This window comes from Zingiber officinale, chromosome 7A, assembly GCF_018446385.1.
Source record: "Zingiber officinale cultivar Zhangliang chromosome 7A, Zo_v1.1, whole genome shotgun sequence".
NCBI classification, from domain to species: Eukaryota; Viridiplantae; Streptophyta; class Magnoliopsida; order Zingiberales; family Zingiberaceae; genus Zingiber; species Zingiber officinale.
The window spans coordinates 75,141,395-75,213,483 of record NC_055998.1 but is presented as its reverse complement, the minus strand read 5'-3'; the positions used below and the strand labels follow the sequence as shown (position 1 = coordinate 75,213,483).

The 72,089-nt window shown below is 41.1% G+C and overlaps 1 protein-coding gene across 3 annotated transcripts; it reads left to right on the top strand.

The window, feature by feature from the left end:
* Positions 1-46,718: 46,718 nt before the first annotated feature.
* On the top strand, positions 46,719-64,147 carry LOC122001549 (threonine dehydratase 1 biosynthetic, chloroplastic-like). 3 transcript variants are annotated; one of them, XR_006117398.1, is made up of 11 exons: positions 46,719-47,246; positions 47,984-48,163; positions 48,272-48,541; positions 48,935-49,141; positions 49,532-49,780; positions 49,861-49,934; positions 50,176-50,293; positions 50,805-50,939; positions 51,160-51,429; positions 63,741-63,874; positions 63,960-64,147. XR_006117398.1 is itself a non-coding variant. In XM_042556348.1 (9 exons), exons 1-9 carry the CDS (start codon positions 46,794-46,796, stop codon positions 51,298-51,300), a joined length of 1,827 nt encoding a protein of 608 aa, XP_042412282.1. In that variant the 5' UTR covers positions 46,719-46,793; the 3' UTR covers positions 51,301-51,583. The 3 variants fall into 3 exon arrangements, 1 of the variants encoding a protein (XP_042412282.1); XR_006117397.1 differs by having other exon boundaries at positions 63,741-64,147; XM_042556348.1 differs by lacking the exons at positions 63,741-63,874; positions 63,960-64,147 and having other exon boundaries at positions 51,160-51,583.
* The last annotated feature ends 7,942 nt before the right edge of the window (positions 64,148-72,089 follow it).

The window sequence follows — 72,089 nt, the reverse complement described above, 5'->3', positions numbered from 1 at the left end:
ATGAGCCAAAAATATTCGGCCAAAAGGATCTTCCGAGCTAGTGATCGACCGCCCGGATGACTTCTGCAGGAGCCTTGATGCACTTTTTAGAGGATATACTCTGTGTCTTCTGATCCAACACACTTGAGTAGTGGCCTCAAGAAAGCCCGCTTATAAAGCTGGTCCTTGATTAGTGTAAATAGTTCGACCCTCTTTTTTAATAGATGAGTTGCTTCTTGATTGGAAAGGGTGTCGCCTGATCGGAGGAATTCAATCAACGGTGTCCTCCAGCCTCTTGGGAAGGAGACTCCCTCCATTCGGTAAATATGCGCCACTAGTGAGACCTGCTCAATTGGGTGGTCTATCACGATAATTAACAGAATGCCAATCCTATTTCCTTACCGAGTGGATGAGCCGTTGACGTATATTTTTCAAGTTTCATGTAGCTCGGCGTTCTGGACTTCGGTGACGAAGTCAGCTAAGGCCTGGTCTTTAATCATCGTTCGAGGCTAATATTAGATGTCAAACTCACTCAACTAGGCCATCCACTTGATCAGCTGCCCAGATGCCTCGGGGTTAAGAAGGACCCTTCCCAGGGCACTGTTGGTCATAACGACGATCAGATGCACCAAGAAGTATGGGCAAAGTCTCCGAGCAGCTAGCACTAATGCGTATGCTAATTTTTCAAGACAGGTGTACCGGGATTCTACATCTTTCAATATATGACTCAAAAAATATACGAGTTATTGTTCGTGACCGTTCTGCTTTACCAATGTCGAGCCAACTGCATACTCGGTCGATGACAGGTAGATCCAGAGTGGCTCACCAATGCTCGGTTTGGCCAATATATGCAAGGAGTTGAGATATTCCTTAAGCTCTTCCAACGCCTTGTCACATTTAGCATGCCATTGGAATTTCGTCGCTCGATGTAGCACCTTGAAGAATGGATGACTTCGGTCGGATGACTTGAAATAAACTTTGACAGCACGGTGATCCATTCGGTCAGCCATTGGGCCTCCTTCAAGTTGCGGGGTGGGGGCATGTCTTGTAGCACCTTCACCTTACTCGGATTCTCCTCGATGCCCCGTCAAGTGACGATGTATCTGAGGAAGCGGCCACTCTTTGCGCCAAACAGACATTTACTCGAGTTTAGCTTTATCCCATATGCCCTTAAGGTTCGGCATGTTTGTTCAATATCTGCACAAAGATCAACAGCTCGAAGGGATTTTATTAATATGTTATCGACATATACCTCCATGTTACGACCGATCTGTCGACGGAACACTTTATTCATCAGCAGAATATATAACGCCGACATTCTTCAATCCGAACGGCATAATGTTGTAGCAATAGGTTCCATTGGCCGTGATGAAGCTGACATTCTCTTGATCTTCCAGGGTGAGCGACACTTGGTGATATCCTTGGTATACGTTGTAAAATATCGAAAAATGGCGAATAATGATAAGGGAATTTTTCGAAATTTTAGAAATTTTTCTGGAATTTTTTGGAGACCGTATGGACGAATTTACGGGGATAAAAATGGGGCCCGAGAAAGCCTGTTTAGACTACCCATTTAAGCGAGGAAATGTTTATATTTATATTTCTTTTCTTTTGTTTTTGTTTTATTTTTCTCTCGCGCTCGAGTCTTCTTCCTCCCCGCGAACCCGATTCCTTGCCCTAACCGCACACGGCGGTTCCTCCTCCCCCTTGTGATTTAATCCCTCGGCCACTTCATCTCCTTCCCTTTCTTTCCTTTGAGACGTTTCTGCCCTAGATTTGTCGCCGCACGGAGCAGCGCCGACCCATCACAGATCGCCTTCCCCTCTGCCCGTTGCCTCGTCGCCACAGAAATCTCAGCCACCGCCGAGGTCGAGCCATCATCGGCGGGATTTCTTTCTGCCCTAGCGCATGCTATCTCCTTCTTCTTCCTCTTCTCTGTGAAGCCGAGCCACCGCCTAGCGCCGAGCAGCAGTGTCTCCAACCCTCCCCTGTGCTCTAGCATTGTCGACATCAGTTCTTCTCATTGTGCCCTAGCCGAATTCCTTCCACCTCTGCCGACTCCTCCCTCTTCCTCATCTGATCTTTCCGATACTTCTACGCCACCAGTTGCCGGCGGAGAGGATATCGAGTAGGTAAGACTTATTGGGTATTTGGGATTTGATTACTTTAGTTTTGCCCTAATTTGGGAGTTTGGTATCAGATCTTTAATTGTGTTAATGGGGAGTTCTGGACTTAGGTTAATGTTGGCTGTGGATTCAAGCATCACTGTTTGTAGGGCGTTAATTGGGTTTCCAGCAGCTACCCGGTTCTGACAGCCACTCCATTCAGTGGCTACTGGTTCCTGCAACGACTGTGAATCTAGGTAAGATGTAGGGTAACAGATCCTTGTTGTAGATGAGAAGTGTTAGCAAGAATTGTTAACTTGGATTCATGTGTAGGTTTTAATGTAATCGAGTAGTGGAATGATTAGGGTTTTACCCTAAATTAATTTAGAAGATTTTATTTAGCTATTCTTTTAAATTTGTAGCTAAATAAAACTGTACATTATATGGTTGACACAGGATTTTGACGCGAGATGAGTATCTCGATTATCGGATTGGACCTTTTCGATTGGAGGCGGGTACTTTGACTTTATGTCATTCGATATGCATAATAATATTTTTTAACATATAGCAATGATTGTGTTTCTCATTTACTTCGGTTGATCACTACCCGATCTGATACATGCTTGTTTGTTTATTTGTTATGCACATCATGTTAGTACTTATCTGATTATACATGCTTATAGGGGTAGTGACACAATCATGCTATATATTATGTTCAGGACCTAGGGTTTTTGATACCTTATCTGATATGTGTACCTTTGATTTGATTTATTGTCCTATGGTACACATTTTATATTTATACATGGATATTGCTATGCGGTTCAAGATATTGCCATGTTTAGTGTCATGCATCATCTCGCATGATTGCATGCTATGTGATAGTCTGCTCCATTATTGTTGAGCACATCGCCAGTTACATGTATCTGTACACACCACCACTCATGGGTTAGTGGTATATCAAACAGGTGTGTGGCAGTTCTGCTGTTTGGCTCAGTTGGTCTAGTGACTCAGCGTGGTAGCCGGCAGACGGTTCTGCTCTGTTTGGCTCCGCTGGTTTAGTGTAGCAGCGTGATAGCCAGCAGGCGGTTGGACTCTGTTTGGCTCTGTTGGTCCACTCATGGGTAGTGTGACGCAGCGTGGTAGCCGGCAGAGATTCCTCCCCGTCATCGTGTACCGGGAGATGAGAGCATTGAGTTCCCCCATTTATGATTTGGGGTAGGAGGATAGGTGTACTCCGACAGCATCCCGTCCACTCGATCACTCATCAGGAGCAGTGATGGCAGAGTGCACGGTTGTCACAGCCCTACCCACTCGGTCTCACCATTGTGTGTGAGATGACTGACTGGCGTCAGGGGTGACCATGACATTTGCATCATATGCATGATGCATTTATTGCTTGTGTTTGCTGCATTTACTTGCTGTATTTATATGGATGCATATGATTGACATGCATACAGGATTTATGACACTCTCAGTCTAACGACCCTGTTGTACTTATACTCTGGTCCTGGTTAGTACAGTTTTCTCCTGTTTGTTTCAGTTGCATTTATCCTTCTTGTATTAGGAGACTGTACGCATGATTAGTGCTGGTTGTTATTTTCTTTATTATGCATATCAGTTGTTACCCGCTGAGTGTTGGACTCACACCCTCCTCCGTTGCTATTTTCAGGTTGATGTTGTGCGGAGAGTTCCAGTCGCTAGTCCCCTGAAGATCCAGAGTTATTTAGTCTTTTGTTATGTTTCTTATTGCACTATCTGGACTTGTATTAGTTTACCTTATGGATATTGTCGATAAGTTTTATTTGGATTTGTTTTGCTACATGCCTGCCTGGATGGAAGAAGAGGCAAGTTCGTTGTGATTTGTGTTTTATGAGTGTAGTTGAATAGGATGTCGGTTTTGTGCTTTGTGAGTGCAGTTGAGTAGGGTTGTTTTTGAGTCTTCTTATTACTATTCTAGTTTGTCAACTATTATACTGCGTGGATGACTCTGTGTTATATTTTTATTACTGTTATCGTTCCGGCCGTGTTGGCCGAGGTATATGTGGCCCAGAGGGCATTGTAGAAAGTTACAGATTGTCACCCGTACAAGGGAGGTGCTGTCGAAATTTCTTCGGATAGGGACTCCCCCGGGGCGTGACAATTTATTTGGTATCAGAGCTAAGTTTGGCGATACTTTTTGTTTTTCTTGTTACGGATTTTCAAGATTTATCTGATACCAATTTATTGGTATCAGAGCGGGTTATGATACCTGCTTATGATGTTCTGGATATTTGGGTTAGCCCAAGTTTGCGAGTCAAACTGGGTATTTATTTCGGATTAGCACGGATTTCCCTTATGTTTATGTTTTGGACTTCCGTTTCGGATTTATATGGATTTTCGATGATTTTCTTGTACGGAATTTCGAGGAAAAAGGGGACTGGACAGCGACGGAACATCTCCAGACGACAAATAGGTATGATGTTTATTTTATGATTGTTGTACTTGTAATAATATCTATTATATAATTTAACAGATATGAGGAGATCTACACGTATTACTGCGAGACATGGTGCTAGACGGCCACGTACGAGGACCTTGGGATCTTTGGACTTGCCATTGATGCCTACTGGGGTTGAGCCTGTCAGTCAGGGACAGACTCAGGATACTGCGGGCGCGTCGGGCTCTCCGATCCTGATGGCTCCTTTAGAGGTACCTACCTCGGTTGTACCGACTGTATCCACCCCTATTGTATTTACGGTACCACCAGGGGTACTACCGGCATACCCCGCACTTGCTCTGGCCCAGCCTACGGCATACCCGGCACCACCACCATCTGGACCTACCGTGTACCCGACACCAGTGGCACCTGTGCCAGCGATACCGGTTGCTCCACATCCGGTACCACTACCTACCGTACATCCAGTCGCGACAACCTATGCTGACCCTGCAGTGCCACCGGCGGCATATGCTTCAGTTTATACAATAGCACCGGGAGTACCTCCCCCGGTCTATTCAACGGTACCACCTGTAGCACCAGCTCCAGTGGTTCCGCCAGTTCAGGTAGCCGTTCCGACACATCTCACTAGCATTGTCGCGGCACGAGCTCGGATCCCAGCATTAGCAGAGTCAATGAAGAGTCGATTTACACTCTTCCGAGGAGACCTTGATCCGAGTGTGACCCTGTCATGGATAGAGACTATAGAGCACACTTTCTTCTATATATCTTGCTCCGAGTGGGAGAAAGCAGAGCTAGCTGCTTTTCACTTACGGGACGAGGCTGACACCTGGTGGGCTACGCAGCGTTCCATCATCGACGAGCAGAACATTACTTGGGTCAGGTTCAGAGAGGCTTTTGAGAGCCGCTTCTTCCCACGAGCTTATCGATGGCTCACCGGCAGGATTTCCTTTGTCTACGACAGAACAACCGGTCGGTGACAGAGTATAATGCAGAGTTTGACAGATTGGCCAGATTTTGTCCAGAGCTAGTTGCTGAGGACAGTTCACGTATGCAGCAGTTTATGCAGGGGCTGGATGGACATTTGCAAGTAAGGCTTGCCGGTCATGGTTGCGCATCTTATTTGGAGGCGTTGGACAGAGCCCTCATGATTGAGTCAGCTCAGCAGAGAGCGTTTCCGAACAGAAAAAGGAAGCAGCCTGGTCAGACGTCTGGACAGATCCAGCAGCCACAAGCTACACAGCAGCAGAGCGGTCGTAGTCGGCCAGGTTAGGGTACTTCTAGGGTATTTCGTAGGCCTCAGAAGTCAAGGTAGTCTTCCTCAGGACATTTCCGGTCTCCACAACAAAACCAGATACAACCCTCCAGCGATATTCGCTGTTTCAGATGTGGGTCCAGAGATCACATCACCCCAGCCTGCTCTCTCTGACAGTCAGTTTGATTTCATTGCAAACTGCCTGGGCACCAGAGCCGAGATTGTCCGCAAAAGACTCACCATATGACTTTAGGAGGGTCTGGTCATGGAGGACAGTTCAGTCAGTCCGAAACTTATCGAGGAGGGCGAAGAGCCCAACCTTCGCATGGCCAGCAGCGGAGTGCTCCCCCTGCAGCAGCTGCATTTGGCATGCTCGGACAGGAGTACCCCAGTACTCCCATAGTACCCCAGAGCTCCATTCCGGGACCTCATTATCTGACTCAGGGGCAGTATCAGCTGCAACCCCAGACACAGGCTCAGTATCAGACGCAGTCTCAGCTATCGGTACAGTATCAGTCGCCGCCCTCTCAGACTTCTCTGGCACAGTATCCAGTACCGCCTCAGTGGCAGGCTCCTGCCCAGACGCAGCAGTCGCAAGCAGCGTTACCACCTCTTCCTCCGCCAGAGACTGGGCGTATTCATGCGGTCACCAGAGAGGATGCGCAGCGAGCCGATGGATCCGTTTTCCGCGGTACGATTTCTATTTATGCATTATCTGCTGATATGCTGATAGATACTGGTAGTTCGCATTCATTTATATCCTGTACCTTTATGCGAGAGATTGGTAGATTACCCACTATTAGGCTGCAACGACTGATCGTCTCTCTACCGTCCGGTGATACATTGGATGTCACCCAGGAGGTTAGAGGTTGCCCGTTAGATTTTGGCAACATGATACTTACGGTAGATCTTTTAGTATTGGAAATGGTCGATTTTGATATTATACTTGGCATGGACTATTTGTCAGCATATCATGTCACTGTTGATTGCCAGACAAGGGTGGCCACATTCCGGCCTCCGAACCAACCCTCGTGGGATTTCACTAACATCAGAGACGACGGCATATCGATCATATCAGCGATTCAGGCTCAGAAGCTGTTGTCGCATGGTTGTCAGGGTTTTCTACTATCTTTGATTAGTACTGACGATAGGGGTAGTTCGCAGCTCTCCGACGTTCCGGTAGTCCGAGAGTACCCAAATATATTTCCAGAGGAGCTACCAGGTTTGCCTCCTAGAAGGCAAGTGGAGTTCGCTATTGAGCTGATTCCGGGGATCGCGCCGACATCGAAAGCTCCTTATCGTATGGCAACAAACGAGTTGAACGAGCTGAAGGTTCAACTCCAGGAGCTTTTGGACAGGGGATTTATTCGCCCTAGTGTTTCTCCAAGGGGTTCTCCAGTATTGTTTGTCAAGAATAAGGATGGTACACTGAGATTGTGCATTGACTAAAGACGGCTGAATGCAGTGACCGTCAGAAATAAGTACCCCTTACCACGGATCGAGGATTTGTTTGATCAGCTCAGAGGTACATCAGTGTATTCTAAGATTGATCTGCGATCCGGATATCATCAGCTGAGAGTCAGAGAATCTGATATTCAGAAGACAACTTTCTGTACCAGGTACGGTCATTATGAGTTTTTGGTAATGTCATTTGGGCTTATTAATGCTCCAGCGGTGTTTATGGACTTGATGAACTGCGTCTTTCTGGAGTATCTTGATCAGTTTGTTATCGTTTTCATCGATGATATATTGGTTTACTCGCATTCTGAAAAGGAACATGCGCAGCATCTTCGCATAGTTTTGGAGACTCTTCGACGACATCAGCTGTACGCGAAGTTCAGCAAGTGTGCATTTTGGTTATCCTCAGTCGGTTTTTTGGGACATGTGGTCTCGAGCAGAGGTATTTCAGTAGACCCTCAGAAGATCGAGGCTGTCACCAGTTGGGAGCAACCGAAATCAGTACAGGAGATCCGCAGTTTTCTGGAATTAGCAGGATATTACAGACTGTTCGTCGAGGGTTTCTCGCGTATTGCTATGCCGCTGACACACCTTACCAGGAAAGGCGTGAAGTTCACGTGGTTCGAGGATTGCGAGACCAGCTTTCAGGAGCTGAAGCGGAGATTAGTGTCGACTCTAGTTTTGGTTTTACCTTCTGGAGAGGATGGATTTGTACTCTACACCGACGCGTCTCTTCAGGGTTTGGGTGTTGTTCTGATGCAGCACGGCAGAGTAGTCTCTTATGCTTTCCGACAGTTGAAGGAGCATGAGAAGAACTACCCAGTTCATGATCTGGAGTTAGCTGCCATCATCTTTGCTCTGAAGCTTTGGCGGCATCATTTATACGGCGTTACATTTGAGATTCTCACTGATCATAAGAGTCTCAAATATATTTTTACTCAGAAGGAGCTTAATATCCGACAGAGGAGATGGATGGAGTTCCTGAAGGATTATGATTGTACCATTAGCTATCACCCGGGGAAAGCTAATGTGATTGTCAATGCACTCAGCAGGAAGTCCAGAGGGACTTTGGCTTGCCACCGAGTTTTAGTTATAGACTTGATTTAGGGTTTTTCCGAGTTAGACCTTGAGGAGCAGGGACATATAGAGCAGGGTATTCTTGTTACTATGGTTGCTCAGTCGTCGATCAGGACGAGGATCTGAGAGGCCCAGGCTGGTGATCAACATTTGCAGTTCATTGGTAGCCAGATAGCTTCCGGGCAGCAGACTGAGTTCACACGAGACGAGGAGGGTATTATATACTTCCGAGGCAGATTATGCGTACCTCAGTCTCATCCGGTCTTACAAGAGCTACTTCAGGAGGCTCATCGCTCTCGATTTGCGATCCACCCAGGAGAGACCCGCATGTATCGGGATTTGAGGCGTTCTTACTGGTGGAACGGTATGAAGAAAGACATCGTGGAATATGTAGCTAGATGTCTTGTCTGTCAGCAGGTGAAGGCCGAGCACCAAAGACCTGCCGGTTTACTTCAGTGGATTCCTATTCCTGAGTGGAAATGAGAACACATTACCATGGACTTTGTAGTGGGTTTGCCGAGGACACGACGAGGCCATGACGCGATTTATTTCATTTTTTATTTTAATTTAAGTAGGATTAATTAAGTTTGTAGTCAGTATTAATTCGAAGTTGAATAAATTAGTAGATCAATTAATCTGTTAATTATTTTTAAAAAAAAATAAGATTATGAATTAAGTAAATTAAATAAGTGGTTGATTTTAAGTTGTTAAATTACATTTAAGTAACATATACTTGGAATTAATTTTAATTTAACTTTATTTCGGTTTAGTTTAAGATTAACTTAATTAAAATTTAATTTTAAAGTTTAAATTTAATTTTAAATTTAAGTTTTATTTTAAGTTTAAATTTTACGTTTAGAGTTTAATTTTAAACTTAATTTAAGTTTTAAGTTTAACATAATTTAATTAGTTTAATTTAGTTTAGTAAATTTTAAATTTAATTTAATCAGTATTAATTTAATTTAAATTTTAGTTAGGTTGATTTTAAATTTGATTTTTAATAATTTTTAAATTAGTTTTTAGTTTTGATAAAATAATTTTTAAATTTAATTTATAAAATAATTTTTGAAATAAGATTTAAGATAAATTTTTTTTTAAAAATTTAAATTTTTTTTATAATTTAAATATAATTTTCAAGTTAAATTATTTTTTAAAATAATTTTTATGTTAAAATAATTTTAAAATAATTTTTAAGTTAAACTACATTTTAAAATAATTTTTAAAAGCATTTTTAAAAAATTCTAAAAGATTTTTTTATTTTTAAAGAATTTTAAAAGAATTTTTTTAAATAATTTAAAAGAATTTTTTAATAAGATTTTAAAATATTTTTTTAATGAATTTCAAAATAATTTTTAAAATATTTTAAAATAAAATTTATATGATATTAAAAATAATTTTTAAAACAATTTTAAAATGGATTTTAAGAAAATTTCTAAAATATTTTTAAAAGAATTTTTAAATAATTTTTTAAACAATTTAAAATAATTTTTAAATAATTTTTTAAAAGATTTTTAAATATTTTTTAAAAGATTTGAAAAATAATTTTAAAATAATTTTTAAAATGATTTTTAAATAATTTTAAAATGATTTTTAAATAATTTTTAAAATATTTTAAAAGAATTTTTAAATAATTTTTAAAAGAATTTTTAAATAATTTTTAAAATTATTTTTAAATTATTTTTAAAACCATTTTAAATTGAATTTTAAATAATTTTTAAAAGAATTTTCCAAAATAATTTGTAAATAATTTTTCAATCTAAATAATTTTATAAAATGATTTGTAAATAATTTTTAAAATATTTTTAATAGAATTTTTATATCATTTTTAAAACATTTTCAAAAGAATTTTTAAATAATTTTTAAACGATTTTTTAAAATAATTTTTAAAAGAATTTCTAAATGAATTTTAAATAATTTTTAAATGATTTAAAAAATAATTTTAAAATAATTTTTAATATGGTTTTTTAATATTTTTTTAACGAATTTTTAAAATAATTTTTAAAATGATTTTTATATAAATTTTAAAATAATTTTAAAACAGTTTTTGAAATGATTTTTAAATAATTTGGCAAACATTTTTAAAATAATTTTTAAATAATTTTTAAAAGAATTTTTTAAATAATTTTTAAAATGGTTTTTAAGTAATTTTAAATGATTTGAAAAATATTTTTAAATAATTTTTAGAATCGTTTTAAAATAATTTTTAAAAGTATTTTTTAAATAATTTTTGAAAATGATTTTTAAATAATTCTTAAATGAATATTTTAAATAATTTTTAAATGAATATTTTAATTAATTTTTAAAAGTATTTTTAAAATAATTTTAAAATGATTTTATATAATTTTTAAAAGAATTTTTTAAATCATTTTAAAAAGATTTTTAAAACAATTTTTAAATAATTTTTAAAATGATTTTTAAATAACTTTTAAAAGATATTAAAAATAATTTGTAAATAATTTTTATAATGATTTTTATATGATTTTTATATAATTTTTAAATAATTTTTAAATGATATTTAAATAAATTTTTAAATATTTTAAAAATAATTTTTAAATGATTTTTAAATAATTTTTAGGAATTTTAAAAATAATTTTTAAATAATTTTAGAAGAAATTTTTAAATAATTTTTAAAAGAATTTTTAGTTAATGAGATTTTTAAAATAAATTTTAAGTTAAAAAGATATTTTATTTTAAAAATAAATTTTATGTTAAAAAGATATTTTAAATTAAAAATATTTTTTATTTTTAAAAGAAATTTTATGTTAATAAGATATTTTATTTTGAACTGAATTTTAATACAAAATTATTTTATTTAATTTAATTTTAAGGTTCAGTACTTAGTTATCTCACCTGATCTAAATTTTCAATCTGGGGAATCCTCTAAGCTCAATTTTGGGGTTTAGTTTAACTTTGTTTTAGATTCAGGTTTAGTGTTGAGTTCAGCAAATAAGCATTGTTTGGATAAACTTCTTGGCTATGGTGAGTCACTTGGACATCATTAGAGTTACCATACCTTCGAGGTTTTCCAAATAGTCCTATCCATTGGACTTAATATAAAATCTTAATCTAACTAGTTAGGATCCGTAAGGGGTAGCTTCAGTTAGTTCCACTTAGCCAAATGTACCAGGTCGAAGTCATATCTTCCTAAACATGCATAGACTAAGCTTCCCTAACCTACTATCATCCAAAACTTCACTAGTACCGTAGGTCAAGTTAAACTTTATCCCTTTTTATTCTAATCCTAATTATCCTACCGGGTATGTTATTTTTGGTTACCCTGTCGGGTAGATTACTTTTGGTTACCCTGTCGAGTAAATTATTTTTGAAGGTGCCAATTAATTTGGAGTCTCCCCCTAAATTATTGATTTTTTTTGTATTTTTATTTAATTTGTAATTTAAATTTAAGTTTTAAATTTTAAATTAATTAGATGAGTCAAATTTTCCTTTTAAAAGTTTAAATTTTCATTCAATTTTAATTTTATTAAGTTAATTGAATTATCTTTCTTTAATAGCTTATTTTTAAAATTTAAGTTTTTATTAATTTTTAAATTTGAATTAATTAAATTGTTTGAATTATATTTTTTAAAAGGTTTATCTTTTAACCTTTTATTAATTGTTAATTTTGAATTTTATAGATTATCTTTATTTAATATGTTATCTTTAACATTTAATTTTAAGTTTGTTAAATTTAATTTTGATTTTTTCAAAGTGTTTGATTTTATCCTTGTATTTTCTTCGTCTGTTAAGTTGATATAATTAGTGGAATTTATTAGATAAGTCTTATATTTAATTTTTTTTTTTATTTATTAAACTATCTTGATTTTGGATAGCATTTTCTAAACTAATTTTAGCTAGATTAGTAAATACTTTATTAAGGTATTTATTAGTTTTATCCATTTTCTCATTTTTAATTTTTAAATTCGAATTTATTTTAATGTTTGACTTACTTATGTCTAAATGTTGACTTAATTTTAAATTTTCTGAATTAACTAAATTATTTGAATTGATTTGGTCATTGTTCTGTTTGATCAAGTCAAGGTTGATGTCAAATTGATCATAGTCTTCATTGACTTGATCAGAATCTAGATTATTTTGTGATATTGAATTTAAATCATATAGATCTAGATTATCATGCACTATACTTGGGATAATTTCATACTTATCTGAATCATCATGCAGATTATTTAACCTACTACTGATAGGGATATTTTGGTAAACTATACTAACTTTAAGCGTATCCCCTAATTCAGTAGGCTTTTCCATTGGATCTGACTCGAGTCTGGATTCGATTTTGACTTGATCGTCTAACTCCAACGGCTCCTCGTGAAGTTTGGTCAAGTCCAAAACTTGTGGTCATCCTTGACCTTCCCTATCCTGCAAGTAACTTCGTTAGGTAATAAATTTAAAACTAACTTTATTACCTTTTGGTTTACTTCTGAGTTTTGTGTTGGTCTTCTCAGTTCCATGCCACCATCGAGGTTGTTCATAAGAATAAAGGTTTCCATCTGCATCCTCCACAAATTGAATTCATATCTCTCGTACATCTCATATGGAGGTGGTTCGTGGATGCTCCGTCCTTCTAGAAGAGACATTAGTCTTGCACACAAGGAAACAAACAAAAAAAATCTCAAGACTTGGTCTTGGATTAGCAGTGCTGGAGAAACAATATTATATTTCACTAATTAAAAAAATAATAAAATATTAATAAAAAATATTATTTCAAATTTTGATAAATGTGATATTTTATTAATATTAACTAATGGTGAAAAAAATAAAAATGAATTTTTCATAAATATTTTTTGAGGGAAAAACCGAAAGGCGTAAGAATATATTTTAAGAACAAACAATATCTAATTTTTTTTAAAAAAAAAAGACCCCCCTTTACCTGATTGGTGGTTGTGTAACAACCCAAATTTCCTTATTCCGAGTTTTAATAGTAATTAAAAATATTTAGAGATGCTTTAAAAATATTCTAGAGATTTTTAGAAATTTTTAGAGTATTTTTATGTAATTTTTGGAGTTCGTTTGGTATTTTTACCAAAAGAAACAAGTTGCAAAAATAAAAAAGTTGAGCCGAGGTTCGAACCGGAGACCTCCGATTAAACAAAGCCTTAAGATGTCTCGGATGACCAGGAACCCAGCAGGGCCATGCTGATTAAATATATAGCGAAATAAACTTAAGCAGTAATAGAAAACAGAAAATATTAAATATAAAAGAGGTTCGAACCCGCGACCTCCGACCCGATCCAAGACTTAGGCAAACCGCAATAGCCAAGCGTTCAACAGGTGTTTTGTGAACAAATCAATAACGAATTGGTATTAAGCCATAACAGAATCGGAAAATACCTAAGTATAAAAAGGGTTAAGTAAAGGATAAGAGGGAATACCTTCTCCCGATCCCGATTTCGAGCGGCGCCGTTCTGTGCTTGGGAGAAAACGAAGCCGAGTTAGGGCTTCTCTCCGGCGACCGGCCTAGGGTGAGCTCCGAGAGGTTTCTCCACCATCGTGATCACCTTGTCGAGGAGAACAAGTGGATGTGAAGAAGTTGACGAGAGCTTGAGTTTCTCCGAAGCCCTTTAAGCAATTTCGGTTGTAAGTCCAAGAACAAAGGTAAGTGCTTCCTCACCTGCAGTAGAGTAGTTTCGGATTCATGTTAGATTCTTCTTCTTGATTTTCGTAGCATGTTTGTAAGGAGGATTGTTTTTTGCTTGCTGCCGTGAACCCTAAAGAAAGAAAGAAAATGATTAGTTTAGTTTAAGCATGTGGGTTGGATTTCCTTCAAGCCTTGTAATTAGTATTTTTCAGATTTCGATCCTTTCTGTTTGTTACCTTAATAAGCATGATCGGTTAATGTAGAGCCTTGTAGATTTCGGATTCTGTTATTAGGTAATGAACATATAATGGTTCGGATTAATTTTGAGCATGTAGCTTAGTTCTTCCTTATTGTTTGATTGGAGCTGCTGTGAAGTTCGGTTATTTTTGAAGCATGCTTGAAGAATTCTGTTGCCATATGAAAAACCTAAGATCTGTTGCTATAAGAACGAGTGTTTCATTAAATTCTTAGGTGTTTAAGAGGAGTTCAAGAAATTCCTTCTGCTTTGAATTTCTGCTACAGCATGTTTTGCTTTAAAATTTTCTGTTGCTTTATCGAAGTTTAGGTTGTGAACATGTTTACATGGATCTTTAGTTTCAGCAGGGTATAGTTTTGTTCGTGCTAAGCATTTGAGATGAAATAAGCCTTATATGGGTTTTAAATTCCAGCATGTTTCAAATTTATTTGTGCTACGTATGACATAGAAACAACCTCATTTGGAGCTTAGAACAGCCCATTCCTTTTTGTGTTTCCACGGGAAAGAACAACCCTGTTGTCATTAATCCTTTAACCAGTAGAATTTTGTTTGGATAGTATGCAGAATTTTGTTTGCTTAGTATGCAGAATTTTGATTGCATGGTATGCAGATTTTTGGCTAAAGCTTTGTATGCAGATTTTTGTTTAAGCATTTTAATGTTAGAATTTGTTTAAACATTTTAGTTTTTAAAAAAGCATTCTTTTATTAGAAGTATTAACAAGTATAAGTATTTTACTTGAGAAGGCTAGTACCCGACTTCCGAGGTTGTCGTTAAACAAATCCAGGTGACTGTTTCCGAGGTCTCGACCCTAGTAAGACCGAGGTCTTTACCCTCATAGAAGATTATTATTTTCAAGTATAAAAGTATAAATTTTAAACAAGTGAAATAAGCTTCACATAAGTTTAAATTTAGCAAGTTTAGTTTCTTTTATGCTAGCATGTTATTTAGAATTTCATACTGTTGTTAAATGAGCATGAGCAGCTTTACATGTTTAGCATTTCAGTATGTTTGATTCTTTTGCTGTTAGATGAGCATGAGTAGTATTTCTTCCTGAGCATTCAGTTTTAGATTTCTTCCAGTTGCATGCATATTCGAGTCTTGTGAGTTAAATAGCGCTTACTAAGCAATTTTGCTTATAGTTGCATTTCCTCTTACTGCAGATAAAGGAAAGGAAAAGCTATAGCGAAGGAAGGCGACAAGGAGGTGCAGATGGATGTGTGATGTCTGGACTATAGAAGCCTTGGGACTCAGTTTAGAAATTTATTAAGATTGCTTTGTATTTAGACTATTGAAATGGTTTATTCATGTTGATGATTTTATTATCAGATTGACTTTATGTATTTAGAATTCTTTCTTTTAATTGCCATGTACAATAGTTCCATTGTTTGAGTTGTAGTATTATTGCATGCATGTTCTGATTATTAGATATGTTTTTAGCATGTATACACAAATTGATATGTTTTAGTTGGTATATATGCTGGAGTAGAATGTAGAGATAAGCTATTCATGTTTTCGCTGTCACTAATTGCATGTTTAGAGAGTTTTATGTATTGATAATTACATGTGAACAACTCTAAATAAGTATAGTTAGTAGTCCAGTAGCGCTCCATCCTCACAGACTAGTAGTGAGGAGGGTGGAGGGGGGGGGGGGGGGGGTTACAGGTTGCACCAAATCGGAGCAGTACCTGCTCTGACACCACTTGTTGGATCGAGAATTCGCTAGATGGGGGGGGGGGTGAATAGCGATTTGAAAAATTTAGTACGAGTATGCAGCGGAATAAGCGAAAAACACAACAACGCTAGCACAAAATCAATTTACTTGGTTTGGAGCCTATGTCGACTCCTACTCCAAGGCCCGCACTCGTCGAGTGCTTTCATTGGGTAATCCACTGGCAATTCATAAAATATTACATGTTTAAGTAGAAATGCTTTTAAGGAAATAGTACCGACAATAATTAGAAAAGGAAAACAGTAGCACTTTGTCAGAGTAGCCTCGCGGCATCGCAGGAGCACAACAGAGCACGTGATAGAAGATCTTGTTGTTCGTTGTTTTGCTCCAGCCTTCACCCTCCTTATATAGGAGATTCGGGACGCCCGAATACCTTCAGGGCACCCTGAATGTGATGTAGCCAAGATAACCAGGGTGCTCCACATGGCGAAGCTCGTTTGGGAATAAAACTTGCCTCCGGGCGCTCGGATCCCTTCCGGACGCCCGAATCCTTGTTTTCCAGCAATCTCCTTCCTACAAGAAAACGTTAGTCCGAGGCAATGTAAATTATATATCCTGTAAAATAGAGTATTAGCACAGTTTATAATAAAACAGAATAATAATTAGATTTCGTCTCCTCGAGACCGGAATCTAGTCACGATCTCGACTTACATATCTGAAATGGATCTAAGTCGGATCGACGCCTATGTTCCCTTCCCGGGAACACGTCCTCACAGTCACTCTCTTCTAGTGACTTACCTTCACTTACCTGCCAGACATTTGATCAGCCCGTCGACCCGTCTGGACTTCGTGTCAGCTAACTGGTCAGCCCGTCGACCTAGGTGAACTTCCCTACAACACTGAGTTAGCACAATAGATAAAAATAGTGTTAACAAAATTCAAGTATAACCTAGGGTTACCTCTTAGGGTTGCCTAGCTTCACTCACTAGGACTTCCATTGCCTGGTTTCACTCACCATGGCTTCCTCCACCTAGTTTCACTCACTAGGCCCCAACTTCACTCATCGGGACTTCCACCACCTAGCTTCACTCACTAGGGCTCGGCTTCACTCACCGGAACTTCCACCACCTAGCTTCACTCACTAGGGCCCGACTTCACTCATCGGGACTTCCACCACCTAACTTCACTCACTAGGGCCCGACTTCACTCGCCGGGACTTCTACTTTGCCTAACCTTTGGTTAGGACTTACCTTTGCTAGTCATCTAGTCCTGACTAGACTTCTCTCTCCCAAACATCAAGTCCTGTTTGGGTCAACCCTTGGTCATATTGTTAAACATCAAAACCCTAGAGGTCGATTGTAACAACAAGACCAACGTAGGAGGGTTCTCTGTGATAGCATTCACCTCTAAGCGCGGGTTCTTTCGAGAGGCCCTTGCTTCAGATTTGACCATCTCGACGTAGCATCGTCAAGCGGCCAACTGGTCACCTTTGACTTCTCCCACCTTATCATCCACCGCGAATTTGGTCTTTTGGCAGAAGATAAATACAACCGCTCAAAACTCATTGAGTGCTGGCCAGCCTAATATGACTTTGTAGGCCGACGGCGCATCCACTACAATGAAATTTATGGTCCTTGTCCTCTTTAGCAACTCCTCCCCGAGCGAGATAGTTAGGCGGACTTGGCCGATCGACAACACTTCGTTTCCTATGAATCCGTAGAGTGGAGTCATCATGGGTAGCAAATCATTTCGGTGAATTTGCAGTTGATCGGACTCCTTTTTAAATATGATATTCACTGAGCTCCCTGTGTCAATAAAGGTTTGGTGAATAACATAGTTAGCAATTACCGCTTGGATGATCAGTGCATCGTCATGAAAGATCTCCACTCCTTCTAAGTCTTTCAGATTAAAACTGATCTCGAGTCTTTCGGCCTCTCTTTGCTGCAGCCAACGACATGGATCTTGAGTCACCGAGCGTGCGATTTCCTTGCCCAATTGGAATCACCGTCGGTCGGCCCACTAGGGATCATTCCTATTTCTCCCCAAGCAGCGTTATTTCTGTTCTCCTCCTCTCAAGATGAAGGTCTGCTCTGCTTGGCAGAGGCTCGAGCTGGACTCTGGTTGTGCCCCCTTTGAGATTGATGAGGGTGTGGTTCAACAACCATCTATTCTTCCTCCCTTCGCCCGACTGATCGGTGTCTGTGTCGCCGATCAGGAGATGGGGATCGACGGCGATATCCTCGTGAAGCCGGCCTGCTAGCTATTGGCATAAGATTGTAGCAGTTCCGTGTGTTGTGTGTCACCGACTGGTGGAAGAAATAAAACATTGGTGTCCACACTTTGCCATTTGTAGTCTTCAGGTGACCGGCAACCACATGCTGTACGACATGCGTTTGGGCTCATTGTGTGGTTGCGCTCCTCCCGATCGAGGCCCCTTGGGAGGCTGATGGTTGCTCGATGGACGCCGCTCAGGCGCTGCTGCGGGTTCGTTCGGCACCTGCCTGGCAGAGGCTCGAGCTGTTCTCCCCAAGCAGCGTTATTTCTGTTCTCCTCCTCTCAAGCTAAAGGTCTGCTCCGCTTGGCAGAGGCTCGAGCTGGACTCTGGTTGTGCCCCCTCTGAGATTGATGAGGGTGTGGTTCAACAACCATCTATTCTTCCTCCCTTCGCCCGACTGATCGGTGTCTGTGTCGCCGATCAGGAGATGGGGATCGGCGGCGATATCCCCGTGAAGCCGACCTGCTAGCTATTGGCATCAGATTGTAGCAGTCCCGTGTGTTGTGTGTCACCGACTGGTGGAAGAAACAAAACATTGGTGTCCACACTTTGCCATTTGTAGTCTTCAGGTGACCGGCAACCACATGCTGTATGACATGCGTTTGGGCTCATTGTGTGGTTGCGCTCCTCCCGATCGAGGCCCCTTGGGAGGCTGATGGTTGCTCGATGGACGTCGCTCAGGCGCTGCTGCGGGTTCGTTCGGCATCTGCCTGGCAGAGGCTCGAGCTGTTCTCCCCAAGCAGCGTTATTTCTGTTCTCCTCCTCTCAAGCTGAAGGTCTGCTCCGCTTGGCAGAGGCTCGAGCTGGACTCTGGTTGTGCCCCCTCTGAGATTGATGAGGGTGTGGTTCAACAACCATCTATTCTTCCTCCCTTCGCCCGACTGATCGGTGTTTGTGTCGCCGATCAGGAGATGGGGATCGGCGGCGATATCCCCGTGAAGTCGGCCTGCTAGCTATTGGCATCAGATTGTAGCAGTCCCGTGTGTTGTGTGTCACCGACTGGTGGAAGAAACAAAACATTGGTGTCCACACTTTGCCATTTGTAGTCTTCAGGTGACCGGCAACCACATGCTGTACGACATGCGTTTGGGCTCATTGTGTGGTTGCGCTCCTCCCGATCGAGGCCCCTTGGGAGGCTGATGGTTGCTCGATGGACGCCGCTCAGGCGCTGCTGCGGGTTCGTTCGGCACCTGCCTCCTTCTGGCTGCTTGGGCTTCCTCTACGTTTATCTATTCCGTGACTTTCCTTTGCAAGTGGTCAAAGTCCCTCGATGTCTTCCGAATGAGCGATTGGAAGAACTCCCTTTTGGTTAGCCCCTTGGTGAAGTGAAGGCATTCACTAATACATCTGAGGAGACTACTGGGATGTCCAATGCCTCCTGATTAAAGCGCTGAATGTAGGCCCTCAATGCTTCCCTGGGCCCTTGCTTAAGTGAGAACAAATTTACGCTCGTCTTTTGGTGGCGACGACTTCTAGCGAAATGGTGTAGAAATACCGCTCGGAAGTCCTTGAAGTTGTGGATGGAGCTGAATTATAGTCTCTTGAACTAACATTGCGGTGATCCAAAGAGGGTGGTGAGGAAGACTCGACACTTCACCCCGTCGGTGTACTGGTGAAGTGTGGTCGTGTTGTCAAATTTGGCCAGATGGTCATCCGGGTCGGTAGTCCCATTGTATTCTCTAATCACTAGCGGAGTGTAGTGCTGGGGCAAGGGATCGTTTAGAATCCCTTGCGAAAATTATTGATTAATCCGCTCAGGCGAATCATCATCCCTTGGAGCCTTTCCTTTCCTTGTATCCCGAACAGGCCCATCCTCCGATGAAGATCCCCGATCCTTGTCCGCTCAGCCCCGTTCTTCCGATGGGGTCCTGAACAACACTAAGTGGAAGGGAATCGACGCATTGGGCGCTTCCCCACACGTGTTGGTTGACTTCTTGTTATTCCCTCGAGTAGATATTTGGTCTGCTCGGTCACTGTGCTCTTGGTGCTTGGCCAGCACCTGTTGTTACTGCTGCTCCATTATCTTTGTCGCTCGGGCTTGTATTAGCATGTCGAGCTCCTCTTGCGTCAGCGTTACCATGGTGAATTGTCTAGAGTCCTCCATATTCTCGTTTGGATGCAGGCTACGTTCCTACAGACAACGCCAAAATGATCCTGTCTGAAAGCGGGAAGGTAAAAAGCCGGGGATGCGGCGGCTTCGTTGACTGACTGTAGACCTAGCTCCATCCTGCAAAACAAGTAACATCAGTACCGAGCCTAGGAAGGGGTCCCCGACGTTGGTCCTCCGTGTTGGTGCAATATCCCTAGGTCAAGGTTGACCTAGTTGACTAAGCTTGAGTTGGCTCAAGCTTGAGTCTTGATGTTTGGATTTTGATGTTTGACTATATGTGGAGATTATAGGTGCAATCGTCCAATTGGAGAGATTGTTGGTGCAATTATCCTCTGGTTAAGGTTTGACCAGTTTGATATGAAGAAGAGTCAAGTAGGTTAAGGTTGACCGGATACTTTGCTGGGAAAGTCCTAACTGGAGATTAGACAAAGGTAAGTCCAACAAGAATGTTGGTAGAAAGGAAAATCCAAGTGGGTCAGTATTGACCGGACACTTAGTGGTGAAATTCCCGGTGAGTGAAGTCGGGCAGTGGGAAAATCCTGGTGAATGAAGCTAAGTGAAAGTCCTAGTGAGTGAAGCCAAGCAGATGGAAAGTCATAGTGAGTGAAGCTAGGCAGATAGAAAGTCCTAGTGAGTGAAGATAGGCAGATGGAATGACATGGTGAGTGAAGCCAGGCACATGGAAATCCAGGTGGGTGAAGATTGATCGGACACCTAGTGTTGGGAAGTCCAAGTAGGTTAAAGGAGTGACCGGATACTTAGCACAAGGAAATTCAGATGGATCAAGGATGACCGGATATCTGGTGGAAGGAAGTCCAAGTGGGTCATGGAGAATCATACACTTGGCACGAGACGGTAAGTCCAAGTGGGTCAAGGTTAACTAAACACTTGGCATGAGGAGAAAAGTCCAAGTGGGTCAAAGGATTGACTGGATACTTGGTGAAGAAGTCCCAGCAGGTTAAGATTAACCGGATGCTCGACATGAGAAGTCCTAACAGGTCACGGTTGACCGGATGTTGGGTTTGGGAACCTTGGACTTGAGTTAAGTAAGTCAAAGGTGTTAGGACCTTCGGATAGCGGCTAGAGAGGGGGGGGTGTGAATAGCCGACCCCAAATTCTCGTTTCTTCCTACAAATTGAGTTAGCGCAGCGGAAATAAAAGATAGAAACGAAAGTGGAGAAGATCAAACCTCAAACGCGACGATATAACGAGGTTCGGAGATGATACTCCTACTCCTCGGCGTGTCCGTAAGGTGGACGAATCCTATCAATCCGTCGGTGGATGAGACCCCTGAAAATCGGCTAATAAATACTCCTTTTGGGTGGAGAAACCTCACCACAATTCCTTTTGCAACAGCAATAATGGAGTACAAAGAATTGAGCAAGAAACAATGTACAATATGAATGTAAAAACACACTACCCAGTTTGCTTGTCTTCTCGTTGTCGACTGGAGTCCGTTGATGAAGCAGCAACTTCACGGATCCAACAATAGCAGCTAGAAAACCAGCCTACGGAAGCTCACACGAAGCTTCAGAAAATGAAGAGCTCAGCAAAGCTCAGATCGCAGTCTTGAGGAAGAAGAAAATCTTCAAGAGCGTTGTTTCCACCTTCACTGTAGAGGCTTATAAACTGCACTGCGAAGAAGACACAGAAGAATCTAGAAATCTAGCCGTTGAGTCACAACGGCTAAGCCTGGACCGATCAGGCTCCATCCTGATCGGTCCAGGAGGTCCCTGATCGGTCCACAGACCGATCAGGCATCGGTCCTGTATCCCTGATCGGTTTGTGGACCGATCAGGATATAGATGGATCAGTCCACAGACCGATCCCCCCTTCTCTGAATCCCCTCGCTTCCTCAGATAACATCGCTTCCTGATCGTTCTACGGACCGATCAGATAACCCACAGAAAGCTTCTGTTGGGTTACTGATCGGTCACCAGACCGATTAGATAACTAAGGTATCACTGGATCGGTCAACAGACCGATCCAATTTCCCAGCCTTAAACCTAAAGCCTTCCCGGTCTAGAGAACGAGCTACCGAGCCCTCTCTGACCTAGTCCGGAGAACGAGCTACCGAGCCCTCTCCGACTTCCTCATCCGGTCCAGAGAACGAGCTACCGAACCCTCTCTGACTGTCTCTGGTCCAGAGAACGAGCTCCCGAGCCATCTCTGACCTAGTCTGGAGAACGAGCTACCGAGCCCTCTCCGACTTCGTCCGGTCCAGAGAACGAGCTCCCGAGCCCTCTCTGACCTAGTCTGGAGAACGAGCTACCGAGCCCTCTTCGACTTCGTCCGGTCCAGAGAACGAGCTCCCGAGCCCTCTCTGACATAGTCCGGAGAACGAGCTACCGAGCCCTCTCCTACTCCCCATGCCAAGCTTCCATACTTGGACTTTTCCCCGTGCCAAGCTCCCTGCTTGGACTTTTCCCGTGCCAAGCTCCCTGCTTGGACTTTTCCGTGCCAAGTCTCCATCCTTGGACTTTTCCCGTGCCAAGCTCCCTGCTTGGACTTTTCCCGTGCCAAGCTCCCTGCTTGGACCTTTCCGTGCCAAGTCTCCATACTTGGACTTTTCCCGAATCAGGTCAACTCAAGTCGGGTCAACTAGGTCAACCTTGACCAAAGGTTGCACCCACAATCCCCCAAGTTCCTATTCTTGTCAAACATCAAAATATAACTTCTCTATTCTTGTCAAACATCAAAATATACCTCGAGTCAGGTCAACTCGAGTCGGGTCACCCAGGTCAACCTTGACCTAAGGTTGCACCAACAAAAGGGAGGTCAATCAATCAACCGATCGATTAAACCATGGAGCAATCGATCAACCGATTGATTGAAGGTGTGCTGCGAGTGAAAGCTGGCCTAATCGATTAGCCGATCGATTGGGAAGCATTATTGCGAGCACAGAACGGCTCCCAATCAATTAGCCGATTGATTGGAGGTTGGTTTTCTCGCGCAGACGCGAGGAAGCCTAAATCAATCGGTCGATTGATTTATGTCGTTTCCAACAGAGCACAGAGACACTCTGAATCGATCAGCTAATCGATTCAAGCCTCCCCAATCAATTGGTTAATATATTGGGATATGACTATTGCGCAGGAAGCGAGCAATGGACGACTGTGATTGCATGGATGTGACATGACAATCGATTAAGAGTAAGCCCAATCGATTGGGAGCCCTAGAAGCATATAGTATAAAGTCGTGACGAGCTTTCTTCTTTGTAGCTTTTTCAACACAGTGCTTACATGATCTTCTCCGACACTCTCCGCCAGTTCTTGGAAGCTCTTGGGGACAAGTGCTACTGCATTTCCAAGGTTCAAGAGGCGTTCTTTAAAAACAAGGTCAAGCAAGAAGAGGTTTTTCTTTATTATTCTTGTATTTTATTCTTGCGTGCATTGTATTTTGTTGTGTGAGTGTTGTACGAGGTTTCTCCACCTTCGGTAGTTACCGAGAAAGAGTGTTTTTCATAGTGGAGAGCGTGTCATGGGTGGATCCTTGGATTAATTACCTCTTCTTGAGGTGGATACCAAGTAAATCTACGTGTTAGCGTTGTGAGTCTTGTTTCGAGTTCTATCCACTACATATCATCATCACAAAGCAAGCAAATGAAGCACGACAAGCTATTCACCCCTATCTAGTTACAAATCGATCCTAATACTCCGATGCTCAAGTCAGTTACCGGAATTGTAGAAGGAAAGTGGAGCAACAGTAACGTAGGCGCAAACAGTGAATAACGCGTACCTTCGCCGATGATGGACCTCCCTTTATACTGAGCCCTGGTGGGTGACGTGTATGCTCCTCGAGGTGTGGACACGTTCTCTAATATATTCCATGAAGAGACCTGTCAGGAAAGTACCTCTGACATCATACCTTAACACGACATGTATATCCTTGACAAGACAGTAGAAGCTTCCTCCGTACAATCTGCATGTCGACCATGCCTCGTGTCAGCGGCACTAGCTCCCAAAAGGATGTCGAGATATACGACAGTGGTCCCATTGCTTGGTTGAGTGAGGTAGCCGTTCGACCGGGATTCCTCTGTTCCATCCGTGACCAGGTCTCGCTGCTTGGCCGAGCAAGGTAGCCGCTCGGCCGGGACTCCTCCTCTCTGGTGACCTCAGTTGCTCTTCCTTGCGGTGATTGAGTAGTACCATGTCCTCCCCCGTTCGGACAAGCTATCCAGTTTCCTTAGTGTCCTGCTGCTCCACACTAAGCATTTGATTATCTTATCATATTATCCCGAGCTGGATGGGTGGTCCGCTCGGGCATATCTCCCGTCGGTCGGGCACTAAATGCCCAGACCGACCGTTGCACCTATCCTCCGTTCGGCCCTTTGACATTTTAACGTTGATCATCTTAACTTTGATTTCCACTTTAACAATTTACCCTGTGCCAAGTGAACTTCCCTATATGGCCGCATCATTATTCAATAAACAAAGGACGCATCTCTTCTAGAGATAACTTTCTTTAGATAGTTTCTATTTTGTTATAAATGAACTAGAAATTCAAACGTAACTTCCAGTGAGTAGCTACGAAAGTAATCAAGTGGCAAGTGGTAAAAAGATGAATATGTTCGTCCACGGTGCTTTTGTCAGTTCACCCCAGGAGTAACACGAAGGAAATAAATTACGATGATTGAAAAGACAAGCAACAATTGAGATGAATTTATACGAGTAATAGAGATTTATGCCCTATCAATACTGAGATTCAATACTATAAAAGTAACCAAGAGTCCAATGACAGAGAGCTTCCATCTACTAGAGCAAAATTTCAATTGAAACAATGTTTACATATGTAAAATCAATTTTATTTATTTATTATATATATTATCAATTTTTTATTATTATTATTATTATTATTATTATTATTATTAAATATTAATATTATTAATTTAATTTATTTTAAAATTTAATTAATTATCAAATTAATTTAGTTAAAAAATAATAAGATTAAACACAAGATAACATATTATACATTAAAAACTATAAATAAATAAATTTTTATTATATTATCTAAAATTAAACTAAATAATATTAAATTACATATTATCTATAACTTTAATTATATGATTATTTGATAATCACATCATAAATATTATATATGATAATTTAAATCAAAACACTCCGAATTGTGAAATCGTGACCAATTAATTGTGTGCTCGAGGTTTGTTTTAAAAATTATGATTATTGCGAGTTAGGTTTATATTTTTAAGTTAAGTGAGCAAGAATTACTGAAAATATTCATATATTGTGACTTTTTTATATTTACAAATATGCTTTTTGTTTAATTGTTTTTCACTGTATATATTTAGTTTTTTTACTCGTATTAGTTTTAACACAGCCTCATATCAAGCCATACGTGTGGGCCTTTCCAGGCCTAATCCGCAGGTCAGCTTCGACTCTATGCCGTGCACCACTCGGCCCAAATCAGATGATAACCGGTCCAACCCATTTTATATCAATGTACAACCAGCCTATAATTATAAAATGCTGAAAATCTAATTTCGTATTTTCCTACTATATAACAATAAATGCGTGTTTATTTCATTGGCAAATGTCAGTGGAGATAAGACACTAAATTTGTGGAGGTAGAGAGGAACATACATGCTTACATGCAATATTGGAAGAACAATCTTTGTAGATGGTCAACAATTTGTTACTAAATTATGTCAAATTTTGCATCTAAATTTGTCATCTGAAATAGACTTCTAAGACAATCTCTGATAACTTACAGTGCTCCTAGAATAAATATTATGTTTGATGACATCACTTAGATACATTTATTTTGTTCATGAGTATTATTTTCTAATTTATATGAGTTAATATATGAGTTGAATGTCATTCCATCTCTGAAAATTTAAACATAAACGGACGAACGGGTTTCCCAAGCAATACAAGTGGATGAACGAGATTCCTAAGCAATGAGAGTTCGATACTCACGCAATGCAAATAAACATCTATTGTGCTCAAACCATTCTTGATGCTGCGCTATTCCCTATGATCTATTTGTGTTTCCCGACAGAGGCAGAGCTAAGATATTAATTTAGTGTAGGTAAATTGTGGCTATTGTTGACGAACAAGTTGTGGAAACCTTCTCTCAATTCAGTTTAGTTGACAGGCCCGACAATAGTATTGCGGTTGAAGCTCTCCGCTTCACAAGTCTTGATGTCATTGCCTGATAGGGTAGCGGTTGACTCTAACTCACAAATCACAATGAAGTCATAAATCAACCATAAATTATTGGGATTTAGCCATTAAATCTAATTCTAAAAAAAATTAAAAGAATAAAGAGCAGTGGTTGTTACCCCTTGACTGCGAGAAAAGAAGGTTGTGGACAACAGGCATAACCAACGAAAGCTCGAGATCCAAGAAAGAGAAAAAAATACAGCAGCTTTGATATATAGAAACAATAAAAGCACAAAGAAAGGCTATTTCAATTTCACATCGTCAACAACCATCTAATATCTATTTTTTGTCCGAGCCTAGAGTGGGCAATTGCCCACTCTAGGTCCAACCCATGTTTCCTAGATTTATCTTATAATCGATGAAAAAATTTTATTGGGCCAAATTGACCACCTCCGATGAATAAAAGTTAAAAATACCTAGACACTTACTCTTTTTTTTTTTAAGTCATCGTATTATCATCAAAAATACCTAGGCATTCTTGATTGTGGTCCAACCCCCTTGGAGTATAGTCACGTAAGGAAGAAAGTTATTCTACTAATGGAAGCGGAAAGATAATTTTATCAACAAAGAGCAAAGAATATTTACTTGAGAAGCGCGGACAAATGTACAAAGTTTTTCCATGACATGGTGAAAAGATATAACAAGAGAAATGCAATTATTATGCTCAAGAAAAGGAGTGGGGAACAAACCACAAGCATAGGTGAAGTAGCGGAGGAATTTATTGATTATTTTCATAGTTTACTTGGTCAAAAAAAGGTGTGCAATACATGGGACAACGATGCTCCTGAGGGGCGGAAGTTAACATTGGGCCGATATGAGAATTTATATAAGTTGGTTAATGTGGAAGAAATCAAAGCCGCCCTACATGATATTGGATGCGGAAAAGCTTAGGGACCGGATGGTTATGGTTCGAAATTTTTTATTTCTTCATGGGATATTGTTGGTAATGATTTTATTGTAACTGTGTAAGAATTTTTTTTCAACATGACAAGTTCCTCAAGCAATGAAATCATTCCTTCATCTCACTAGTGCCAAAAGGAGATCATACTATTGGTGTTTCAGATTATAGACCAATATCTTGTTGTAATGTCTTCTACAAAGTTATATCAAAAATACTTGCTAGCCAGCTATCACATGTTTTGGATTTCTTATTAGATCTGACTCAAGTGGCATTCATTCAAGGGCGTTCTATTGGTAATAATATATATTTAACTCAAGAATTGCTTCAGAAGTATACTCGCAAAAGGATCTCACTTAGATGTATGATCAAGGTAGACTCGAAGAAGACCTTTCATATAGTTGATTGAGATTTTCTTATAGCCGGTCTAATTGGTTTAGGGTTTCCCCAACGCTTTTGTGAATGGATCAAGATCTCCACGGTATCCTATTTTATTTCTTTGAATGGTGGCATATGTGGGGTTTTTAGTGGCAAAAGAGAACTATGACAAGGAGATCCACTTTTTCCCCTTCTATTCAGCCTATCTATGGAAATTCTATCAAGGAAGCTAAAGACAACCTCCATGTTGCATTCTTTTCATTTTCATCCTATGTGTAAGGAGGTGGATATCATACATATTATATATATCAATAATCTTATACTATTTTGTAGAGCGGATGAATCATCTACACAACACTTAGTGGATTGTTTGAATTACTCTGGAGGGATCTTGGGGCTTAGGGCAAATCTACAAAAGACACAAGTATTCTTGGCGAGAGTAGACACTACCATGAGGAACCAATTGCTTGAACTTATGGGTTTTCAAGAAGGCAAATTTCCTTTTAGATATTTGGGCATCCTTTTAGCTACGGGGAAACTAAGGATTGCAAATTATAGGCCACTTCTTGAGGCTATTACAAAGAAAATCAACTCACGGCCTAAGCACACTTTATCCTACGTCGGTTGCTTGGAACTAGTGGGCACAATTCTTCAAGGTATGACATGATTTTGGCTTTCCATGCTTCCTAACTCCTAGTGGTGTGATTGATAAGATAAAAGGCATTTGTCGCACATTTGTTTGGTCTTCAAAGCATCCACCTATTGCATGGTTAAAGATTTGTCTAGTTAAACATGATGATAGTTATGGGCTTAGGGACCTCTTAGCATGGAATGAAGCATTATTAAACAAAATACTATGGAATATTCAAGCAAAAATAAATTCACTTTGGGTTAAGTGGGTACGTCACTATTATATAAAAGGTGCAAATTTTTGGGTATGACAAAAGAAGGATTCAAACTCACCTTTGATCAAAAGGCTCTCGAAGATCTGAAACAAGAAAGGAGTTACAAATGCTTACAAATTTTTCATGCCAAGGGGCCGGAAGTTCCATAGAATTCAATGGTGTGGAGGCCGGAAATCATATTAAAGTATCGCTTCATACTATGGATACTTGCTCATAGTAATTTGAGAACCACGGATAGAATGATGCATAAACCAAATAAGGAGTGTGTCTTATGCCGACAACAAGAAGAATCAAACCATCATTTATTCTTTATATGCTTGGTTGCTTATGCCCTTTGGAGCAAGGTAAAACAATGGATGGAATCAAACCATCATTTATCCATCATAATCTCTAATCTTTTGATGACTTGCAGTAGATTTTTTGGAGACATTATAAGGGTGGAAATCGTAATATGAAGGTCTGACTGTTAGTTAGAGCTCTAGAGCCAATCATTTGATGATTGTTGTATGAACTCATTGTATTATATTCCTATATATATAAAGGCATTTGTTTTGGTTATTATACTTACTTGTATTGGTGCCAAATAACTAAGTATAATAGCGTCCTTGAGTAGAAGGTTCTTATCTATATCAATCGATTGGTTGAATCGATAGTGAGATGATATAGAGAACACTACTCTTAATCATTCCTAGTCAAGTATTAACATTCAGGGACAATGTTAATACGATGAGACTAGCATGTAGGTCAACTCAATGACTTGATCTCATAAGTCATGGATATGGAGATATCAAGTTGACACATGAGTATGCATTGGAGAATGTATACTGAATGACCCGCCATAAGAAAGTATCATGGATCGTTATATGAGTGTCATATACTTTCTTACGTGACTATTAGTATGACTATTAGTCCTTGGACCTGAAGTCACCATGGTTCCCTACATAAGGAGTTGCATACTTTGGCTTCGTCAAACGTCACCCGTAACTGGGTGGACTATAAAGGTAATTACTGGGTATGTAACAAATTATGCGGAGGGATGTGAGTGATGTAGATGGGATCTATCCCTCCTATATAATGGGAGTGACATCGTTATTCTTGATAAAGTGAGACCACTAAGTGCATGATCATGCCCAAATGAGTCAATATGAGATATTGAGCTCATTTGATTATAGTGAGTCTACTTGGAGTTCAAGATTTAGATTGATCAGAGGATAACACCGTCTATGCCTCAAATTGATCAATTTAGATGTCAAGGATAGAAGGACATTGTCATATATTGTGAAGGGTCATAATTAGTAGTCACAAGGTGACGTTGGATCTCAACATTCTTGTAACTTGGGTAGTAATGATGTGTTGCTAGATACTGCTCATTACTTATGCTTCTAAATGGGTTTAGGAACATTGGCAACATTACAAGAACCTATAGGATCACACACAAAGGGCAATTAGATGGAGATTAGGTTCATATGATGAACCAAATAGGATTAGGTTCATGTGATGAACCAAATTGGATTAAAAGTAATCCAAACTAGACTAATTGAGTTGGACTCAATTTGATTCATGTGTCCAATGAGTCTAATTTAGATTATGACTCATTGAATCAATTTAATTTAATGGATAGAGATTCAATAAATTAAATTGACTTGAATCAAAGGTTGGATTTGATCAACCATGGGAGAATTTAAGTCAAGTTTGACTTGACCTTGACTTGACCAAATGCCATGTCATTGTGACTTGGCATAGGGTCGGCCAATGATGATGTGTCACATCATCAAAGGTTACATGAGTGTGTGCCACCTCATGAGGGAGACCAAGAGTTGTGACCCTTGGTATACCATGGAGATAAAAACTCCTCCATTAAGTGGCCGACCACTTAAGTGTGCATTTGGTGTGCTTGTGTAACTTCATCTTCTTCCTCCTCTCTTCTCTTCTCTCCCTCTCCTCCTCCTTGGTCGAACACCTTTAGAGTGCTAGCACACTCTAAGTGTTTTTCTCCATCTCTATTGTTTGTGTGGATACGTATAGATGTGTGTCTACTAGAACACACTTGAGATCCGGCAAATTTTGGACGAGCGGGATTCGCGAAGGGCTTCGCTACAAGGGTAATCTCTTAACTATGTAGATCTAATGTAGATCTAGGATAGAAAACAAGTACATGAAAATTTTATCTTCGCACGGATCCGGTGACATGGGTCTTCGGGGTTTCCGCAATGCAAAAAGTAATTTTTGCGACTCGAAAATCTCAACACTGATATTTAGGTATCTCTAGCCTAATTTATTAAGTGTGAGAAGTTAGAAATAAATACTGATTTTAAGGCGTTGCTCCGAATGTTGATTCATTATTTCAGAAGATTCAAATCCATGTGTGTCGGATGGTGGGTCGTAAGCTGACATGATGTTACACTTCAATCCATGTGCTGCAATTGTGTAGTATTTTGTTGACCATATGATGATGTGCACCCAGGTTAGATTGGTTTGCTTGTGATGCAGTGATGGGTTTTTGATGTAGTGGGCATAGTTAGAAGCTTTTACCTCAACTTCGATTTTTTAGTTACTGGTGGCCAAGGCATGGATTGCATTGCATGGCTTGCTTGTTTTAGTTTTTTGCATGGATTTAGAAATGCGTGGATATGTGATTGGTGAGGGGATGTGTATGTTACGGAGTCTATGTGATGTGCATGGACATGGATAATGTACGTTTTTATGATTGGTGTGGCGTGGAGTCCATTTGATGAGCATGGGCTTGAGTATGCATAGATCTGATTATGGTTCAGAATCGACGGTTTAATGATATGAAATCATCGATTTGACGGTTCTTGATAGGTCGACCCCTAATTAATCTTAACCACCCAAAACAATTACGGTTCACGGTTCGGAACCGTTGGTTCACGGTTCATCACGGTTCAAGATTATTATATTAAAAAAAATAAAAAATAAAAATTATTTTAAAAAAAAGCTTGTACTTATTTAAGTTGCTTACGTATCTCCTTAGGGTATAGGGAAATCAAAGGCCATGAAGTTTTTTTTTTTACATTTTTACCCTTTTATATTGTCATTCATTTATATTTCTCGTTCCTGTTGTATTCACTCATTCAGTATCACAATTTTCAACTTTGTCATCTGAAAGTTGTATTCCTTAGATTCTTTTCTTAGCTCTGGTGCAATTGTATAGTAATGCTTGGACTTCTAATAAGTCGGGAGGCAAAGTCGATCGTCGTTCATCTAATATGTTGTCGTCGGTACTGAACGTCTTCTTCACAACAACAGTTAACACTGAATAAGTTAAAATTTCTTTGGCGATCACAGAGAGGATGGGAAAGCTTTGAACCTTCTGTGACTACTAATTTAAGATATCAAAATTTTCGTTATCTGCTTCATTAAAATCAAAAGAAGTTGTAAAATAATTCTCAAGTTTCTGTGTGAAACTTGAGGATCATCGTGGACATTTTATTCATTTTTTAATAAAAGTTATACTTTTGTACATTTTAAATTACTACTAGTAGTTTATTGTATTTCAGAAATATTAATCTGTGTTCCATATTTTATATAATATTGATTATAAATATTATATAAATAAATTCTAACATTATATATAATATTAACTGGATTAGGGGAAGAAGAATCTTTAATTGAAATTAAAGATCATAATATACCGTTAACATTTATTGTAAAACTTGTAATTTAAATCTAGGATCTAAAGCAAATACAATTAAATAAATTTTAGGAATAAAATAAAAATATTTTTCTCATTTAGTTTTCATAGCTAAGATGCAAAAAGATAAAAATTTATTATTAATATGTTTATTTAAAACTAATACTATATTAGAAAAATTTTCTAATACTAATTGAGCAGTGAGATAATAAATACAGAGAATTATTCGGTTGCATCATTAAATTCTTTTGAAATTTTATAAATACTACTACAAATATTCCATTGTTGTAAAAATAAATATATATTAGTATTAATATTTTGTATAAAAAATGAATATAATAATTCTTTATATTAAATGAATCTTGTAATAATTGGTACGTTGAATTTCAATGTGTTTGTACATCACGTGTAAATTTTTAAGATTTCATTCCATTAGCTTTACAAAACCTATCATATTATTTCATTATAGATAGATGAGATCATAAATAAAGAATTATAATTCTAATTAGTTTGATATAATTTTCTAAAATTTTTAATCCATCTTGAACACATAAATTTAAAACATAGCATACACAATGAATATAAAAAAAATAAACCACCAATAATACGTTGACAAACAAATTTTAGATCATCTATACAAGTGATATTAGAACTAACATTATCTAATGATATTGAAAATATTTTATGAGTTAATCCATATTCTTTTAAAATTAAACATAATAATTGTGTGATGTGATGAGCATTATGTGATTCATAAAAAACTCTATACATTAACAATCTTTTTTAGAGGTTTCAAAAGTTATCAAGCTAATGACAAGCTATACCCATATACGAATGTGTTTGCCAATGATCACTCCAAATATCGGAACATAAAGAAACTTTATTATCTAATTTACTAAATTTATCAATTAAATTTTTTGTTCCTGGTTTTAGTAATTTTTTAATTATATGAGTAAGTGTAGTCCTAGGAATACGTTTAGCACATAAATTAAAAGATTTTTTACAAAATCTTCAAATGTGCATTTAGATCCAAAACTAAAAGAAAAATATTCTACAGAAACAAATTTCGCTAATAATTTTCTTAATTTATTATCCGAATATAAAAATAAATCGAAATCAATACTACTGCTAGTTGAAGAAAATCTTGATAATTGTGTTTAAGAAAGGTCGAGTTCATATTTCGTCGAGTGCTTCATTTCTACATGCCGTTTTGACGACCCATAACCGTCGGCGGCTTGAAATTTGTATGAAACATTGTAGTGCTTACATTTTGCATGCATTTCTCCCAACAGAAGAGTGACATTCTCAAAATGTTTAGTGAAAATAGAACACTTTAGAGGAGGAATTTTCTGAATCTTAGAAGTAATTGCATCAGTACTTCCTTGTGTTTCGAGTGTCAGATTCGGAAGGTGATCGATCTCATCATCAGTGCATTGAATGTTGGAGTTTTCCTCCCGTGGATTTACTATTTCCTTTCCCTTCCGAGTTTGAGATGATGCACCTCTATGGCCTCCTTCCAATTGTAATTGAAAATTGGAAACAAAATACGTAGAAATGAAGATGAAAAGGTATAGAGAATACGAAATTGAGATTAAGAGTAGAGAAGATGTGTGTGAAAATGATGAAATGAGCTCTCTATTTATAATAATGGATATTAAATCATAGCCATTGATCAAAAAATGGTCAAATGATCCTAATTGTTGAAAAAAATATCCCAAAAAATCCCACCCCTCCCTCAATGGCTAGGAATCGTCGGTTCCAACGGCTAGGAATCATCGGTTAACCGGCGGTTCCAACAGAAGAAAACAAAAAAATCTGTTGAACCGATAGGCCGAACCCGCGGTTAACCGACGGTCCGTCGATTTTTCACTTAATGAAGCAGAACTGGTCGGCCCCGGGGTCGGATCTAGGTGTGCATGCATGTGTGTGTGTGCCTATGTGAAGTTCGGTGGAGTTTTATCTCACATATAGAGGTAAACAACTCCATTTCATGATTGTATTTTGGTGGCAAAAAGACGACTACGCTTGCCCCTAGCACCCCTATCAATTTGTCTTAGTGCCAACATGGAGGAGGTAAATCATGGTTGATTACTAGCCTTTGGAATAATGGCTGACACATGAGGGAGATATTTACCTCGACTATACTGAGATTTGAACCCAAAATCTTATGATGATAATATTTCATGCACTAACCATTACCTATAAATGTATTTCCATAAAAGGGTCCAATGTATTAATATTCTCAACATATAAATCAATAGATATTATTTCATAATTAAAACTATAATTTATAAAACCACATATAAAACTGGAAAATGCATGGTCAAATTATTAATATATTAATGAATAATAATAAAAATAATTTGACTGTTTTATTACTAAGAACATGTACTAATTTTAATAAACTCAAAATAAAATTAAGTTAATATTTTTTTTCCAGATCGAAAATAATTTTAAATTTTATTAATAATTTTTACAAATATATTAATAAATATCTAAAGTTCAAGATTGAATTGCGATATATTATTAAAAATTTTCTCATTAATCAATTAATGATCTAGAGTTCGAGATTTAACTGCGGTGTATTATTGAGAATTTTTCTTCTTAATCAATCAGAGATCTAGAATTTGAGATTCAGCTGTGCATTATTGATCCTGTCCGAAAGCTGAATCAACGGACGCTGGGCACGTGACGCTCTCCAAGCGGCTGATGTAGATCTGCTGACTATCCGCCCGGACCTCCGGTGAACTTGCACAGAAGTCGGGCCGGGAAAGGGTTCCCGGCGACGACCCTCCGACTTTCAAGTCAGGCAAAGCTCAACAAGAAAGTGGCTCCAAGAATTGTAGAATGCGTACCTCCGGCGAAGTATAAGGCTCCTTATATAGAGCGGTGAAGGAGCTCACGCACACCTACCGAGGCAAATACGTGTCCTCAGCCCATACCTCGGTATGTGTTTGTCAGAAAGCTTACCTGACACCATACTGCTACAGTCCAGGCACGTCTTCGATGGGACAGCAGAACACCTTGTCGCCAGATTTGGAGTATGGCCTAGTCCTAGAGCATGACAGCTGTCAGAAGATGTTCCTTGTCCTTCTCTCCCTACTCCATGTCGGGGCGTCCGGCCGGCCGGCACTCACCTCCCATCCGGCCGGCCGACACTCACATCACGTCCGGCCCTCCATATGCACTAGTATGCTTGGGAGATCCTCGATAATGTGCTATGTTGGAACTGTTCGCAGTATGCTATCTTATGTCTTCGACCGAGCGTGCCATTCGCTCGGCCCTATGATCCTGTTCAGCGAGCGTCGGAACCCCGACTCCCGCCGGGACACCTTTTGCCATCATTTAGACACCGGTGGGCCGTCCGGGCAGTCGACCCACCCTTATCCGGTCGGCCACCTGCCCTTTGACTTTCATGTGGCGTTGACTTCCCAAAACGGGGGTCCCCTGTTCTTACCGCTGGATCACTTGCCTCCCCTTCAAGTCTAGTCGAAGGAGGCGATTAGTCCGACTGACTAGACTGCGAATCTAGCCGAGCGGCGCCTTCGTGCCATTATCCTCCGCTCGGTCGACCGCAGGGATGGCCTTGTAGTCAACAGCAACATTCCTTGAACCTCCTCGTAATCTGTGCTAATCTTCGACATTAAGGCTGAGCATGCGCTCATTAAATGCTTCGAATGACTGACTGCCACGTGGTGCACTGTCGTCATCGTATGGCGACGGCGGCGTGGTGCTTTGATGGGATCGAAGCGGTTCGAAATGAACGGCGCGATGCGCACTTTGATTCCCGTGACCTAGATCCAACGGTGGAGGCCGCCCGGCCTCCACCCTATAAAATCTTCGTTTTCTCCCCCGTCGCCTTACTCCTTCTTTCGCATGCTCCCGGTTATTCCTCGCGTTCTAGAGCTCCGGCGATCTTATTCTTTTGCCATAAGATTCTCCTCTTTTCTTTCTCGTTTCCGGTGCTTTCTTTGCATTTCTTTCCCCAGTTTTCGCTTCCAGGATACTCCTTTCACTTGCTGTCGTCTTTCTTCTGCCTTTTTGCCTTTTTGATTTCTCCCGCTTGGACCATGGCTAGTTTTTCTCATCCTGAAGACCAGTCCCTCGGCCCATGGTACACTACCATGCAGTTACGATTCGACCAGCATGACTTTGATGTTCTGACAGATAATTTTGAAATCCCCGATGATTTTGAACTTCTTTTAGCCGGTCCCTCCGCTCGGCCACACAGCGTTTCCCCATACATTCCTTCATTATAGATGTTTGTAACTTTTTTGGTGTTCCGCTCGGCAGTCTAGTACCCAACACCTTTCGCCTCCTCTGTGGTGTTGTCATTTTGTTCAAAATTCACAACATCCCCCTCCGACCGGACGACTTTTTTTATTTCTATTACCCCATGCAGTCCGAGCCGAGCACCTTCATGTTCCAAGCTCGGCCCGGCCTAGTCTTCTTTAACAAACTGCCTTCTTCCAATAAACATTGGAAGGAGTATTTTTTCTATATTCGTATGCCCGATCAGGCCAATTTCTGGACCAAGTGGCAGGTCGACCTACCCCCCACTCCTGAGCTGAAGAAGTTCAAGACCCGACCGGACTACCTCCATGCCGCAAATATGCTAGCCGGTCTACGACTTGACATCAATAAGCTTCTTCACGAAGGAGTGATGTACATCTTCGGCCTGAGTCCCATACGGACTCCTCTTCCGAGCAGCTTCGGTAAGAATTTAACTTGGGCATATGCTTTAATTGCTAACTGATTTCTCTTATTTCCTTTGCAGCGGACATCGTCATGGAATCGGTAATGGCCGGCATTTTGAAGAAAAAGGCGGCAGCGCTCGAGGCCGCGGTCGCCAAGGAGATGGGGAGTCGGCCGCTCAGGCTTCTCTCCCAGAGCCAACGGCTGGAGCAACCATCAGCCATGAGCCTTCCGCTCGGGGTGACGGCTCAGCTCCGGAAGAAGAGCAGCCTCGCCCGAAAAGGCACCGAGCGGAGACTCCCGTCCGCTCAGCCACGTCTGCTGTCCAACCCTCCGCCCGAGCCACTGCAAGTGCTCGCGGAAAGGCTCCGGAGGTTGAAGCCATTTCATCCGATTGGACTTCTTCGGAATGGGACGAGCCGACGGTCCCTATTGAGGCCGTTCCAGTCAGCTCCCTTCCGCCCGCTCCTCAACCAGTCCAACGTTCAACCATCTGATCTCAGTTTTCGGCGCTGGCCTCTGATCCTCTTCCGGCCGCCGGTCAGATGACCCCAGGTCACGGCCGCACGATACGAGTCACTCTTCATCTTCCAACTGAAGAGCTGCTGCCAGAGGCCGACCAACCTACAGCGCCCGAGCATACCCTCACTCTGAAGGGTCCACTAGCTGAGATGTGGGTTGACGCTCGGGCACGCGTCGCGCTGATCCCCCTCCGAAATTTGGCCAATAGCCATATGCAGCAGGCCACGGGGGTAAGTTTATTTTCTCTCGAGTTTGGTATGCATTCCGTCCGATCGGCCAATAACAACTTCTTATTTTTGTCAGAGATGGGTGGAGGAGATTGCTGTCTCCAACCGCCTGGCCTTAGTAGATGAAGAACTGAGGCAACTGAAGGCGGCAGTCGGTCCGTCCGGCCCTCAAGGCCCTTCATATTCTGAGCTGCAAAAGGAGCTGAAGAAAGCTCAAGATCTGTTGGGGCCGAGCAGAAGAAGACGGCCGATCAGGCCCACGCCTTGGCCGAGTCCGAGCGACAAGTCAAGTCGCTCGACACAAAAATAACCTTGGCCACCACTCGAAAAAACACGGCCATCTCCGATCTGGAGAAAAAGAATGTGGAGGCTCGGGGCCTAGAGCAGAAAGTAAAGGAACTGAGGGACCAGCTCGATGGCGAGAAAGCAGGCCGCTCGGCTGATGCACTCAAGCATATAGACGAGCTGAAAACTTTGCAGGAGTCCCTCGCCACGTCTCAATTGGCCTTCAAAGAATACCAAGAGGCCGAGCCGAGTCGGGTAGCTGCCCTAAGACAAAGCTACATCCGCTCGCCCGAATTCTCGGAGAAAGTCTGCTAGCGGATGTACACGGCCTTTGACCTGGCTATGACCGCCACCACTCCGTATCTGAAGTCTAAGGGTCTTCTCCCGGACTCTACTACTATTCCGGCCGGCGATCAAATGGCGCTCCTGAACAACATTCCCAAGGACCTTTACGATTATATTGAGTAGACGTTTTTATATGTAATTAGGCCGCTCGGCCAAAAATGATCCTTTTTTGTACTTAAGCCGCTCGGTTTAAAGTTTTATTTTTAATGCAATGCTTTACTTTCGCGTACTTTGCCCCTTTGGCTAGCTAATATATGTGTTGTCCGCCCATCTATTATCACACCTCTAGCATCCGAAAGGGATTTTTACCAAGTATTTGGCGTGACCCTTCCGCTCGGCTAAATATGTAATATTCCGCTTTGATAGCAGAGATCGCTCGCAAGAAGCCGATGAAGTACCTTTGGGCTCTGAGCCGAGCGGAACGTAGAGTCGGTCGAACGATATTGACGGCAAGTTTCTTGGACACTTGCAGTCCTTTTTTTATTGCCTTCTTCCGCTCGGAAGATTTATAGACGCCGGCTCGTCTCTCGATTTTTAACGTTGGAGCTCGACGGTCTTCCGCTCGGAAGATTTATAGACGCCGGCTCGTCTTTCAATTTTTAACGTCGGAGCTTGACGGTCTTCCGCTCGGAGAGTTTATAAACGCCGGCTCGTCTCTCGATTTTTAACGTCGGAGCTCGACGGTCTTCCGCTCGGAGAGTTTATAGACGTCGGCTCGTCTCTCGATATTTAACGTCGGAGCTCGACGGTCTTCCGCTCGGAAGATTTATAGACGCCGGCTCGTCTCTCGATTTTTAACGTCGAAGCTCGACGGTCTTCCGTTCGGAGAGTTTATAGACGCCCGCCTCTCGATATTTAACGCCGGAGCTCGACGGTCTTCCGCCGGAGAGTTCATAGCGATTTTTAACGCTGGAGCTCGACGGTCTTCCGCCCCGTCTCTCGATATTTAACGCCGGAGCTCGACGGTCTTCCGCCGGAGAGTTTCGACTCTCGATTTTTAACGCCGGAGCTCGACGGTCTTCCGCCGGAGAGTTTATAGACGGCTCGTCTCTCGATTTTTAACGTCTGAGCTCGACGGTCTTCCGCCGGAGAGTTTATAGGCGCGTCTCTCGATTTTTAACGTCGGAGCTCGACGGGCTTCCGCTTGGAGAGTTTATAGACGCCGGCTCATCTCTCGATTTTTAACGTCGGAGCTCGACGATCTACTGCTCGGAGAGTTTATAGACGCCGGCTCGTCTCTCGATTTTTAACGTCGGAGCTCGACTGTCTCTAAGGCTAACTTTGACACAGCCGTTCGGCGAAGCTATTTGTCATCCTTTAATCATTTTGGCTTCCTGCATTACAAGTACATAGGCGACCGAAACGTATACAAAATTACATCAGCGCACCTCTTACCCAGCTCGGTATGGCTGGAGATGATTGGCGCTCCACGGTCGATCCAGCTGCCGCCCGTCTTCGTCCTCCAAATAATAAGCGCCTGAGAGGAGTTTTTCAATGATTTTAAAGGGGCCCACCCAAGGAGCTTCCAGCTTGCCGACGTCGCCGACCGGCTTTACTTTCTTCCAAACAAGGTCGCCGACCTGGAATGATCTGGGGATTACGCGCCGGTTGTAGTTTTGCTTCATCCGTTACCGGTACGCCATCAGCCGGACGGACGCCTTGGCTCGCTCCTCGTCAACCAAATCCAGCTCCATGTTCCTCCGCTCGGCGTTGCCCTCATCATAATTCTGGATCCGGACGGACTCGACGCCGACTTCGACAAGGATCACCGCTTCGCCGCCGTACACCAGATGGAAAGGCGTGACGCCCGTTCCTTCCTTTGGAGTCGTTCGGATGGCCCATAGGACGCCCGACACTTCATCCACCCAACTTCCTCCCAAATGGTCGAGCCGAGCGCGCAGAATGTGAAGAATTTCCCGATTGGCTACTTCAGCTTGACCATTACTTTGGGGGTATGCCACCGACGTGAAGTGTTGCTCAATGTCATAACTTTTGCACCAATCTTCGAGCAACTTTTCTGTGAATTGCCGACCGTTGTCTGAAACAAGTCGACGGGGGATGCCGAACCGGCAGATGATATGTTTCCAGATAAATTTCTTGATCCCATCTGCTCGGTGATCTTGGCTAGCGGCTCGGCCTCCACCCACTTGGAAAAATAATCAACTGCCACTAGTAGAAATTTCCGCTGCCCGGTCGTCATAGGGAATGGGTCAACGATATCCATTCCCCATTGATCGAACGGACAGGAGATTGTGGATGCCTTTATCTCCTCTGCCGGTTGGTGGGAGAAGGTATGATACTTTTGGCAAGAAAGGCATGTTGCGACGGTCCGAGCGGCATCAGCTTGCAGGGTCGGCCAAAAGTATCCAGCCAGCAGGGTCTTCTTAGCTAATGATCGTCCGCCCGGATGCCCTCTGCATGATCCTTGGTGCACTTCTTAAAGGATGTACAGTGCGTCTTCCGAACTTACGCATTTCAAAAGTGAGCGGGAGAAAGCCTTCTTGTAGAGTTGATCGCCGATGAGTGTGAATCGGCCGGCTCTCCTCCTCAGAAGCTAGGCTTCATCCCGATATGACGGTGTAGCTCCCGAGCGGAGAAACTCCATGATGGGTGTCCTCTAGTCGCTCGGAAACGTGAGGCCCTCCATACGGTCGACGTGCGCCACCAAAGATACTTGTTCAATTGGCTGCTGGATGGCGAATTTGGCTAACTCATCGGCCGCTTGATTTTCAGCTCGGGGTATCTTCTGGACAATGACTTCCCTAAAATTGGCATTAAGCTTCTCAAAGGCTTCGGCGTAGAGTTTGAGCCGAGCGTTGTTAATTTCAAAGGTGTCAGAGAGCTGCTGAGCGGCCAGCTGCGAATCCGAATGGAGCGTTACCCGACCAGCTCCAACATGCCGAGCTTCCTGCAAGCCGGCTATGAGGGTTTCATACTCCGCTTCATTGTTCGTAGCTCTATAATCCAGCCGGACGGATAAGTGCATCTTTTCTTCTTGGGGAGAGAGCAGCAGTACTCCAATCCCGCTCCCAAGCCGAGTGGATGATCCGTCCACAAATATTTTCCACATAGCTTCCGGCTCTGGATTCTGCACCTCAGTCACAAAATTTGCTAAGGACTGCGCTTTAATTGCCGAGCGGGGTTGATATTGAATGTCGAATTCGCTCAACTCCGTTGTCCACTTAATAAGCCGTCCGGACGCTTCTGGATTTAGTAATACTCGTCCGAGTGGGCTATTAGTTTTGACAATGATGGTATGCGCCAGGAAGTATGAACGAAGGCGCCGAGCGGCGAGGACCAGAGCGAAAGCCAACTTCTCGAGCCCGGTGTAGCGAGATTCAGCATCTTTTAAAATATGACTCAGAAAATATACAGGCTCTTCTCCGCTCGCTCTCACTAATGCCGAGCCGACTGCTTGCTCATTTGAAGATAAATAGATACAAAGCGGCTCACCTACGGCTGGCTTGGCTAGTACAGGCAGAGAATTCAGATATGCCTTCATTTTTTCGAACGCCCGATCGCATTCTTCGTCCCAGTGAAATTTAGTAGCTTTGCGCAAGGCAGTCGGTCTTTGAGATGAATCGACAATGTCATATCCGACCACTTCCATTTCTTGATATCTTGTAGAGCTTTCACCTTGCTGGGATTTGCTTCGATACCCCGCTCGGTCACTATGTAACCCAAGAAAAGCCTTCCTTTTGCTCCGAACAGGCACTTTTGAGGGTTTAGCTTGACTCCATATTTCCGTAGCATCCGGAAAATTTCCTCCATGTCTTCAAAGAGATCAGCCGCTCGACAGACTTGATGAGAATGTCGTCCACGTATACTTCCAGATTTCGCCCGATCTGCTCTTTGAACACTTTGTTCATCAGCCGCTGATATGTGGCTCCCGCGTTCTTCAATCCGAACGGCATCACATTATAGCAATAGGTGTCGTCGGCTGTAACGAAGCTGACTTTTTCTTGATCTTCTCGGGCGAGCGGCACTTGATGATAGCCTTGGTAAGCGTCGAGCATACATATCAACTCGCAGCCAGCTGTGGAGTCCACCAGTTGATCGATCCGAGGCAGAAGATAAAAGTCTTTCGGGCAAGCTTTGTTGAGATCCCGAAAATCTATGCACACTCTCCACTTGTTGCCCGGCTTGGAGACTAATAGTACGTTCGCTAGTCAGCTCGGGAACAGAACTTCGCGTATATGGTCGGCCTCCAGAAGCTTCTCAACCTCCGCCCGGATGATGAGATTAAATCCTTTTCTCCTCGACATGTAGCTCGGCTAAATTCGGCAGCGACGAAGACATCACGCCTGAGGCATTTGATCACTGCTTCGCTTGCCTTATCGGCCGCAACGAACGCCAGGCCTCCGGGTGAATATGCACTTCCTCTTTCTTCGTAAATTAAAGAGGGAGGTTTTTCGATTATAGCGTTCACATCAATCCGTGACGCCTTCCGAGCGGAATTGGCCTCTGCTCGACCATCTCGACGTAGCATCGCCGAGTGCTAATTGATCTCCTCGCACTTCTCCCACTTTATCTTCGATCGAACTTGATCTTCCGTGGAAAGTGGAGACGACGAATTCATCGAGAGTGGTCGCCAAATATGACGTTGTACGCCGAGTCCACCACCACAAAGTTTGTCCGCGTCCTCTGAGTGGCTCTTCTCCCGGTGAGATAGCTAGTCGATTGTCCGACCGTCAACCGCTGCCGTAAACCCGTAGAGGGGGGTCATCATGGGCAGCAGCTCGGCTCGATCAATTTGTAGTTGATCGAATGCCTTTTTGAATATGATATCGACCGAGCTTCCTGTGTCAATAAAAATGCGGTGAATAGTGTAATTGGCTATTACCGCTTTAATGAGAAGAGCGTCGTCGTGGGGAACTTCAACCCCTTCCAAGTCCCTGGGCCCGAAATTGATTTCGGGTCCGCTCGCCCGTTCCTGGCTGCAGCCGACCGCATGGATCTGGAGCTGCCGGACGCTCGCCTTCCTTGCTCAGTTAGAATCTCCTCCGGTCGGACCACCAGCTATGATGTTGATTTCGTCTCGGGAAGAGTTGTTTCTATTCTCTTCTTCCCGAGCGGACGGTTTAGGCTGCTCCCTAGACGTCCGAGGATTTTCACGCCTTGGACTATGCTGCCGCTCGGGAGTTTGTCTTTGTCGGCGATCAGATATAGTCTTATCGGCTCCGTGAGTTCTCTGTCGCCTATCGGACGATGGCGATCGGCGGCCGCCACTCTGGGGAACGGGATGGGCGATCAAGGGAAGACTCCGACAATCTCTGGTGTTGTGCGTGTCCGTCCGGTGGAATGAACAAAACATAGGAGTCCATTTCTTCTTTGGCTTGGGCCGTTCGGCTGCTACTTCTTGGACATGAGATCTTGGATGATGTGAACGAATTGCCTCGGCCCGCGGTCCTCTAGGCGGCTGGTGAGCAATGTGAGGCTTCCGCTCGGCAGGGGGAGCCCGCTCAGTTGGGGTTTCCTTTCTTCGGGCCGCTTGGGTTTCCTCCACGTTGATATATTCGTTGGCCCGTTGTAGCATATGGTCGTAGTCTCGGGGTGGTTTCCGAATGAGCGATCGGAAGAAATCCCCATCCACGAGGCCTTGTGTGAAGGCATTCATCATGGTCTCTGAGGTGGCTGTTGGAATGTCCATAGTCACCTGGTTGAACCGCTGGATATAGGCTCGGAGCGATTCCCTGGGCTCTTGTTTGATGGTGAATAGGCTGACACTCGTCTTCTGGTAGCGCCGACTGCTGGCGAAGTGGTGGAGGAAGGTCGTACGGAAGTCTTTGAAGCTTGTGATAGATCCGTCCGACAACCTCCGAAACCACCGTTGAGCCGATCCAGAGAGGGTGGTGAGGAAAACCCGACACTTCACCCCATCTGTGTATTGATGTAGGGTGGCCGTGTTATCAAACTTACCCAAATGATCATCCGGGTCGGTGGTTCCATTGTATTCACCGATCGTCGGGGGCACGTAGTGCTTGGGCAGAGGGTCTCGTAGAATAGCCTCTGAAAATTGGCGGTTGATTTGCTCGGGTGATGCGTCCGCTCGGGAGACTTTCCCTTTTTTGTTATCTCGTCTTGGCATTTCATCCGAAGAAGATCCCCGATCCCGATTAGCTGCTGTGGCTTCAGGAGTGCGGAATAGGGCCCGATGAAATGCAACGTTGGCCTGAGGTGCTTCCGCTCGGCCGCCTGATGCTGATGTTGCTTGCTGCTCTGCCCGCTCGGCTTGTGACTTTTATCTCTGTTCCATAAGCTTGGCGGCTCTTGTCTCGATCAAAGCATCGAGCTCCTCTGTGGAGAGCATCACCGAGTGCTGTCGTCCAGCTTCGTCCATTGCTTCCGATCGGATGCAGGAGCGTTCCCACAGACGGCGCTAAATTGATCCTGTCCGAAAGCTAAATCAACGGACGCTGGGCACGTGGCGCTCTCCAAGCGGCTGACGTAGATCTGCTGACTATCCACCCGGACCTCCGGTGAACCTGCACAGAAGTCGGGCCGGGAAAGGGTTCCCGGCGACGACCCTCCGACGCTCAAGTCAGGCAAAGCTCAATAAGAAAGTGACTCCAAGAATTGTAGAATGCGTACCTCCGGCGAAGTATAAGGCTCCTTATATAGAGCGGTGAAGGAGCTCACGCACACCTACCGAGGCAAATACGTGTCCTCAGCCCATACCTCGGTATGTGTTTGTCAGAAAGCTTACCTGACACCATACTGCTACAGTTCAGGCACGTCTTCGATGGGACAGCAGAACACCTTGTCGCCAGATTTGGAGTATGGCCTAGTCCTAGAGCATGACAGCTGTCAGAAGATGTTCCTTGTCCTTCTCTCCCTACTCCATGCCAGGGCGTCCGGCCGGGTGGCACTCACCTCCCGTCCGACCGGCCGGCACTCACATCACGTCCGACCCTCCATATGCACTAGTATGCTTGGGAGATCCTCGATAATGTGCTATGTGGGGACTGTTCGCAGTATGCTACCTTATGTCTTCGACCGAGCGTGTCATCCGCTCGCCCCTATGATCCTGTTCAGCGAGCGTCGGAACCCCAACTCCCGCCGGGGCACCTTTTGCCATCATTTAGACACCGGTGGGCCGTCCGGGCGGTCGACCCACCCTTATCCGGTCGGCCACCTGCCCTTTGACTTCCATGTGGCGTTGACTTCCCAGAACGGGGGTCCCCTGTTTTTACCGCCGGATCAATTATTATTGAGAATTTTTCTCATTAATTAATTAGAAATCTAGAGTTTTCTTGAGTTCCTACATCTTAGAATTTTCTATAAATATCTTGGGTCGACGATATTAGAAAATATACTTTTCTTGATTGTTTGACTGAGATAAAATATGATATTAAATTAATTTTTTATAAAGGAGAGTTCGTTACAATAGTTTACTCTAAGGGGGAGTCCGTTAAGTGCAATATTTATTCTTATCAATTTAACCACTAATTTTCTCATCTTAATTTTTTATAAGTACCTCTAGAGGTGTATAAAAATATTAGAGTCTTATCTTACTTTAAAAAAAAAAAAGTAAGAATAATATTTAAAAAACTAAAATTATTTTCTATATATCAATACTTCTTCTCTCACATCTCTCTTTGTATTATTCCACCTGATATAAGGGGCCTTAGTAATAATAAAAAGATTGTCGTAATAAGCTATATTGAAAGATGAGTAATGATACGTACATTAAAAAAAAAAAAAAAATCTTAGACGCGATAATAAATTATATTAAAAGATTAGACATGATAATAAGTTATATTAAAATAAGCAATGATATACACACTAAAAGTTTTAGATGATTTATGGTAATCATTTCAACTTTTTATGAGTCACGAGTCTCTTAACGTGGCACAACGAGTCTGTGACTTACTCGGGACGGTGTGATGATTAAGATAGCGGATAACCATATAAGTTCCTATATGTGTCAACCCAAACCCTGAAGAAATGAAATCACGTTTTGATTCGAAAAAAACACAAAGAAATCACGTTTCGCTTCTCCAATCAGCCACCCTTTTTGACCCCCACGACATCAGTCAAAACAAAAATAAAATAAATTTAAAATTGAAAACACACGTGTTAAATGTTAACCTATTAGCCAGACACTGACTGTTGCGATCTGGCAGCAAGCGGTCCATGACAAATATCTTCCGATTTCATACACATAATTAGAAGCGCTACTGCACCGGATCCGCCAACAACTCATGCGGGTTACAATCTCCTCCTTTCGATCTTGTTGTTCAAACAACCCGAACAGCTTACCTTTGATGGATGAAGACGAGTAGTAGATTCTTGTGGGCCCACAATTTGTTACTAATTGTAAAGAGGGTAGAAACGGGGTATCTGAAATATTCAGTTCGCTGACGTTAATCCCTAGCTATTTATTGAAACGAGCTTCCCGTGAGCGCCCTATTTCCATTAACTTAAGAAGTTTCTCCTCTCTCTTGCTCTCTTTCACTCTCGCTCTCTCTCTCTCTCTCTCTCTGCGAGCGATGGACTCCTTCGCCGTCGTTGCCCGGCCACTGCCGTCCCTCGCCGTCTGCGATGTGGCGATCAAGAAGACCGCCTACTCGTTGAACCTACCCGTCGCCGATTCCACTTGTGGATGCAGAAGACGGACCCTAATCATGCCTTCCGCCGTCACCACCCAGTGGAAGGATGGCGCAGCCGCCTCCGTAGCCGGATCCATCTACCTTCCACTCGATAAGGTCGCGGCGGACTCGTTGCAGTACGAAAGTGGCTCCCTTGGGGGCATCTCAGAGAGGACCCGACCGGCGGCGGAGGAGGAACGCTCGAGTGGGGCGCTCACGCCGATGGAGTATCTGAAGAATGTTCTCTCCTCGAGGGTATACGACGTCGCGATCGAGACCCCTCTGCAGTTGGCCACGAAGCTGTCGGAGAGGCTCGGGGTCAATCTCTGGCTCAAGAGGGAGGACTTGCAACCGGTAGTTATTTCAATTACATTTGATCTCCAAATGATACTAATTGAATTCAATTTCCATTGTCTTTTGGATGATGTTGTGTTATCTGAACTGAACGTTCGTAACCTATTTGGTCCCATCGACAATATGTGGTTTTGCAGGTTGCTTTCCTTATCTGTTTGTCGATTTTCAGACGTGGTTTGTTACTGTTTATTTGTTTTCCCCGTGATGTTGAGTAACCTATTTTCAGACGTGATGTTGAGTAATAGCTCTTCTGCTATTACTCTTTAATTCTTCCACTGCTTGCTCATTTTCTTGGGTTCCATGAGTAATGTGGTTCAATCAAAGATGTGATGAATATTCTTGATTGTAGTGGAGGGTTTCCCTTTTTTCCTACTTCTGTACTTCCCTTGTTTCACCAAGACTGAATTCGAGTATTGTTGTATCTTTGATTCAGCAAAAAAAGGTGCTTTATTTATTTATTTATTTATTTATTTATTTTTGTTGGGAAGTATAGAACATAGTTTCCCAAGTAAAATAAATAAAAAAAAAAAAAAAAATCAAAAATCGAATAGGCCGCTACTAGCAGTTCTGTTTCTTTACATGACGGTTAGACTTGTTCTTATCACAACAGGGAGTTAAACTTGAACTTTTATATGCTTAGACATAAAATAAATTAGGCTGTCCAGAGACCAAAGAGAAAAAAGGCTTGTTACTTGGTTGTTCTGTGACTTTGATTAACGATTGAGCTTTCTTTACAGGTTTTTTCATTTAAGCTACGGGGAGCTTACAATATGATGGTTAAGCTTTCAAGAGAGCAGTTGGATAAAGGTGTGATATGCTCTTCTGCTGGAAATCATGCTCAAGGAGTTGCATTAGCTGCTAAGAAATTAGGCTGTGATGCTGTCATTGTAATGCCAGTTACTACACCAGAAATTAAGGTTTCTTTTTTCACTGGAATACCATTAATTTTTTGGCTTTTTTCCTTCATTCGGTGTTCATTTTTCACTTTTTTGGCTCTTTTTTTCTTCTTCTTTTTTTTATCATAGTGGCGATCTGTTGAGAGATTAGGTGCAACAGTTGTCCTTAAGGGGGACTCATATGATGAGACACAGTCATATGCCAAGCAGCGCGGGGAGCAGGAAGGTCGCACCTTCATACACCCTTTTGACCATCCAGATGTTATTACAGGCCAAGGAACCATTGGAATGGAGATCATTCGCCAAATGAAAGGTCCACTTGATGCAATATTCGTGCCAGTTGGAGGTGGTGGATTAATAGCAGGGATTGCTGCTTATGTAAAACGAGTTCGTCCAGAGGTTTGCACATTTGATAATATCCTTAATTTCAAGTGCAGCCTTTGATTTCAATGTTTGAGCATTATACCATTAGCCTGACCTATCCATTTATATTTGGTTGACAAGGAATATAAACTGATATTATACTTAACTGCTCACTCTTGAATTCTTAGCAAAGAATATTTTGCTGTTAGTTGATTGATTTACATTTTGTTATAGAACTTGGATAATTCCATAGGACAGCACAACAATCTCTTTGAGGCTATTAAATTATATGTATTATAGATCATCCTGTTCTATAGCTGGAGTTGAGTTATATGCTTATTGCCAGCTTGCTTTTAAGTAGCATTTACCAAACAGGTTACATTTTACCTGGAAGTTCTGGTGTAATTACATTAATTTGTTCTTTTACAGGTGAAGATCATTGGTGTTGAGCCCTCTGATGCCAATGCAATGGCATTATCTTTATATCATGGTCAGCGGATCATGCTAGATCAAGTTGGTGGATTTGCTGATGGTGTAGCAGTGAAGGTAGTTGGAGAAGAAACATTTCGCTTATGCCGGGAACTTGTTGACGGTGTGGTTCTTGTCAGTCGTGATGCAATCTGTGCATCTATCAAGGTAATTATCTTACATTTGTATTATTGTGGAACTGCCCCAATATTTTGCCAATAGGTTTATGTGTGAGTATTCAATGCAAAATTCTTCTGGTGCAAAAGCAAAAAGAAAGGATAAGCTTTTGATCCTTTATTCCTTTGTACAAATTAAGTAAATGCCTTATCCATTAATACCAATGTACTAGATATAAATGTCTGAATCTCATGCATGTAGCGAGTATTTTTAAGAATTTTCGAGGGCGTAACTATTGTTTGCATGTCATCACTACTAAGAATTCAAAGTAACTAACAGTCATAGTTGATTTTAAGCATTGATTTGATGGCTAATACATAATCCTGAAAGACATATGATCCTAGAACCAGCTGGATTTTTAACTGACTTGTTCTCTTACAGGATATGTTTGAGGAGAAAAGGAGCATCCTAGAACCAGCTGGAGCTCTTTCTCTAGCTGGTGCAGAGGCATACTGCAAGTACTATGGGCTGAAAGGTGCAAGTATTGTTGCAATAACTAGTGGCGCAAACATGAACTTCGACAGACTGAGGTTGGTAACTGAACTTGCTGATGTTGGTCGAAAACGAGAAGCTGTACTTGCAACAATTCTACCAGAGGAGCATGGGAGCTTCAAGATGTTTTGTAAACTGGTACTTTCTTAAGTTTTTGCTTTGGTGATTGATTGGCCTTTATGTACTCGGTTATTTATGAGCATATGAGTGCCTTGCAGGTTGGCACGATGAATATGACCGAGTTTAAATACAGATATGAGTCTCATAGAGAAAATGCTCTTGTTCTTTACAGGCAAGTGAATGTTGATATTAGTGTAAGATTTTAGACTTTGTTTCCTATGAAACACACCCTTAGTAAGAAGTTGTCATTTGGAAAGGGAAAGGAAAGGGCATTTATGTTCCTATGTATCTTATTGAGTTCTTATTTCAACCTCGGATGTCTTGTTAGTATTGCAGTTTTTATTGGTATTTGGTAATAAAAATATTTGACTATTTTTTATTTTTAAAATGGCACTTGGAATTTGATACTGCAGCGTTGGACTTCATACTGAGACAGAACTGGGAGCCATGGTGAACCGCATGAAATCTGCACAACTTCAAACCATCAATCTTACTAATGATGACTTAGCGAAGGATCACCTCAGATACTTTGTAAGTCACTCGGGCATTAATCTACTTAATCTTATGATGTCATTTGATGCCATGATTTCCAATATATCATGGACAAATTATGTACTTCTCATTTTCTTTATGATATTGAGAATATCCTATATGATATAAAGAAGGGTGAATAATCAAAGATGAGTGGAACTCCATTAATTGCTTCAGATGGCCCTTTCAAGGATCATTATCTTATCACCATGCAGACATTCCTAACTTTGCTATATCAAAAAAATGTAAATTGCATCCTTTTTTGTTAAAAGGTCAAAAGAAAGTAAGTTACATGTCAGTGTGCGTTATATCGGAAAGGAACCTAATTTCCATTAGGTGATAATTTTGATACTATCTATGTTTGTGCTAATACTTGTATGATTCTTGGATCTATATACGTACGCATTTGTATTTGAAGTTATCGTTGGATGTGTTACATTTGTGTTGTGCGATTTGTGCAAACAGTTTCTTGTTATTGATAGGTGAAAGTTTGTCTTTATTACTTATTCAGATGGGAGGCCGATCAAATGTTCAAGATGAACTACTTTGCCGATTCATATTCCCCGAGAGGCCAGGTGCTCTCATGAAGTTTTTGGATTGCTTTAGCCCACGTTGGAATATCAGCCTCTTCCATTATCGAGCTCAGGTTCAGTACTTTCCTCTTGTTTTCTCATTAACCATTGAATTATCGCATATCGTTAATTTTGATTCCACTAACTGGCAAACAAACTATAGAACATCTCAAAATGGGCGTCCAAACAGTTTGCTGGTTGTTTTTCGAACTTTTGTCAAGATTCAAACTACGGTTGTTGCTTGATATAGAAGGAAACAACAACTCATTTACAGGTTATTTTTGCTCTCAACAGGGAGCAGCTGGTGCAAATGTGTTGGTAGGCATCCAAGTGCCTGGCAACGATATGCAAGAATTCAAGGATCGAGCTCATGCTCTCGGATATGAGTATACTTACGAGACGACCAACGAATCCTATCGGCTTCTAATGCAGTGACAGGATCCAACAACTAGAACTGCTGTTTACTAGGCTTTTAAGGAGGCTTCTAGAGGAGAAAGTTCACAGAAATCACCCATTATGACGAGCCTTGATGCTTTTCCTTCGTTCATTCTTTTATGGTCTAAGGTTAGTGGCATGCTCTTCTGCTCAGCACAATTCCGATTGAGGTCATTACTCAGTGCAAAACTGTTGAATCTTAAACTACGTTTTAAGCTTCTCAATATCACCTTAACGCCTTTAATTTTAAATATTATATTAAATGTTTTTTTTAAAAAAAAAATTGAATCACTTTTTATTTTATTTTTTAAAAATTAATTTTTAGAATGATATGTGAATCTGAAGAAAGGGATAGCTGACGGATTGAATGTTCTCGTGGGGCCCACCAAAAGACCCGAGTATGATATACCCGTTGACCCATATAGGGTAAAAGGGGTGCTTTTCGCACCCTGACAGCCTCTCCTCCCGGCCCCATGTTTTTTTTATCCTTGCACCCTTTTCCTTATTCCCTCTTCTGATTTTGTTTTCCTAACTTTTTTTTAATTAATTTTTTTATTAATTCTATTATTTTTGAATAATTTTTTTATTATATATTTGTTAAAAATATAGATCAAAATAAAAATTATATATATGAAATTAATAAAAATATTAATAATTAATAGTAAACATATTTATAACTTAAGAATAAATATTTTTTTTTAAATCAAGAGTACATGTAATAATATAAAAAAAATACATGAAAATATATAAAAATAGAAATTTTAATCAATATCGCATTCAAAATTTTCTTTCGATACGTTTGGTGGTGTACCTATTATTTCATATCATAAATGAATACGTATCCTATAACGAGTGATCCATCTTTTAGTTTCGTACGATGAATGTTACCACCACCACGTTGGAATGGGTGGTATAGGATAATGAGGGTGTAAGAAAACTTGTACGAAATGATTGCTAACATGGGCAATAGCTATTTCTTGACGCTCTTGGTTTGGAGTTGAAGGAGTTCTTAATGGCAAGTGAGTAAAATAACTCCTAACATTCTCACCAAATGTCTGTAGTACAAGATTGTACCTTGATGCGATGAAAATTCCCAAAGGCATAGAGTCCGTCCAATACATTTCTAGTGTACATGGCTCAAACCATTTCAATGAGAATAATAGATTGACTACCAAATTTCGATCTAAATAAAGTTGATCATATAGATCCTTATTTTGTTGAATCTCTTCTATAAGCTCGAATCATACTTGAAACCAACCTTTTTCACCATACCCAATTAGTACAACTATTGCCCTTAATCCACAATGACCGTCAGGTTAAATGTCAACAATATGAGAAATATAATGCTGCAAAGACATAGGTAACATCTCAATGTAAGTAACATGGATGGGTGGAACTGGAGAGTGATCATGAGTCGTTTGAGTATTGCGAACCTTAGACCCCCTTCCTCATCTTTCTCTCCCTCGAGATGTTGTAGTCGGTTGAGAGACCTTAGATCTTGAAGTGGATGCATCTGCAAAAGAAGGTATGCGACGTCTACTTTGCTCATCTTGACCTGTAGGTCAACCTCTATGTTCTGTGTTGTACGAAGGGGTTCGAACTATACTTTGAGATGGATCTATCATATCGAAAAACTTGTCTATTATATGTGTTAGTGCAATTTCCAGTAGGTCAAGGTTGACCTAGTTGACCAAGCGTAAACCTTGGTCATGGTTTCGATGTTTGACAATACAGAAAGACATGTAGACATGGACAATGCAGGTGCAGTTGTCCATGCGGAGAGATACTGATCAGGGTCTGATCAGGTTGGATGAAGAAGAGTCAAGTAGGTCAAGGTGAGTGAAGCCAGGCAGTTCAGAAAGTCCTTGCGAGTGAAGCCAGGCAGTTCGGAAAGTCCTGGTGAGTGAAGCCAGGCAGTCGGGAAATCCTGGTGAGTGAAGCCAGGTGAAAATCCTAGTGAGTGAAGCTAGGTGAAAGTGAAAGTCCTGGTGAGTGAAGCCAGGTGAAAATCCTAGTGAGTGAAGCTAGGTGAAAGGGAAAGACCTGGTGAGTGAAGCCAGGCAAGGGAAAGACCTAGTGAGTGAAGCTAGGCAGTTTGGAAGTCTTGGTGAGTGAAGCCAGGCAAGGGAAATCCAGATGGGTCAAGGTTGACCAGACATCTGGTGAAAAGTCCAAGCAGGGAGCTTGGCACGAGAAAAGTCCGAGTATGGAGACTTGGCACGGAAAAGTCCAAGTATGGAGACTTGGCACGGAAAAGTCCAAGTATGGAAACTTGGCACGGAAAAGTCCAAGCAGGGAGCTTGGCACGGGAAAAGTCCAAGTATGGAGACTTGGCACGGAGAAGACCAAGTTGGAGACTTGGCACGGAAAGTCGGAGAGGGCTCGGTAGCTCGTTCTCCGGACTGTGGTCAGAGAGGGCTCGGTAGCTCGTTCTCTGGACCGGACGAAGTCGGAGAGGGCTCGGTAGCTCGTTCTCCGGACTAGGTCAAGAGAGGGCTCGTAGCTCGCTCGTGACCATTTAGGGTTTAGGTCGAGTTTAAACCGGATCGTCTCGTGACCGATCCAAGGATACGCCTGAGACTGATCGTCCGTGACCGATCGATAACAAACAGAAGGGTTCTCAGAAGTCATCCGATCGGCCCGCAGACCGATTAGAGGACTCGAGCCAACTCTCTGGAGGAACTGACGGTCCGGGGACCGATCAGGAGGCTCGATCAGAGACGCAGCCACCTCTCTGTAAGAGAGGTGGGATCGGTCCGGGGACCGATCAGACTGGGGCTTGATCGGTCCCAGGACCGATCAGAGGTTCCCTGGACCGATCAGACTTCAGCCTGATCGGTCCCTAGCCGTTGCGACACAACGGCTAGCTTCTGGCTTCTTCTTCGCAGGTCGTTGCAGGTATAAAAGAGGCTGAGGGCAGACGTTGCTACTCTCTTCTTCTCCTTCTTCTTCTTCCGCTCCTGAGCTGCTGTTCTTCTGGAAGCTGTGCCCTTGAGCTTTGCTGAGCTCTGAAGCTTCGTGTGAGCTTCTTCGACTGCGTTGCTTGTTGGCATTCGTCCGTGAAGTTGCTGCTTCATCCAGTCGACAAGAAGGCAAGCTAGGGTTATTACATTCTTGTATTGTACTTAGTTTCTTGCTGTATTCTTGTACTCCTGTTTATCTTGCTGTTGCAAGACATTGTGGCGAGGTTTCTCCACCCACAAGGAGTATATATTAGCCGGTTCTCCGGCGACTCATCCACCGACGGATTGATTGGCTTCGTCCACCTTACGGACACGCCGAGGAGTAGGAGTTTCATCTTCGAACCTCGTTACATCGACGCGTATTGAAGTTTGATTTCTTGTCTTCGTTTCTTGTTTTTATTTCCGCTGCGCTAACCCTAGTTTGTAGAAAGAAACGAATGATTTGGGGTCGGCTATTCACACCCCCCCTCTCTAGCCGCGATCATCGGTCCTAACAGGTGGTATCAGAGCGAGGTCGCTCTTCGTTGGATCCACACCCGGGGGAGCACGAGCTAGAGAATGGATCTATTTAGAGAAGATGTCACGATTCCATCCTTCTATGATTGCGACGACTTCGCGTTTTGGAAGGTAAGAATGAAGTACTTTCTTATGACTAACCTTGAAAATTGGAGTTGTGTTCAATTAGGTTTCAAGCCTCCGATGGACAAGAAAGGAGAAACCCTAGAGAAGAAGGAGTGGACCAAGGAACAAGTCCACCAATCCCTAGTCAACGATGAGATCTTGAAAATTTTTGAATTTTCTTTATCTAATGATGTTTTGTGTAAGGTAGGTGGATATAACATTGCCAAGGAGTTGTGGAACAACTTGGCCAAGTTCCATGAGGGAAGCTCTACTTCAAGTCATGAAGAGGAGTCAAGTGAGCTAAGTAGCTCACTTCATGGAGGCATGGAATTAGAAGTTGAGGGCCACTCAACATCTAAGGAAGAAAAGGAGGAGAGTTCTTCTTCAAGATCGGAGCAAGAAGAAGAAGAAGCTTCTATCTCCGGAAGGGATGAAGAAGGGAGCTCTCATCAATCCTCAAACCTAGGTAACTCAAGCATTTTAATTTCTAGCAAATTACACATGATGTGCTTTGAGTGTAGGGAATTTGGGCACTACAAGAGTAAGTGTCCAAAGAGGATTAGAAAGTCCCCACCGGCGCCAAAGGTCAAGAAAGCCGGAGTCCCGATACGCAAGGGCAAGGAGCACGTGGTGTGCTTCCAATGCAAGCGAAAGGGACACTATAGGAGCCAATGTCCGAGGGGGAGGCAACCTCACAAGGACAAGAAACCAAGCACATCGATAGGGGGAACTAAGGCAAACCCTAAGGTAACCTTTAAGGCTCATTATTGTAATTCTAATAAGACATATGCTAGTAGTTTTATTGCAATTGCTAATAATGATAAGCATGTTAATTATAGGAATCAATATATGTGCTTAGGTTCTAAACATGTTAGCTTGAATAAGGACAATTCTAGAAATGTCAACCCTAGGATTAACTCATCTAAGGTTAAGGGAAACTTAGATAGGAATCCCAAAACTACTAGACATATGCCTAGGAGTACCTCAAAGAACAATGACCAATTAAAAATTGAGGTATTAGAGAAGGAGAATCAAGTCTTGAGGTCAAGACTTGATACTTTGGAAAAGGCTCTTAAGAACTTGGAGAAGTCATCTCTAGGGTTTAAGGGTCAAAAACCCAAGTCCAAGGACAAGAAAGGTTTGGGTCACAAACCTAAGTCCCAAGTGGTCAAGCCCACTTATCATAATGTTCCATTCGATTATGGAACAAAATCTAGGGCTAGGAAGACCATCACCAAGGTCACAAGGGGAGTCACCCCTAGAGTGGATCTTGATAAGTCCCAAATGACCAAGGCTTTAAAGCCTAGGAGGGTCATTAGGAGGGTTGCTAGGGAAGTCATCCCTAGTGAATATTTAGTGAACCCAATGAGCTCCAATAGGTATTGGGTTCCTAGGAGCGTGATTTCATCACACTAGATGAGTTAGGGTGTGCCAACCTTACTTGAATAGGTAGTTAACCTAATCATGGCAAAAGGTGGCACTTTAGGAATTTTCAAGGTGTAATCAAGCCTTGAAAATAAAATGGAAAGTATTCCTAAGATGATTAGGATGTGTCAATCACATTTGAGCAGTTTTCTAGAGTCAATCTAATTGGCACATAGTGATCTAAAAATCTTTGGTATATGATTTTAGGTCTATCACACTTAGGAATATAGAATTTATGGCAAAATAATCAAAATTATCAAAAATGACAACTAAAGCTAGAATTAGGTATCTTCTATACCTTTACATGCTATCTGCCATATATTGTTTGCCATATGCCATGTCATGACATCATATTTAATTTATGAGCATTTGAAATATCATGATAATGCTTAGGTTATTCAAATGTTATGCTTTATTTAAGTTTCATACTTTATGCCATGACATCATGACATTGGCACATGTTTCCATTTATGATACAATTATATGCTATGTCATCATCTTGTGCATTAATGATCAATTAAATTGATTTAAGGACAAAAAACACAACTTGATATGAAGATCAAATTGTAGTTTAGAAAATGCATGAGAATCTAGTTTAAGATAACCTAGACCCATATCTCACATCAAAATTGACTTGGATGTGTTTGATACACCTTAGATGTGTGTGAGATATTAGGATCATGAGTTAGGATCAAGGTGCATAGCTCTTGTACCTAGATGAGCCTAATTCGAAATTGGGGATCATAGGGAAAGCTTGTGTACAAGTCATGTACATTTAGCCCTAAGATTGTGGTCCCAAATTAAAGGGTTTAAAATCATTTCAAAATTGATTTGAAAAACCTTGATGAAGCTTTTCTAGTGATAGCATTCATCATTGAGAAAGTTGCTACAAAGATGACTTAACCTTGAGCTATTTCAAAGTCTTTTGAACTTTGTATCAAGATTGAAAAATGGAAGTTATTTTCATAGAAAACTATTTTTCCTTGATAGTATATGTTATGAGGAATGTATCCTCAAAATTTTACAATTTTTCGAATTTTCTGTGATTTTCTAAAGGTTTCTGAATTTCGGGAAGGAAAAATTCAGAAATCTGTCCATCAGTGTCTGGATCGGTCACTGGACCGATCCAGGGCTTTCCTGATCGGTCACTGGACCGATCCAGAGGAAGCCTGATCGGTCACCAGACCGATCAGGGCGTGCCAAATTGTTGAAATTCGCCTGGTTGTCTGAAATTTCAGCTCGGGAGTTGGTATTTTGAAGGTTTGAAACTCTCCAAGACATTGTTGGTGCAATGGTCAAGGGGAGTTGACCTTTAGGGGGAATTTTACCTATTAGTCAAGGGGAGTTGACTTTTAGGGGGGTTTGTTACTCTTAAAGACTTGAGTGGTATGAGATTATCACTAAGTTAATTGTTGGACCTTAGTATCAAGGGGGAAATTAAGCGTTTCAATGAAAGGTATGAGACTTTCATTAGGAAGAAACTCTTGACCTTGATTCACTCTTTTTGATGTGTGTCAAAAAGGGGGGAGAATGGAGAATGTCTAGAGAATGTTCAAGGAAGAACATTGGAGTTAGTGGGAGAGTTTGTTGATCACAACGAGTGAAGTTGTGAACAACGATAACTTACTCTTCAGGGGGAGAGTTTGTTGATGTGTGCCAATAGGGGGAGAATGAAGGGTTTAAGTTAGGCCTTCATTATCTAAGAAGGAGGTTGTCTTCTTAGAAGGAGAATGTAAGGTTGTAACTTATGCTTCATTACCTAGTGGCATGAAGAAAGTTGAGACTATTGGATTAGCCTAACTTAAAGGTATTGTCAAACATCAAAAAGGGGGAGATTGTTAGTGCAATTTCCAGTAGGTCAAGGTTGACCTAGTTGACCAAGCGTAAACCTTGGTCATGGTTTCGATGTTTGACAATATAGAAAGACATGTAGACATGGACAATGCAGGTGCAATGGGGAGATTCAGATCAGGGTCTGATCAGTTGAATGAAGAAGAGTCAAGTAGGTCAAGGTTGACCGGATGCTGTTGATGGGAAGTCCTAACTGGATGTTAGGCGCCTGGAAGTCCGTGAGTGAAGCCAGGCAAGGAAACGTGAGTGAAGCCGTGAAAATCCTAGTGAGTGAAGCTAGGTGAAAGTGAAAGTCCCGGTGAGTGAAGCGGTGAAAACCTAGTGAGTGAAGCTAGGTGAAAGGAAAGACCCGGTGAGTGAAGCTGTGCAAGGGAAAGACCTAGTGAGTGAAGCTAGGCGGTTTGAAGTCCCGGTGAGTGAAGCTAGGCAAGGAAATCCAGATGGGTCAAGGTCGACCAGACATCTGGTGAAAAGTCCAAGCAGGAGCTTGGCACGAGAAAAGTCCGAGTATGGAGACTTGGCACGGAAAAGTCCAAGTATGGAGACTTGGCACTAAGAAAGTCCAAGTATGGAAACTTGGCACGGAAAAGTCCAAGCAGGAGCTTGGCACGGAAAAGTCCAAGTATGGAGACTTGGCACGGAGAAGACCAAGTTGAGACTTGCACGAAAGCCGGAGAGGGCCTCGAGCTCGCTCTCCTGACCGTGGTCGAGAGGGCCTGTGAGCTCGCTCGACCGACGAAGTCGGAGAGGGCTCGGTAGCTCGTTCTCCGGACTAGGTCAGAGAGGGCTCGGTAGCTCGTTCTCAGACCATTTAGGGTTTAGGGCTGAGTTTAACCCGGATCGTCTCGGGTGACCGATCGATAACAAATGTAGGGTTCTCAGAAGTCATCCGACGGCTGCAGACCGATCGCAGGAGTCGAGCCAACTCTGCAGGAGTGAACCGATCGGTCCGGGACCGATCATTAGGAGTCTCGATCGGTCTCCACGACCGATCAGACGCAGCCACCTCTCAGAAGAGGGTGGATCGTCCGGGACCGATCGATCAGCCGACGGTCCCGTGACCGATCGATCGCTCAGAGCGGACCGATCAGACTTCAGCCTGATCGGTCCAGGTCCTAGCCGTTGCGACACAACGGCTAGCTTCTGGCTTCTTCTTCGAAGGTCGTTGCAGGTATAAAAGAGGCTGAGGGCAGACGTTGCTACTCTCTTCTTCTCCTTCTTCTTCTTCCGCTCTTGAGCTGCTGTTCTTCTGGAAGCTGTGCCCTTGAGCTTTGCTGAGCTCCGAAGCTTCGTGTGAGCTTCTTCGACTGCGTTGCTTGTTGGCATTCGTCCGTGAAGTTGCTGCTTCATCCAGTCGACAAGAAGGCAAGCTAGGGTTATTACATTCTTGTATTGTACTTAGTTTCTTGCTGTATTCTAGTACTCCTGTTTATCTTGCTGTTGCAAGACATTGTGGCGAGGTTTCTCCACCCACAAGGAGTATATATTAGCCGGTTCTCCGGGGACTCATCCACCGACGGATTGATAGGCTTCGTCCACCTTACGGACACGCCGAGGAGTAGGAGTTTCATCTCCGAACCTCGTTACATCGACGCGTATTGAGGTTTGATTTCTTGTCTTAGTTTCTTGTTTTTATTTCCGCTGCGCTAACCCTAGTTTGTAGAAAGAAACGAACGATTTGGGGTCGGCTATTCACACCCCCCCTCTCTAGCCGCGATCATCGGTCCTAACAATATGCTCTCGCATATGTGGATTCGTCCCATCTAATATCTCAACAACGTTAGATGTCTTGTTGGGTCGTGCTCTCTTATCATTAAACCAATGTTTGTGCATAGACAATCTCCTTCCAATGGACATTGATACTCTGTAGTGGAATTAGAATGAAAAAGTAACGATAATGTGCAAGATCGTGCTCGTATGACAATCCGTATACAATTTTAATAAAACAGTTGCATTTGCTAGTTAGCTGGTGAGATGCTTCCTCAATACATTTTAGCTGACTAGAAATCAACTCCATTGCCTTTAATGAAATCCAACACCTTATTTGGCTAAAAATGTCATCATGTAAATGTTGATAGCGTGGAATGTTGAGATCTCTCTCGAACAACTTCTTAATATCCACGAACTGAATTCTCAATATCTTATGTATTTTTTTTTCAAAAGATGTTTGTAAGAATAACATGGTATCTTCCAAATATAAATTCAGTCTCGCATGTGCAGACTCTGCCCTATAATAATAAAATACATTGTGTTTTAATAATTAAAAGAATTGAAATAATACAATAATGAACAAAATTAAAATAATAAAGCTATAAAGTGACTATACCTTTGACTTGAATTGCTTTCGAGGTGCATACATATATCAACCTATGCTGAAACAACTGCTCTTTGTAAAAGTGTAACCATGTCTCCCAAAGGTAATTTAGAACACCCTCAAATCGTTATTACTCCTCGCGCATGACATCCCACTTATGCTGGTAACACCAGTGTGTCGATGAATTAATGAGTGAGTGTCATGATAAACAAAAACGTTGCCACTCCAGACCAAACATAGGGGCGTATTTCTTCATTACACATTGGTTTATGTGCCAAATACAAAGGATGTGATATGTATTGGGAAAACATGTTTCAATGACATTAATAAGCGCCAAATCCTGATCTGAAATAAATACCAATGATAACGATGCCTCCTTTTCAACCATTCACTTCTTTAAGGTACCTAATGCCTATGTCAGTTGCTTTGCCCTCTTATTACTAAGATATGCAAACATAAGTAAGTTTGCATTGTAAATGTGATATCTACAACCTCTAATAGTGATATCCGATACTCATTGGTCTTATATGTGACATCAGTGATTAACACAGATGAAAAGTTGACAGACAGCTCTAGACTTTTTAGATGAACCCAAAGAATATTTGTGATTTCGTTGGTGTCTGGATTTGTACGATAATTATGGAGGTATTTTTTCTTGATTAATTGCTTCAAGACATACTGAATAGAATTTAGGTCTCTGTAGCGGATTTGTTTGTGAAAATGACATTGTAAATGCTTTTGATTCCCATAGTATTTGACGGGTCTATTTCCTTCAAAATACTAAGAATTTCATGGGGGTGTGGTGCTGTTGGCCATGTTGAGCACAAATTCTTTCTCTTTTAGTTTTAACCTACATGGGTACTCATGTGCATCAATATATTCTACTGATTGATGATTATGAAAACCACAGACAACCCTTAAACTTCACATCACACTATCTGGAGGTGTTGGTATACCTCATAGTTCAAATATGCATTCATATTTTTTAGTCTCAGTATTTTTTTTAAGGATTGACCATCAACTAGATATCATGGCAATTTGTATTTTCCACCTCTTTCATACATAAGATGACACTTTGGCAGCTTGCTACATTTTAAATTAGAAGGATTTTTAATAACTACTATAATACCATTCTTTAGATCAACTGTCTTCACCCAATTTATCATATCTTCTCTACTTTCAAATATCTATATAAAAAAATATAACAAAAATGTATAAGTATGACATTATCCAATCTTAACATAATTTCTCTACTTATAAAATACATAATGAATATGTATAAAATAGCGATAATAAATAACCTGATCCGTGATAAATTTGGCTATATAATTGCGACTGTTGTTGGAGATTCTCTCTTCACTAGGAACATTATTCTTAATTGACCAACTATATGAAAATAAACTGAAATAGTCATCCATAATTTTTTTCTATGAATTACGAAAAGTAATGGCTAAGAAAATAACTATCTTCTAGGAAGGGAGAAGGAGAGGTTCAGAGGGAGATAGCAGTAGAGGGAGGTGTGATTGAAGAGTGGCTAAAAATTAAGTGTGAGAGGAGGATTTAAAGGGGGAGGTTTTGACATGTGTCAAGAGTTGAAGGGTTGGTAATTTAAGAGGAGGGGAGGCTCTAACATATGTCAAGGGTTAGAGGGGATAATTTAAAGAGAGAAGTGTGTTTTGACATATGTCAAGGATTGGAGGGTGGGTAATTTAAAGAGAGTGAGAAGTTCTGACATGTGTCAAGGGTTGGGGGGTGGGTAATTTAAAGAGAGGGGAGGTTCTGACATATGTCAAGATTGAAAAGGGGTAATGTAAAGGGAGGGGGGGGGAGTGTTTTGACATGTGTCAAGGGTTGGAGGGTGAATAATTTAAAGGAAGTGACAGGTTCTGACATGTATCATGTGTCAAGGGTTGAAGGAGAGGGGTAATTTAAAGGGAGGAGAGGTTCAGACATATGTCAAGGGTTTGACAAGGGAAATTTAAAAGGAGGGGATATTTTAATATGCGTCGAGAGTTGGAGAGAAGGTAATTTAAAGGAAGTGAGAGGTTCTGACATGTGTTACATGTATCAAGGGTTTGAGGGTTGGTAATTTAAATGAAAGAGAGATTTTGACATGTGTCAAGAGTTGGATGAGATAATTTAAAGGGAGGAGGAGGTTAAGGGTTAATTTAAAGAGAAAGGAAAGTTTTGATATATATTAGGAGTTGTCAAGGATTTGAGGAGAGGTAATTTCAAAGGAATGGGAGGTTTTAACGTATGCCAAAAATTAAATAAAATAAAAAAATGAAAAACAATAAATAAAACTTATTAAAAAAATAAAACTAATAAAAAATAAAACTAAATAAAAATTAAATAAAATTAGAAAAAAGACATGAAAAAATATATATATAAAAACTGGAGTGTCGAATTAGAAGATAATTTAAAGTAAGAAAGAAATTTTGACATAGGTTAAAAATTATATAAAATAAAAAAAAATATGATAAAAAATAATAAATAAGATTGATTAAAAAATAAAAATAAATAAAAATTAAATAAAATAAAAAAAATATAAGTAAAGGAGTTTAAAGACGAAACAACATAAAAGTCATTTAACTGGAATGAGGATGGGTGCTGTCAGGGGCAGAAGCAATTGGCGGTATAAAGGCGGTTAAAAGCTGAGACATCCTGTAAGTGGAGCCGCATTAGAAGGCTCTAGAAGTTATCTGCCTGGACAATAATCAACCCACAATTTTATTGGAAGAATGGTGGACCCACTAAGAAGGTCATCATTTTGTACACTAAACGAAAGGTACAACTTCGTGTCGTTTGATATCGGAAATATTTTGGTTGCGGGTCGTTGTGGCCGTGCGGTTAGAAAAAGGCTCATTGGTGAGTTACTAACTCAAGCTATATCTTAATTGCATCATATAATACAGGCATTAGTTTATGCAATTGAGTATTTCTTTTGTTTCAAATTTTATACAGTCCTGAACATTTGAAATGCATAGTCACTAATTTGTCATCAAAGAAGAGAATCATCCTCAATTATATTGTATTCTATTGGCCAATGAGTAAGAAATCAGATCGAGGTTTTCTCACCGTAAAAGAATTTTAATCAAACAATCAACAACGGATTGAGCAAGTAGGCAATGACAAAGAAAGGTTAAGTTGTGGATCTTGCCAATCTGAAGATTAAGTCGGATTCATTTTCAGTGTGATTCGTACCTAATTCATATGTCCAATGATGCATGATGCTAGACCATTTGATTTTCTCTCTTCTTTTCCAGTCAGCAAGCACAATGACAACAAGTGGAAGAACTGCAAACACAACCCACAAGGCAATGGCAGCTTTAGCAACAAAAGAGAGACAAGGCCACATGCAAATAATCCAGGAATACCAACCTGCAACACCAGAAAATAGGTACATTCTATCTCAGTGCATCCTCATACTGCAAGTGGTGCAGACTCAACCGACAAGCAAATATGAAAAATGTATTGTCTTGAAGGATTGGTTCATAATTGAAGCTAACCTTGTGGAGTGGAGCTCCTTCAAGATTTCTATGAAGCACAAATTCAGAATTGCTTAAGCTGCATGTGAAGAGAAACCAAAAAATCCAGCTTTGTAATACTTTCTCTAAAAAGTACTCAAATTATTTTACTAAACCAAAATGATGAGCTACAGCTATTACCTTCACTTAATGTTTTGCCACATAATTATGAAAAAGGGGCTTAGATAACTTATTAAACTATAAATTAGAGCAAACAAAATTTACAGCATTTTGGAAATTCTCATACGTTGGTGGCATCATTTTCTTAAACGTAAACAATAAGTTACACTAGTCACTTTGTCTACTAATTTACAAGAAAATGAACTACCTAATTGATCAATGATTGGGAAAACTACACTTGGCTTGAATAATTAGCTATTATCTTCGTCGAGAGTCTACCATGTGATTGTAGCAAGTGGGCAGCTACATAATCCATTAATATGACTACAAGCTCAAACATTTTGTTATGACGTCCATCAGATGCCTATTTCTTAATTTTCGTAAGTCAGTGAACATTTAGTGAGCTTAAACCATTAGCAATATTCAACACAAAAGATTGGTGGCATTTCCCCAGCGCCCCTCCCCCCGGTCAATCCGTTTCAGGGTCAACACGGAGGAGGTAAATCACGGACTTACCTCGGCTTTGCAGAGATTCGAACCCCAGACTTCATTGGTGGCAACATCTCATGTGCTAGCCACTAGACCCATTCGAGGGGACATATTCAACACAAAAGATGATCTATTTAAAGGTGGCCATCTAGTGCCACTTATGAAAATCATGTGATAGTCTCCTAGTTTCAAATTTTGATCCGTGTCAAGATTTCGCTACTTATCCAGAATGATACAGTTATATATATATATATATATATATATATATATATATATAATGGGATAATTTTATTATAGTTTACTTAACTTATTTAAATTATCTTTATTATAGTTAGGAGTTATATATATATATATATATATATATATATATATAGAGGATTGATATGCCGCGCGCCTACAAAGTGCGCGACTTGCCTTCCTGATCAGTCACCAGTCCGATCAGGGAACCTCCTGATCGGTCTGTAGACCGATCAGAAAATAATCGGTTCCCTGATCGGTCTCTGGACCGATCAGGAGGTTCCCTGATCGGTCCAGAGACCGATCAGGAGGTTCAGGAGGCAAGTCGCGCACAGTGCAGGCGCGTAGCATATCAATCTTGTATATATATATAATGGAATAATTTTATTATAATTTACTTAACTTATTTAAATTATCTTTATTATAGTTAGGAGTTGATTGAGCTCATTAAACTGAGTTATTTAATTAAAAGTTAAGTTTCACCTTCTCGCCCGTGACTCCTTCTCCTCAGCGCCGTCAGCAACCATGGGCCCACACGACTCCTTTGCAATGGTTGAGGGATTTGGACGACATCTCTACGGTGATCGTATGGCCTTGGGGTATGCTAATATCAGTCAGAATGTTTTACTCGTATCGAGCGATACAACACGAGATTTTAAATTGTGGATAATGTTAAAGTGAATTATTAATTGGCAATCAGAACATCTAAAGGGACGAGGCACCATCATTTGTTTAAAATACTAATAGGGTAGGCTTCACATAATAATTCATAATCTAAATATAATTTTTCAACAAGCCTACTAAGCAGAATTAGTATATTTCAATTTGCCATTTAGGCACCTTGGGTAGCAATTCAGGCAATTGAATCCAAACGGTTTGACACCTTGTGCAGCAGTTCAAGTAAATCGACCAGCTCAAGAAGCAAGTGGCAATAAAGGCAAAAGGGCTAGAATACAATTAATAAGTGGTATTTTACGCCTTTTCACATCAAACTTGTTAATACAATCCAACAATTGGCGTATAGGCCATGTTGGTCACCAATTGAGTCAAGTTGGTCAGTCAACGTGGGCAATGGTTTGGCTAGAAAAACCTAGCTGCCCTATGTATTCACGTTGTAGCTTTTGCACCAGGATACAGGTATCTAAAAAAAATTGGTAATCTCAGTCAATCTTCGTGACTATCCCTAATGACCGATTTGATCCTTTAAAATTTTTTCATTGGCTATCAGAATAAATCAGGAAACACATGCGACGGTCAACCCAGACGTCCAACATCCTTTGATTACGCTCCCCATTTGAAGGAAAATTTTTATAAATACACTATAACTGGAGATCGAATCACAGATGATTAAATGACAACGTGAATATCGTATTGTAGCACCATGCCCTGAGGACCAGAATACAGGCATCTAGCTATAGATTTTCTTGTAACTATGTGCTTAATTAAAGGTTTAATTAAACGTGAACCAAAATTCTATGATATATTTTTATTTTATAATCAGATGTTGGCAGCATGGATACTATCAATGGCGTGGATCAATAGATATGTAGGCACACGAGCATGCAATGATTCATAAAAAAATTCAAAGGGCTAGTTTTGAGTGATTGATTTCGTCCTATAAATTTTTTTTCATTGATTATCAAAATAAATTAAGAAGTATTCATGATGGACGATAAAAAAAAACTCAATATCTTTTTATTACACGTCTTATTTAGAAGAAAAATTTCTATAAATTTATTATAGTTGAAGGTCGAATCATAGGTACCTGAATCACAATGAAATTAACTAGATTTATCATATAAAAAAAATTCAAAGGAGTGATCCTAAGACAGTGTTGAATAAATTATATAGCTAGATCAAGAAAAATGGTACAATTTTCGAATGCATACTTTGATGATACCCATATTTACATCTTAAATGAGAAATGACTAACCTAAGCTATTTATCAATTTCATTGTATAATATAGGCATTAGTTCATGTAACTAAGTATAGTCTTCCATTATTATTTCAGTTTGTTTCAAATTTTATATATTACTAAACATTTGTAATGCACAATTATTATTTATATTAAAAATGGAAAATCATCTTTATCGATATTCTATCGGCTAATGAGTAAGAAATTTGATGTGTAACAACAAAAATCAAGGTTTGCTCACAATGAAAGAATTTCAATAAAAAATCAACAATATAAATGAAGCAACTAGGAAAACATTTGAGCAAGTAGGGCAGTGGATCAAGCAACCTAAGCAATGAAGAAAGGTTTGAGTTGTGATGCAAGGATTTCAAGCAAGTTGTTATTGAACACCTCAACTATATAGAACTACTGTTGGACATGAGCTTAATTTGTGAAAACTCAGCAAACAAGAATTGTGATGAATTATAAAGTAGTTTTACAAAATCAAATAATTATGTATCATAGTTCTCAATTGTATCTGCAATCTAATTATGTTGCTGTTAGAGAGGAGATAAAGAAAATAATAGTCGACTAGGCACATTCCTAAATCATAAACCCAAAAATATAAGAAAAAGAAACAACAGTAATTATCATCAATGAGTAGAATCATTTATATATATGCTAATTATAAAATTAAGTTCGATAAGTTTTCAGAGTGATTCCTACTTAATTAATTCGTATGTCCAACAAGGCTCAACCATTTGATGTTCTCTCTTCTTTTCCAACCAGGCAAGTGTTGGATCGTGAAATGTCGATAGAGGGAGGGGGGGGGGGGGGAATATCGATTCGAAAAACAACGTTGAAAAGAGTTAAGCGCAGCGGAATTTAAAATAACAGACACAGTAATTTTACTTCGTTCGGAGCCTGTGACGACTCCTACTCGAAGGCCCGTACTCCGTGAGTACTTTCGATGGGCAATCACTATCAATTCGAATGATGATTACAAAATAATTAAGTACAGGAATTGACAGAAATCAAATACCGACAAGAGAAGAAGAATTAGACTTAAGAAAGCGCTTTGTCGGAATAGCCTCGCGGCGTCGCAGGAGCGTAGAGCAGCAGAGCAAGCAGTAGTTTCTCAGTTGATGTTGAAGCTCCACCCCTGGGGCTTCTTTTATATGCTGCTCCGGGCGCCTGGATCCCTTCCGGGCGCCTTGGTGCGACGTGGCAAGTCTAATCAACGAACTCCACGTGGCGACGACTCGGCTTGGATAAAACTTGCCTCTGGGCACCCGGATCCCTTCCAGGCGCCCGGACCTCCGGGCGTCCGGATCCCCTCCGGGCGCTCGGACCCCTCTTCTCCAGAAAGTCCTTCTCCTGCAAGAAAAGGTTAGTCCGAGGCAAATATGCCCTGCAACACAGATTGTTAGCACAGTTTTATAGATAAGCAAAGTGAGTATGAGTTAGCAAAAAGAGTATGACTTAGATTCCGTCTTTCCGAGACCGGAATCTAATTACGATCTCGACTTAGATATCCGAAATGGATCTAAGCCGGATCGACGCCTAATGTTCCCTTTCCGGGAACGCGTCCTCGCAATCACTCCCCTCCAGTGACTTACCTCACTTACCTGCCAGATGTCCGGTCAGCCCGTCGACCCGTCTGGACTTCGTGCCAGCTATCCGATCAGCCCGTCGACCTAGCTGGACTTCGTGCCTAAGCGTCCGGTCAGTCCGTCGACCCGCTTGGACTTCGTGCCAGCTATCCGGTCAGCCCGTCGACCTAGCTGGGCTTCGTGCCAGACATCTGGTCAGTCCGTCGACCTGTCTGGACTTCTCCTGCACACTCGATCAAAGTGTTAGACAACAACAAACTAACTTAATCTGATTTGTCATTCATCAAAATCTGAGTTAGACCGTTAGTGCTACCCGCACCAACAATTTCCCCTTTTTGATGGCATGACAACCTGGTTAAGTTAGTGAAACAGATGTAAGAAAAAGTAAGTAAAAACGAGTAAATGGTTTTTAAGTTAAGTTTTGTGTTTTCAAATTGGTTTAGCTAACTTAACTACCTAACCCTCCCCCTTTGGCATTCATCAAAAGTAAGCATGGATTAAGTAAGCATAAATACAGACCTCAGACAAAGTAAGAAATAATGTCAAGTTAATCTGGGGGAGTTTAAAACATAGATTATTTTACTTTTATTTCTTAAATCTTTGAAAAAAAACTAAGTCTTGAAAGATAGCTGATTTATAACTTTGTAATTTTGAAAGATAGCTAATTTTTCAAGTATAGTGTTTAAGGTCAAAGTTAAAAATTCAAGTTTTCAAAATCAAAATTCCAAAACTAAGTTTGAAAAATCTATTTTTCAAAACTGATTGAAATTTATTTTTCAACACTAAGTTTGTAAAAGATTCAATTTTCAAAATTAAGGAAAATGATTTTGAGAAGCTTAGTTTGTAAACTTAAGTTTTGAAAAATCTAATTTCCACAATTTTCAACAATAAAGCAATTTTTAAAACTAATTTTTGTAAAATTTAACTTTCAAATCAAATTGTCAAAATTAAGTAAAATCAAATTTTAAGAACTAGATTTTTAAATTCAATTTTCAAAACTAAGTTAAATCTAGTTTTTAAAATCAATTTTTAATAAAAAGTAAAACCCAATTCTTAAAAACAACTTAGTTTTATAAGAGTTAGTTTTCAAAAATAGGTTTAAGAAATTTTTAAGAAAATATTTTTCAAACACAAATTTTAAAATAATTTAAATAAAGGAAAAATTTTAATTAATTCCTCCCCCTGAACCTGACATAAAATTTTGAAAATATTTGATAAAAATATTTAAAGTAAATTTTTTTTTAAAAAAAAAAATTGAGGTAGAATTTTCTAGAGAGATTTTAAAGAGAAGATTAAAAAATAACACTTAGGGAGATAATTAAAAAATAAACCTCCCCCTGAATTTGATACTCCTTTAATTTATTAATCCTCCTTATTTATTACTCCCCCTTAATATAATGCTAAGGTTTGAGTGTGTTAGCCCTAACACATTTGTCTACCTAAGTGTTCTAGGGGATTTGGTAACACTTATATTATTTACATATTTATCTCTGTATCCTTGATATAATTGTTTATTTGAGTTTGATTAATCAATAATTAATATTAGATTCAGGCGCTTAAGCTTCATTTTAAGGTTTAATAAGATAAACTTTATTAAATCAAAAACAGTTGGACATTATCAATAATTTATTGATTAATTTTTACTTGATTTAATAATTTAATACTTAATAAAATAATTTAAATTTCATATTAATTGATTGAGTTGGTCAATGAAAGTGTTAGTTATAATTTTTTTTTATTTACTTCCTTTTAAGTGGGATTAATTTAGTTTGAAGTTAGCATGAAGTTAAAATTATTAGACACAGTTAAGTAAGGTTTAATTCAAGTTAATTTTAGTTCTCAAATGAAGTTAAACTTAAACAGTTAAGTTCTACTTATTAATTACATAATTAAGTTTAAAGTTAAAGTTAACGGAATTTAAGTTTTTAAGTTAGGTGTCTAAGTTTTAAATGAATTTAAAAGAATTATTATTGATCCTGTCCGAACACTGAATCAACGGACGCTGGGCACGTGGCGCTCTCCGAACTGCTGACGTGGCTCTACGACCGGTCGTACGGACCTCCGGCGAACCTGTAAAGAAGTCGGGCCGGGAAGGAATTCCCGTCGACGACCGTTCGACACTCAAGTCAGGCAAGTGGACAACAAAGAAGTGGCTCCCAATCTCCGAGAATGCGTACCTCCGGCGAAGTGTGAGGCTCCTTATATAGAGCTGCGAAGGGGCTCAAGCACACATACCGAGGCGAATACGTGTCCTCAGCCCATACCCCAGTATGGGCTTGTCAGAAAAGCTTACCTGACACCATACTGCTACAGTCCGAGCACATCTCTGATGGGACAGCGGAACCCTCTGTCATAAGATCCTGCGTATGGCCTGATCGTCGAACATACCCGCTGACAGAAGATGTACCCTTGTCCTTTTCTCTTCTTACCCTATGCCGAGCATCCGGCCGGTCGGCAGTTCCCTCACGTCCGGTCGGTCGTACGTGCTGGTTCGCTCGGGGGGATTTCCGGTCGTGTGCTCTGTAGACTGTTCGCAGTGTATCTACTTTATGTCTTCGGCCGAGCGGGCTACCCGCTCGGCCATACGACTCTGTTCAATCATGAGCATCGGAACCCCGACTTCCCGCCGGGGTGTCTTTGCTTCCGCTCGGAACATTCGGCCAGTCGCCACATCCTTTATCCGCTAGGCCAAGCCTCTGGTTGACCTTTTACCTTTCAACCTCCACGTGGCGTTGACTCTGCTAAGGGGGGGCCCCCTCTTTACTGCCGGATCACTTGCCTCCCTTCAAGTCTAATCGAAGGAGGAGATTAGTCCGACTGACTGGACCATCAGTTGAGCCGAGAAGCGTCTGGCAACTACCATCCGCTCGGAAACAAGGGGGCAGCTAAAACGCCAGTCAACGCCAACATTCCTCAGCATCTCTTCGAAGTTTCCGCCAATCTCCATCATTAAGGTCGAGCACACGCTCATTAAATGCGTTCCAGTGGCTGAATGCCACGTGGCGATGCTGCCGTTATTGTACGGCGGCGGCGTGGTATTCTGACGGGATCGAGGCGGTTCGAAATGAATGGTGCGATGCGTGCTCCGGTTCTCGCGACCTGGATCCGACGGTGGAGGCCGCTCGGGCTCCACCCTATAAAGCCTTCTCTTCTTTCCTTCGCCTCACTTCTGCTGTCGCATGCTCACCGCTTCTTCTCGCGTTCCAACTTTCCGGCGATCTCGCTCTTCTGGTTTTGGTGATCTCCGGTGCTCTTTCTTCGATCCTCCTTGTTCTCTGTAAGGCTCTTCCTCTGCTCTATCTTTGTTTCTTGTGGTTCGTGCTTCTTTGCATTTCTTTCCCAAGTTTTCATCCTCGGGGTACTGTTTCACTGCCATCTTCTTCCTTTTATCCTCTTTCGTCTTTTTTGGTTTCGTCCGCTCGAACAATGGCCCATTCCTCTCAACCCGAAGACCAAACCCTCGGGCCATGGTACACTACCATGGATTCGCGCTTCGATCGGCGCGACGCCAATGTTCTGATTAATAGTTTTGACATCCCCTCCGACCTTGAAATCATCCTACCCACAGATTCCGCTCGGCCACACAAACCGCCGCGCGGATCTTTTTGTGTTTTCCACGACCAGTTTACAGCCGGTCTGCGATTTCCAATCCATCCCTTCTTTGTAGAAGTTTGCAACTTTTTCGACATTCCGCTCGGAAGCGTAGTCCCCAATACCTTCTGCCTCCTATGCGG

Coding starts and splice junctions, on each gene's coding strand:
- LOC122001549 (XM_042556348.1), top strand. CDS start 46,794: ATGGACTCCTTCGCCGTCGTTGCCCGGCCACTGCCGTCCCTCGCCGTC. Junction 47,247..47,983: donor AGAGGGAGGACTTGCAACCG/GTAGTTATTTCA, acceptor CTTTCTTTACAG/GTTTTTTCATTTAAGCTACG. Junction 49,935..50,175: donor AATGCTCTTGTTCTTTACAG/GCAAGTGAATGT, acceptor TTGATACTGCAG/CGTTGGACTTCATACTGAGA.